This window comes from Gymnodraco acuticeps, unplaced genomic scaffold, assembly GCF_902827175.1.
Source record: "Gymnodraco acuticeps unplaced genomic scaffold, fGymAcu1.1, whole genome shotgun sequence".
Taxonomy (NCBI): Eukaryota; Metazoa; Chordata; class Actinopteri; order Perciformes; family Bathydraconidae; genus Gymnodraco; species Gymnodraco acuticeps.
The window spans coordinates 1-50,515 of NW_022991503.1; the positions used below are offsets into that span (position 1 = coordinate 1).

A 50,515-nucleotide genomic window follows, 5' to 3' on the forward strand; every position below is an offset into this window, starting at 1 on the left:
CTCCTCAGGTCAGTCCTGAGTTGAAACACTAAGCTCAGGTTCTTCAGAGCCTGCTAGTAATATGAGCCATGGACTCCTGGGCAGTTGATAGTCCTGTGACCCTGGTCCTCAAGGCCCCCAACCAGAAGTATGAAGACCAGACCATAAACTGCTTCCTCAACTGGACCGTGGAGAGGCTGAAGACTCACATCTCCAACGTGTACCCCAGCAAGCCGGTGAGTAGCTCTCCACCTTCTCTGGTTTCCTTTCGTGTCCAACTTTATTTATATATCACATTTAAAAACCACAGAGTTGACCAAAGTGCTGTATATCAATACATTTATAAATAGCAGTATAAATACATTTAGACAAAACCGATAGGACAAGAAAACAAATGTAAAAGCACGAGTCAATAAAACCGTACTTCTAGCCACAGACTGAAAAACTCCCATACATGAACATTTTAATAGAAAACCCCAATTGCTCCGTGTTTGTGGTTTCTTCTTAGAAATGGTTTTATAAGGTCTTCGTGTCTTAAGAACAGTTTAATCCGGCTCATGTACCCAGAGTGACCCCTTAGAATTATTTGATTGATTATGTTTAGGTGGACATAAAACTAGATGGCTCTGACTAAAATGTCCCAAATAGCATCAATAGCATTGATAAGATTTTAATAATACCGATTGCCTTATTGATTCCTTCGGTTGAAAAAGGGTTCATTCACGCTGATTAGCATGAACCTACTTTTATTATCAGCACTGGCTGTATCTTCAGATCAGTCTAACTCGTCTTAAATGAAATGGTAGAATATTCGTAGCGTGAACGTGTTTGTTTTTCATTGAGGTTTCCTTAGTCAAAAAGACAAAATGCCCTGATATCATTTTAATAAACAAGTTAGAGGAATTAAAGCTACAGGGTTTTTTCAAGAAAAAGATAGTACGAGAGCAATACTGTGGCTGATCTTGTATATAAGATATATCATAATGACGCCCGAATACAAGATGGCGCCGCGGACGTAAACAACAACGCGACGTTCAAGCTCCGTAAACACAAAGCCGTCTGACGGTCTATTTGACATATTGTAATGTTTTTTGAGTAATTATAACGTTTTTGACGAACAGAAATATTGTTTTCTGGCATCAGTCAAACTTTGGAAATTGGCACCGTGGTAAGAGGGTGCGTGTGATTTGAAGTAAATGGACAACTAGGAACAGGTTCTCTTAACAACTTATTCTGGATACCCATTACTGACTAATAATTCTGTTTTATTTATAAATGTTCTATTCTATTATGCTGGGGCGGTGGTGGCGAAGTCGATAGGGACTTGGCTTGGCAACTGGAAGGTCACCAGTTCAAGTCCCGGCAAGACCAAGTGCTACCGAGGTGTCCCTGAGCAAGGCACCGTTCCCCACACTGCTCCCCGGACGCTGTTCAAAATGGCAGCCCACTGCTCCTAACACTAGGATGGGTCAAATGCAGAGAATCAATTTCCCCACGGGGATTAATAAAGTATATCAATATCAATTTCAGTTTCTCAAGTGATTGATTAAACGGCTATTCTCCAAAACAGTTAAACCAATGCAACACATTTCCTAGAGTTCTTCAAATGTATTGTTTTGCCGTCAGTCCAGCAGTCCAAAACCAACAGATATTTTATTCAAAATGATGTTAGACAAGGAAAAACATACATTTCTCACATTTGTTAACGCTGGAACCAAACGGATGTCGTATTTTCTTGAAAATGTTAGCATGCTGTTAATGTTCTGTTCGATGTACTCACCATTTCAGCTCTAAACTCAGCTGTTGTTTTACTGTGAGGAAAAATACTTTTCAAACCAGTCCTGCAGCATAATCCACTTCCTGTACGCTCAGAAGGTTCCAAACAATCAGTAACACTCAACACAATGCCGCTGTCTTTATTCTCAGTGTAGAGGTCGTTCGCAGGTGCTTTGTGTTGGTTTGTCGGGCCTCCTGCTCACACATCATTTAAAAACAATATCCTCTGTAGGTAATTATTCATCAAATGCTCACCTTAGTTTACATATACAGTTTCTTTCTACACCTTAAACATCTCTGCAGAATCTTCAACATGTGTGTATCTGTATTGCAACACACCCTTTAAAGGTATTTCTGTTTCGTTTTGTCATCATAACAAGAAGACACAGATACAAAGCTTTGACACCCTAGCAACAGTAACGGGTATTCAAATGTCAGTGAAGGTTTGAGCCCCAACTAGTTTGTTTGTGTACAAATAATCAGATGGTGCTGCAAAGGAGAAAGGAGCTTATTAGTGATAAAAGCCAACGCACCTTAATACAATCATTCATTTGTATTTGTCTGCTATCGTGGGAAAGTGTCCTTTGGAACGTGACATGCAGCACAGAGCCTTGTGAAGCACAGAGATGATTTCCCAGCTAATGTAATTCAAACGTGCCTCGTATCGTGTTACAACCTCCACACAGCAACAACCTCTCCCGCACACAGCTGCAAATGGAACGGCCCGTCCACACAGCGGCGTGCGTTGAAAGCTTCACCATTCACTTTACGCCGAACTGCATTGTGGGACGCGACGCAGAGCTTTGCTGGCGTGGTTCGCTGCAAAAGTTGAGCAATGTTCATTTTGTGAAGCCTCGGCAGAAGCGTCAGCCAATCGAATCGTATGCCAGTACAAGCTCTAGCCGATGAAACCGCTGCTTGTGTGTCAGGGGCGGGAGATTCATGTGATTGGTTGTTGGTCGAGTTTCAGACACGCCCGCCGGCAAGCGTCAACGCACGCCGCTGTGTGGACGGGCCGTAACAGATGAACATGTTTTGGTTTCAAAGGGCTGATGTTTCTGATCAGCGATGACACAGAGACATTTTGGACCTCACAAAACCCTCCATGTTGAAGCAGTTCTGATGTTTATGATCATATAACTTGATATTCATCGGCACATGGAGTTTGTCCTGCTTCTTATGAAATTGTCACCTTCAAATGTATTATCTGCAGAGCACAGAGCAGGGTTTTACTCGAGGCTTTATTATGACCTTGGAGACACTTTGAACATTTGTTGTATTTGAGGTTTTTACTCTGAGGCCTTTTTTCTACACGGCAGAACCCCCCTTATCTGGTTACACGGTGAAGAAAGGATTGTTATGTGGAAATGATAGAAGGACCAACGAGTGGCCTAAATGCACTTCTTATTCCTTAGTCTCACCTTCATGTTGTTTGTGTTGCAGCTGTCCAAAGACCAGCGGCTGGTTTACTCAGGAAGACTCCTGCAAGACCACCTGCAGCTCAAAGACGTGCTCAGAAAGGTAAGAGCTGCTGAGATCTGATGTGTTTCCTGCAGGTCCACTTATGGAAGGGAGAAACATCAATTCAATAGTTTTGCAGCTCACCCAAATATATTTTCCCAATATCCCCCCAAAAAGTTTTTAGTTCTTTAAATGTTTTATTTTTGATGGAGAACACGCAGCTCTGCATGATCACAGCTCCCCCGCTGTGACGGACCGTTGAGTGGAGCAAAATACACTAAGAGTTAGACCTAACACACTAAGCGAGTTTATCTACTCTGGAACTAGCTAAACTAGTTATAAATATATGTATTCTTTACTGTCGGGTCACTCATTACAGGTTCAGCGAGCTGCACGAGACTGACGGGCTGTCAGGAGAGGGAGAGGAAAAGAGAGCACCCCGTTTATTTTCCCATTTTATTATCCAGAGTTTCTGTAAACCTTTGAATAAAGTAGTTCATCTACTAGTAGTAGTTTGTTTAAATGCATTACTTATGTTTTTTTTTCCCGTTAATTAAAAAATAAATCTCACGTACCCCCTGCAGTACTCCAACGTACCCCTAGGGTCCGCGTACCCCCATTTCAGAACCGCTGCCCTAAGGAATCAAATAGCTTGTCCAAAATATACATTTAAAAATCATGTCTGACTGAATAGCTGACACATTAGAGGAGCTTGGAACAGAAGTCACGTGTCTGAGTCTGTGGGGGAAATGAAACCATCTGCCAAGGAAACGAAAGCTGTTCTGATGCGTTGGACCAACAAAGGAGGAGTGTTGTGTCTGACGTGTCCATACTAATCCTTCTCTCCTCCTCCTCTCCTCCTCCTCCTCCTCCTCCTCCTCTCCTCCTCCTCCTCCTCCTCCTCCTCCTCCTCCTCCTCCTCCTCCTCCTCCTCCTCCTCCTCTCGTGCCCTGACCATGTCGATCTGCAGCAGGATGAATACCACATGATGCACCTGGTGTGTGCCTCTCACACCCCCCCGGCCTCGCCCTCCCCCCGCAGCCCCTCCACGGCCAACTCTTCTGCTCCTGACTCCAGCGTGAGTGCATGCACACACACACACACACACACACACACACACACACACACACACACACACACACACACACACACACACACTGCTCTGTGTTTACCTTTCTTATAGGGCTCAAACAATGTGTGTGTGTGACAGTCGAGGCTTGTTAGCAGTGTTGTTTATCCTTAGACAAACATCCGTGTTGATTTGGAGCTCTGTGTTGTGTTGAACTCAGATAAACCCTATCTTCAAAATCCTGTTTGTTTTAAACCTTAAGAAAATGTATACGTCACCTTTTTTTTCTCAACTGTTTTTATGATTTTGCATTTATACTGAGCACAGAGCAGAGCAGATGTATAGATACAAAGAATCGTACGTACATCGATAGCAATACATTTATACTGCAATTAATAATTATATACCAATTACGGTACATTTAATATGCACATATACACCCAGCCAAATCAATAAATAATACACATTTAATTAGATCAAATAAAAGGGAACAGGGGGCTCCATGCAGTCAGACCGGCACAGGGGGATTTAGTTAAAAGAATCCAGGAAAGGCATCCATCATTTACGATATCTCAGCTCTTTAATATTGTAAGTGTGTCATTGCACCCCTCATCCAACGGGCGCGTGATGGTGGATTCCTGTCTTTTCACTTGAGAAGAATTAGACGGCGGGCAAAACTTGGCCTTTAAAAAAACAAACAGATTTTGACTATAAGGGACGTTTTTTAACGGTAAATGGACTGTACTTTTATAGCGCTTTATCAGGTCTTTCCGGCCCCTCGTGAAGTGCTTTACGTGCTACGAGTCATTCACACCTCATTCATGCAGAGCAGTACCACTTGCTCTAGGGAAGCTAATGGCGCATTTCCACTACAGCGCGGTTTAAGCGAGTATGCTAGACTAGTGAGAGAATCGCTGGCAACTACAACAAAATGAACATATTTTACCGTGATTTGATTGTAATATGGGAGGCATGTGGCGCAGTGGACTAGTGCGTTGCTGTTGGGCTCAGGGGAGCACAGGTTCAAACCCCACTGCAGTCAGCATGTCGTTGTGTCCCTGAGACACTTCACCCCAAATTGCTCCTGTGGGAATTTTCCACAGTATTGAGTATGTAGTCGCTTTGGATAAAAGCGTCTAACAAGTGACATGTAATGTAATACACGTTTCAAAATGATGCCGAAGTAACAACATACTGATACCGGTTAGTAAAAACCATGAAATAATGCTTTGACAAGTCTGCAGACAGACGGCAGAGAAAAACCTTTTAAAATGCGTGTTTTCTGAAAGCTAACGCAGTATATGCTCCGACCGTCCACACTCACAACAACGGCCTACAGACATAAATAAACCAGCGACTGTATTCTCCATGACACAGGCAGTCTGTGGTTTGAACTTGTTTAACTTTTGTCTAGTTTCTGAACAGATATGAGGAGCTGTGAGCTCTGAGTGCTAAGAGCTAACGGCTGATGTTGGTTTTGTGGTTCTCATTGAAGATGACGTCACGGCTCCGCCTACACTGCGTTACTATAGTTACCGCCCCAGTTGCTAAACTGTAATGGAAACGCAGCATAAAGTGAGCCTGGCCTACCAAGGCCTAACTATACCGTACTAAGCTGAGCGAGGCCCTGCAGTGGAAAAGCGTCATAACATTCACACTCCGTTGGCCATCGGGATTAACTCAGGGTTTAGTATCTTGCCCAACGATACATCGACATGTTGTCTGCATGGGCTGGGATCGAACCCACAACAGCACTCCCTCACAGCCACAGTCACCCTATATCTGACCTCAGACAGCCAACATAACTAGTGCAGAAGTGATATTTGTAGGGATGTAATAAAATGTCATCAGAATCAGATTGTTATCTGTGCCGATACCGACCTTACTATGTGTTTGCAGTGACACTACCTTGTTCAAACTGGCTTCATGTTCTATTTGAACACGCCTTTATAACACATTGTATTGTCTGTGTATTGATTATTTAATTGTGCAGCAATGTGCCCTTCCCAGCTCCTAATGACTGTTACATTTCTTATCTCCAGAGTTCAGACGGTGCCAGCTCTGCCTCCGCTGCCAGTTCCTCCTCTTCCTCTTCCGTCCCAGGAAGTTATGATGGCCTGAGGTATCGCGGCGGCGGCTTCCCCCAGTCCAACCCTCAGAGCCCCGCTGGAGTCCCTCAGTGGTGAGCAAGCCTCTGACTCCACAATATACGATAATACTTTATTGGTCAGATCAAGTCTGAAATGTGACTTGCATCACAGCAGCTCCATGTGTAACATCAACAGACACGATACACGAAAAACCAACGTATGGTTTGCATTTTGTAATACCTTGCCGTTTGCATGGCAATTGCCTTCATCATTTCAAGTCTGTTTAATTGTTTGAATGTTTGTGTGGATAATCAGGAGTGCAAACTAACAAGGCAGACAGAATATGTTGTTGTTGTCATTAGACTGTTTGTTTTGTGTTGACTCATAAAATAACGGACACTTCGCCAATCTGCTTTCTGTTCTAGCGTTCCTTTGTCCGAACCAATTGAGGGTTTTTTATGTGACAGCTTTTGTCTTGTTTTGTTTTTTTGTCCATTTGAGTATTGACCCAAATGTGTTCATTTCAAGGCATACGGCAGACAGAATATGTTGTTGTTGTCATTAGACTGTGTGTGTGTTTGTTTTGACACATTTAATAACAGACCTGTTATTCCTCCCCAGGCCTGACGGAGCGCAGGTCCCGTTGCAGGGCGACCTCCCCGCCAACATGCCCCCCCACCCCATGTACATGCCCATGCAGATGCTGTGGTGGCAGCAGATGTACGCACGCCACTACTACATGCAGTAGTAAGTGATTCAAGATTCAAGGGTTTTGTTGTCATGTGTGCATAGCTACAGTGTAGTTACGTCTCTTTCTCTTACTTTTAAAGTGTTGAATCATTTGAAATGAAACCGAATCTGTATATTTGAAGGAATACACCTCAGATTGATCTTTCGTACATACATTTTTTCCATTGTGTTATCTTGAATTTGCGATGTAACGTTTTTTCTTTCTGTCATGCCTCCACGGTGAACAAAAAACCTGCAAACATTAAAATAAATGCTATGAGTAAATAGACCGTGTTTAATAACAGCAAATCTATATTTCAAATCTATATCAAGTCTCATTTATCCAGTTCCTAAAAACACACTTTTACTAAAACCCTACTATTTTAAGCACTTCCGGGTAAACAGTTTCACACGTTCTGCTTTCTCAGTCACAAGTACTGTTCCAGTCTTTTTAAATAGTAATGTAATCATTTGAAGGTAACACGGGGTGATTAACTGAAACGTCTTTTGTAGATCAGTCCTTCTTTAAGTTGAGTTATTGATACTTTTATTTGCTTCTAATTACTTGACTCCTCTTTCCAGAGATGGCAAAAGTACACGCATCCTTAGTACAGATACTCGTGTTTAAAAATACTCTGGTAGAAGTACTGACTAACTCCTTTACTCAAGTCAAAGTAAAGAGGCTTTGAAATGTACTTCAGTAAAAAGTACCCATAACTAGCAGCTGCTTTTAAAGAGTACCTGACCTCCCTTTATATTAATAGAACAATAATGTCATTGTTAGCTAATGAATGTTTCCATGCTGAACAACGGCAACATGACAACGTTTCCATTGGTCCCTCTTCTTTAGAGAAGACCAGGAAATGATGGATACACGGATCGTGTTCAAATCAATAGGCACGCAATGACTCTAAAGAATAATGATCACGCACCAAACACACATTCAGACTAAAGGAACCAGCTGTTTGGAAAATGAGAGAAGTAGAAAGTACAGGTATTTGAGTTCAACATGTAAGAAGTAGAAAGTACAGGTATTTGAGTTCAACATGTAAGAAGTAGAAAGTACAGGTATTTGAGTTCAACATGTAAGAAGTAGAAAGTACAGGTATTTGAGTTCAACATGTAAGAAGTAGAAAGTACAGGTATTTGAGTTCAACATGTAAGAAGTAGAAAGTACAGGTATTTGAGTTCAACATGTGAGAAGTAGAAAGTACAGGTATTTGAGTTCAACATGTAAGAAGTAGAAAGTACAGGTATTTGAGTTCAACATGTAAGAAGTAGAAAGTACAGGTATTTGTGTTCAACATGTAAGAAGTAAGAAAGTACAGGTATTTGAGTTCAACATGTAAGAAGTAGAAAGTACAGGTATTTGAGTTCAACATGTAAGAAGTAGAAAGGAAAGTACAGGTATTTGAGTTCAACATGTAAGAAGTAGAAAAGTTACAGGTATTTGAGTTCAACGTGTAAGAAGTAGAAAGTACAGGTATTTGGGTTCAACGGTAAGAAGTAGAAAGTCACAGGTATTTGTGTTCAACATGTAAGAAGTAGAAATACAGGTATTTGGGTTCAACATGTAAGAAGTAGAAAGTACAGGTATTTGAGTTCAATGTAAGAAGTAGAAAGTACAGGTTTGTGTTCAATCATGTAAGAAGTAGAAAGTAACGGTATTTGTGTTCAACATGTAAGAAGTAGAAAGTACAGGTATTTGGGTTCAACATGTAAGAACGTAGAAGTACAGGTATTTGAGTTCAACATGTAAGAAGTAGAAAAGTACAGGTATTTGGGTTCAACCTGTAAGAAGTAGAAAGTACAGGTATTTGAGGTTCAACATGTAAGAAGTAGAAAGTACAGGTATTTGAGTTCAACATGTAAGAAGTAGAAGTAAGGTATTTGAGTTCAACATGTAAGAAGTAGAAGTACAGGTATTTGGTGTTCAACATGTAAGAAGTAGAAAGTACAGGTATTTGTGTTCAACATGTAAGAAGTAGCAAGTACAGGTATTTGTGTTCAACATGTAAGAAGTAGAAAGTACAGGTATTTGAGTTCAACATGTAAGAAGTAGAAAGTACAGGTATTTGAGTTCAACATGTAAGAAGTAGAAAGTACAGGTATTTGTGTTCAACATGTAAGAAGTAGAAAGTACAGGTATTTGTGTTCAACATGTAAGAAGTAGAAAGTACAGGTATTTGTGTTCAACATGTAAGAAGTAGAAAGTACAGGTATTTGTGTTCAACATGTAAGAAGTAGAAAGTACAGGTATTTGTGTTTCAACATGTAAGAAGTAGAAAGTACAGGTATTTGTGTTCAACATGTAAGAAGTAGAAAGTACAGGTATTTGAGTTCAACATGTAAGAAGTAGAAAGTACAGGTATTTTGTGTTCAACATGTAAGAAGTAGAAAGTACAGGTATTTGAGTTAACATGTAAGAAGTAGAAAGTACAGGTATTTGGGTTCAACATGTAAGAAGTAGAAAGTACAGGTATTTGGTTCAACATGTAAGAAGTAGAAAGTACAGGTATTTGAGTTCAACATGTAAGAAGTAGAAAGTACAGGTATTTGGTGTTCAACATGTAAGAAGTAGAAAGTACAGGTATTTGGGTTCAACATGTAAGAAGTAGAAAGTACAGGTATTTGTGTTCAACATGTAAGAAGTAGAAAGTACAGGTATTGGGTTCAACATGTAAGAAGTAGAAAGTTACAAGGTATTTGGGTCAACATGTAAGAAGTAGAAAGTACAGGTATTTGAGTTCAACATGTAAGAAGTAGAAGTACAGGTATTTGAGTTCAAAGTAGAAGAGTAGAAAGTACAGGTATTTGTAGTTCAACATGTAAGAAGTAAGAAGTACAGGTATTTGAGTTCAACATGTAAGAAGTAGAAAGTTACAGGTATTTGAGTTCAACATGTAAGAAGTAGAAAGTACAGGTATTTGATGTTCAACATGTAAGAAGTAGAAAGTACAGGTATTTGAGTTCAACATGTAAGAAGTAGAAAGTACAGGTATTGTGTTCAACATGTAAGAAGTAGAAAGTACAGGTATTTGTGTTCAACATGTAAGAAGTAGAAAGTACAGGTATTTGGGTTCAACATGTAAGAAGTAGAAAGTACAGGTATTTGGGTTCAAAATGTAAGAAGTAGAAAGTACAGGTATTTGAGTTCAACATGTAAGAAGTAGAAAGTACAGGTATTTAAGTTCAAAATGTAAGAAGTAGAAAGTACAGGTATTGAGTTCAAACATGTAAGAAGTAGAAAGTACAGGTATTTGAGTTCAAAATGTAAGAAGTAGAAAGTACAGGTATTTGAGTTCAAAATGTAAGAAGTAGAAAGTACAGGTATTTGGGTTCAACATGTAAGAAGTAGAAAGTACAGGTATTTGAGTTCAACATGTAAGAAGTAGAAAGTACAGGTATTTGAGTTCAACATGTAAGAAGTAGAAGTACAGGTATTTGTGTTCAACATGTAAGAAGTAGAAAGTACAGGTATTTTGTGTTCAACATGTAAGAAGTAAGAAAGTACAGGTATTTGGTTCAACATGTAAGAAGTAGAAAGTACAGGTATTTGGGTTCAACATGTAAGAAGTAGAAAGTACAGGTATTTGTGTTCAACATGTAAGAAGTAGAAAGTACAGGTATTTGGGTTCAACATGTAAGAAGTAGAAAGTTACAGGTATTTGAGTTCAACATGTAAGAAGTAGAAAGTACAGGTATTTGGTTCAACATGTAAGAAGTAGAAAGTACAGGTATTTGGTTCAACATGTAAGAAGTAGAAAGTACAGGTATTTGAGTTCAACATGTAAGAAGTAGAAAGTACAGGTATTTGGGTTCAACATGTAAGAAGTAGAAAGTACAGGTATTTGTGTTCAACATTGTAAGAAGTAGAAAGTACAGGTATTTGTGTTCAACATGTAAGAAGTAGAAAGTTCAGGTATTTGGTTCAACATGTAAGAAGTAGAAAGTACAGGGGTATTTGAGTTCAAAATGTAAGAAGTAGAAAGTACAGGTATTTGGGTTCAACATGTAATGAAGTAGAAAGTCCAGGTATTTGAGTTCAACATGTAAGAAGTAGAAAGTACAGTATTTGAGTTCAACATGTAAGAAGTAGAAGTACAGGTATTGAGTTCAACATTGTAAGAAGTAGAAAGTACAGGTATTTGAGTTCAACATGTAAGAAGTAGAAAGTACAGGTATTTGAGTCAACATGTAAGAAAGTAAGAAAGTACAGGTATTTGTGTTCAACATGTAAGAAGTAGAAAGTACAGGTATTGGGTTTTCAACATGTAAGAAGTAGAAAGTACAGGTATTTGGGTTCAACATGTAAGAAGTAGAAAGTACAGGTATTTGGGTTCAACATGTAAGAAGTAGAAAGTACAGGTATTTGGGTTCAACATGTAAGAAGTAGAAAGTACAGGTATTTGGGTTCAACATGTGAGAAGTAAAAGTAAAAAGTGGTCAGAAAAATAAGTAGTGGAGAAAAGTACTGATATCAGAACGATGTACTTAAATAAAGTAACGAAGTATTTGTACTCCACTACTTCCCCCTGACTCCTCTTTCCCTCTCCTCCTCTCTCTCCAGTCAAGCAGCAGTAGCCGCCTCCCAGCCTCCCAGCGAGCCCCCTCCCTCCCCCCCCTCCTCCTCACCCCATCAGCCAGCCCAGCCTAATGAAGCCGTGCAGCCCAACCCCCCGCTGGGACCCAACCCGGCCCCCAACCCGCTGCCCGAGAACCAGCCGGCCAACCCCAACATCCAGATGAACGCGCAGGGCGGCGCGGTGATGAACGACGACGAGCTGAACCGTGATTGGCTGGACTGGCTTTACACGGTGTCACGCGCCGGAGTGCTGCTCAGCATCGTCTACTTCTACTCCTCCTTCAGCCGCTTCGCCATGGTGGTGGGGGCCATGCTGCTCGTATACCTGTGAGTCACCTGGGTTTAAAGAGGAATATTTGTCTTAATGTACATTATTTGATTTCATATTCTGTCCTTGTACAGGTTTAGGGTTAGGGTTGTGCATATGACAATAAAACCTTTGAATCTTGAATATTTGTACATTTCTCACACCTCATTCAGTCTGTAGTCGGACCGAGTGTTCACGGCAAAGCTTAGGTCCCACCTGTTGTTCTTTATGAGTTCAACTTGTTCATGTGTGGAAGGGTTTTTAAAGAGCATTGAAGTCAAGTCTGAGAGTTTGCTGACGTTTGTGTTTCTCCTCCAGGCATCAGGCCGGTTGGTTTCCCTTCAGGCCGGATCAGCAGAACGTCGGAGGAGGAGGAGGAGGAGCAGCTGCGCCTCGAGAGGAAGCAGAGAGACACCAAGACATACAGGAAATGGTGAGCTGAAGAATGTCCCTTAACCTGCTTAAGTTCATTTAGAATTGTTTTGGTAATGTTCAAAGTTACACAACTAGGAACTCCCACCCCCCACGTCATAACTCCGCCAGTCTGTCTGCTTTCTGTTCTGTAGTTTCTTTGTCCGAACCAATTGAGGGTTTTTTATGCGACTGCTTTTGTAAAGTGTGCTCGTAGTGTGTCCGTTTGAGTATTGACGCCAAATATGTATATATGTTCATTTGAATTCATTTCTTATTGTTACTTAACTGTATATCATTTTATTTGTCTTTAATTGTATGAATCTGTGCTGTCCTGTTTTTCAATCTTACCCTGTTGCTGTTAAACTACTTAATTTCCCCACAGGGATTAATAAACGTCCATCTTATCGTATCTCGTAAAGTGCTGTATAAATTAAATGACAAACGTTATAATAATAATAATACATTTGATTTAAGGCGCCTTTCACACCCAAGGACACCGTACAGTTTGGTAAAAGCAACAGAACATGATAAAACACAAACATACCATCATGGAGAAGACAATTAAAGTGGACACACATGATAGGGACAGGTGATTCAGGGGAGACAGACGATAGGGAGCACTACAGTGAGTAGGCTTATCTGAACAGGTGGGTTTTGAGGAGGGTCTTGAATGTGGTGATTGTGTCAGACTGTGGGATGTGAAGGGGGGGGAGAGTTCCAGAGTTTAGGAGCCCCCATATATGTTATGATCACGTCGTATAGCATCTCATCTTCATTGTTGTGTGTGTCTCAGGAGCGTCTGATGGACGAGGGTCTGGAGGAGGAGGACAGCGTGGAGGAGGGGGGGGGAGTCGCAGAGGACCAGGCTGCTGCTGCCCCCCCCGAGCCTCCCTTCCTCTCCACCGCCTGGTCCTTCATCAGCACCTTCTTCACCTCGCTCATCCCCGACGGACGACCCCAACCCGCCAACTAGGCAGACCCGCCCTCTGCCTCCCTCCTTCTGAAAGCAGGCACCTCTCTACAGAAGTATCTCCAGAAATGCCCCCAAAATACCCCCCCAAAACCCTCAGATACACTTTTATCAGAGACTGTCGGATACCATGCTCCGACATGCTGCCAACTAATGGACCGATGTGTAAGATAAAGCTCCTCTGAAATGTGAGAGCAGTGTGTAAAGAATAAAGGAATATATAGAAAGTGAATCTCACGTTGTGTTGGTGGAGTAAGTGCTGCAGCAGTGAAAGTGTTTTTCTTTCATTGAGATGTCGTGATGAAGGTGAGAAAAAGGAGCTGTCTTCCATTTTAAGATTCATGCTTCGGAAACTTTTGAAAAAGGGTTGTGACACCCCCACCCCACAAAAAAAGAAACCTCCCCTCCATTTCAGGGAGATTCATGAGAACATAACATCCCTGCTGACTATGTGCGTAACGACATTGCAGCTGCTGAAGCACATTGTTTTCCAACTGTGTGTATTTGAACATTATTTACACATGTAAGTATATGCATCTTTAACTCCTCAATATATGCTTTTTTTGAATAAAAATGTTGCTGCGGTTACCACGGTCTGATGTGTTTCACTTCCTGTTATTCAACCCTGATGTCCTGCAGGTGGCGCTGCTCACACACTTATGGTGAAGTGTCTGAAGTAGTTGCTGATTTAAATTCCTTATACGGGACATTCAATAGTTTTCAAGCACACACTTTGGTGAGTCTTTAAGTTTAGTGCGTCTATACTTTTGATTTACATACACTTTTTAACATTTCCATATTTCCGTCATATTGTTTCCACCACTCAGAGACTTTGAAACTGACTTCTTAAAAATGATAAATGGCATATAATTATTATCAGTGTCAATAATAACAATCTCCTTTAATTTACAATAAGCTGTTTCTAAAATGCAGGCAACACAAGAAAGGAAATATTAAAACACAAAGCAGTTTCGACTGGACAAATGAAAATAAAATACTTACTGCTATAGTTAACCATGTATGCATGTATTTATATTATTTGTGGATGTCTTACAGTCTCCAGAGATGTAATATTGTTTGAATTGAAGGATTCAACAGTGCAGTATATAAACACAGGCTTAATGCTGCTGCGTTGCCTGCGTCTTCACTAGGAAGTTGCCCTTGAACACACGACAATACTCCATACAAGCTTGTGGTGATAGGTCATCCCCATTCAAACGAGGAAAGCGTTTAGTCACTGTTATTCAAAGCAACTTACAACATGTACCATGAGGATAGAAACTTGGTACAGCAAAAATCTTGCAAATACATTCAAATAGTCCAAATATTTGTAATCATTCCATACTGGAATGGAAATTTCACTTTTTTAGCCTAGAACGTCTACAAAAGATTCTACCAGGTCCCAAAAATAGGTTTTCGTGAATTTTTTAGTGTGTGCGCGTGCGAAGTGCGCCCCGCCAATTTGTTTCTATGTGTCTGCCAGCACAAGAAAGGCTCTTGAGGCCTAGTACCAGGGCCGGTTCTAGCCAATTTGCTGCCCTATGTGAGATTTTATAAAGAATAAATGAAAAATCTCTACAAAAGACAAATACACTACAAAAACAGAAACTTATTGACATCGGTAATATACGTCAAAATGGCTTCAAATGTATTCAGTATTGTGTGAACATGTTTTAATTGGGGGGTGGACATCACCTCCTCTAGGGGGGTGTCTCTGGTGCACTTTGAGCACACACTTACTAGAGACCTGATCTAGGGGGTACAACTCTAAAACACCCATATGAAAAAGATCGGTTTACATTTTAATATCCAAATAAGTATATGAACATAACCAATCACCTACCATAGCCAATAACAAATAAATGTAACTTATTTTATTTTTGTTGTTCATTCATATCTTATTTTAGTTAACATTTATTTATTCGTGCATATTTTTGTATCTCTCCAACTTTAAACGGTATTTTTGGTTTACTATATATATTATACATTGGAATGATTTCAAACCTGTTTTTATTTATCCTAATAATTATAAAGGAGTGCCTTGGAAATATGTGTTTACATCATTTGTGGTCAAAACGTTTGAGACCCTCTGAGATAACTTAGACTAAAATTAACTATCTATTCTAAACACTCAGAGAGTCCTTTACCTCACTGAGCCTCTCAGTCTGACAGGAGAGCTCTCCTCCACCCTGGTTGTAGAAACATCTACTTCTTATATCCGTTAGCGCAGCTAGCACCAGATTCTAATAACAACAGCGCTGGTACCGGTGTGCCCTCTCTCTCTCTCCCTCGCTCGCTCTCTCGCTCCCACGCTCGCACTTTGGCTGTGAGCTGCAGGCTCCTGATAAGCCAACATCCCCCACTTTCATCACTTACAGCGCCCATCGTACAGGGCAAATGAAATGTGTAACCGGGGTGAAAAGGGTGTTACATTTACTTAATTATGAATGTTGTTACATCAAGGCCGAAAATTAGGATGAGCGCCAACGGTCAAAAATGTTTTTTCCCCTCCCAGAACTGCCAGCGCAGCGCCCCCTGATCTGGCACCCTAGGCGACCGCCAAAAATCGGCCCTGCCAGTACAGTGGCAATGTCTCAAGATTTAGCAAAAATACACCTGTATTGAACATACAGTAACACAAATACTACAAATCCACATAACAAACAATCAAAAATGAAAAAGGGTTGCCACTTATTATTATTTAAAAAAAAATATATTTGTACATAGGGGAAAACACTGGTGTATACTAAGCAACTTTATTTCTGAGAGTTTAGAAAAAGGAAGTATGGGGGTGTTTCATTGACTTCTTATTCTTATCCAGCTTAATGGTGCTTTACCAGCTTTTTCTGTTCCAAGTGTGGATCAGACAATACGCTTTGGTTCACAATCTAAATCCCTTTACAATAATAATAATAAAATACATAAATACACCTCAAATCCTATGAAACCCCCCGTACTCCTTAAGAAATATCACAGTGCCTAACCTCCCTAACTCATACTCCTTTTAAATTGAGATCCTTTACTCCTTAAAATGATTCCTAAATATCTCTTTGTGTTACATATTTTCTACATCTCAGTAATGCTACTGACTCCTCCTCCTGACATTTCCTATCAGTTTTAATGTTTTATTTAGTGCACAGTGCCTTCATCTCCACCTAGTCAACACTGTTTCTTGTCTCCTATATCCACTACTTGTATTGACTTCACCTGCAGAGAACTGTCTTGTATCATTTTCTTTTCTGTGTTGACCTTCATCAAAACAGTCACACATTTTGTACAGAATTTGAGAAGTAGGTGTATTATACCCTTGGGTTTTAAAAGAGAGTTAGAGTTTAGTCTCTGTTGCATGTTACAGTGCAACATGCTCAGGCTGACACTCCCACAGAGGTGAGTGGAGGAGCATCTCAGACAGCGATGCACTTCAGAGTCCTCCAAACCCCCTAATCAAATGACCATGGATTTTTGTGTAGTTGGTCGTAGAAGGCCCAATTAATTATGCATGACAGCGGCTTGACGGCCATTTGATTTCGTTACGCTCGCCCCCTCCGAGCCGCCGATCCAATCAGGTTAGGACCCCCTTCTCTCTCTCTTTCTTTCCCTTATCGGAGGGGGAGATTTCTTTAAGAGGGTGTTTGGGGTCTTGTAGGACATTTCATCATCATAATAAGTCCTTGATATGCAGACTGTTTCCCTGCTATCAGGCCTTGTTGTCTTTGGAGGCAGCAGTTGGGCTGGACACATGCCACGGAGATACACTGACATTATTAAATGAATTGAGGGAGAAAAGGAGGGGGGGAGAGTGTGACACCTGTAAGGACGAGATGCTGATGCACTGGAGCACCTGCTTTCAGTAAGGGTTCCCTCACTGAGCAGACACACCGTCATGTTTAGATGAAAACAAGATGCTCTCGCAGATATATTTGGCTATTTCTCACAATATCTGAGCTGAAAGGATGTAGATAAATACAGAAATGGTGCCCCAGTGGCCCAATGGCTAAGGCAGTGGCCTCCTAAGCCAGGGATTGTGGGTTCGAGTCCCATCTGCGGTGACTGCTCTGTGGATCAGGGGGGAAATCACTGTCTACCAATCAGAGGGTCAGCGGTTTGATTACACGTGTGTTGTAGGTGTTTCCGTCTAGCAGCACTCTCTCCATAAGAAGAGCTTTATGCAAGTATTTCCACCTGTAGAGTTGAATTATTGTTTTATTCAAGTTTGTTTCCATTTCACTTAGTTTTTGTTGACGTTTCTGTGATATTTTTGTTTCTCTACTATTTTCTCAACCCTCGTAAAAATAATTATAGAAAATAAGAGAAGTTTTTACTCTTCAAAATAAATTACCAGATAAGGTTTAGTGTCATCTAGTGGTGAGGTTACAGATTGCGACCCACTGAACACCCCTCCACTCACTTCTTCTCTAAATGTGTTGAAGATGCTACTGGGCCACCACCGGTAACGTAAACGTGAAAAGCCCTCTCTAGATTTGTGTCCCTCCTGAGCTAGAAACGTGGCCGTGCAACATGGCTAACTTTGTAGAAGACTCTCTGTGTAGATATGTAGGGCTCATTCAAGCTAAAGAAAACACATCTATTCTAAAAATCCAGTGTAGCTTGTAGGCAGGGGCGAACTGGCCATTGGGAATACCGGGAGTTTTCCCGGTGGGCCGGTACCGAAGTGGGCCGGTTGGACAATTCACTAGCACCCCACCACCCCCCGTTGACAATTGACTAGCGGTACCGAGTTGGGCCGGTCGGACGGTCGAGTTTCCCGGGCTGATTTTTAGTCCCAGTCCGCCCCTGCATGTAGGTGATATTTAATAACTTGTAAAGTGGAGTTTCTTGGCTGGCTCTGACACTAAAAGGAAAAATACTTCTCTGATCTTTTGGTCGACGTGATCCTCCGACTGACTACTGTCGAAAACGTAGAAAATGTTTGAGAAACCTAGAAATGTAACGTAATTATCTTGTTATTCAAATGATTACCAAACGTAACTGCTTCCGTATCAAAACAGCTTGGGTTTCCTTCATTAGCTTAACCTTGAATTAGACTTTTTTGCAGTGCAGAGAGTTGTACACGGTGTCTGTCTCTCTGAGTATTTGTACGACAGGAAGAGGATTATTTCTCTCTACATTTATTAAAATATACATCTGTGAACACTTCTCTATGCCAAGATAAGCCGGTCACCTGACACAGGTGCGGCACATGAAGATGCTGATAAACAGCACCATTACACAGGTGGGCCTTGGGCTCTTCAAAATAAAAGCCCACTCAGTGTACATGTGTGAATAGCAGAATAGTGTTAATTTCGTTGACTAAATCTATGACGAAATATGTTCGTCAACGACCTTTTTTTCCATGACGAAAACGAGACGATGACGAGACGGCGCCGACGGCAGTAAACAATAACTGTAACGAAATCATCATGCAATATCGTTGACGAAAAGTGACGAGACGAAAATGTAGTTCACTAAATAAAAACTATGCCAAAATCTCTCTTTACTTTCGTTGACGAAAAATGAGGAGACGAAATATTATCAAAGATAACGTTACATCTCTGATAGTCAGTTTTTCTCCCAGCAGTTCCATTTCCGGTGCTGCGGCAGGGCAGCAGCTGTGTGTCTGTGCTGCGTGCGGCGGTAGATTTGAATTACACCGGGCAGCGGCACACTGTGAACTGTCAGGAAGACTCGGGTCTAACTCATGGTCTAACTAACCTTATTTAACAGAAAATGAAATGGCAACAGGGCTTGGGAGCAGTGGTCGCACTCGCGTTAACCGAATACCCCCCCCGTCAGCGCGAGTGATTGATAAATTGTGCACTCGACGGATAATAATGGATTATGACGGAAATGTTACGATCCGTCAAAATGACTGACAACGAAAAAGTCTAAAGCCACCACTGCTTGGGAGAAAGAAATGATGTGATATTTGGGCCCATTTTCGCTACAATGAGGCGGAGAGAAAAAGCGAATGCATTGTTTCATCAGAAGGGAAGCAATGTGGCCATGACACAGCTGAGCAGATACTCTCTGCAAAGCTGCATTCTTAATCATTCAACCTGTGTTTTTCATCAAATCAGGACAAGATATAATCTTATTATTTATATATACTAAAATGACAAATTATTGGTTTTGGCTAGACTAGTTTGACTGAAATGTTCTATATAATCTGATGACTAAAAAATACTCAACAGTTTTTGACAAAAAGTAGACTAAAATAATTAGTTTTCTTTGACTAAAATATGACTAAAATGCTCAGACTTTTAGTCGACTAAATCTTGACTAAAATGTTACTGTTTTAGTCGACTAAAATAAGACTAAAATGCTCAGACTTTTAGTCGACTAAAACTTGACTAAATAAAAACAGGATGAAGGTGACTAAATATGACTAAAACTAAAAAGGAAATTTAACACAGGACTAAGACTAAAACTAAATTAAAAAATAGCTGACGAAATTAACACTATAGCAGAAGTTATTTAACTTGTGACAAATAGGAGCAACATCATATTTGTGTTGTATTTGTAAATACACAACCAAAGTAAAGTACCTCAACATTTTAAAATATTGTGCAATGCTACAATGCTTCCCCTCTGATTTTGGGTTATTTCTTAAAGACATTACATAAAGAAATACTTTAGAGTCCCATAAGTGTCAGAAGTAATCTGACAGCAGCCTTAATGTCAGACTCAGTTGAAACCTGGGGTAAAAGGATTTGTTCTCCAGCAGAATCCCAATGGTTTGTGGGCAGGAAGTGAATTTAGTTGGATCTCCATCAGGAAGTCCTGTCGTCTCTCTTTGTCCTCGGGCAACTTTGCTTTCAAGGTGTATTTCCTCTAAAACGATGTTCCATTGTTTGCCAACAGGTTTCACATTTCAGCACAAACCCTCCCGTGTGTTTGTGCCCTTTGTCTTCCCTGAAGCACTCTGTTTGTTAAAAACGCTTTATCGCTAAATTTGACTTGGCACATCTTGTCAGGACAGACCACGGCTGATGAGACTCTCGACCTGCAGATAAAACATCCATTAAGTGGCTTGTCTGGGCCGATTCTGGGATCTTACCCTATTAGCATATTGTTAGCCATTAGCTGGATGGTCTGCAGCAATGGATGCACTTGCTGCCATTGTGCAGCAGTCACCACGCCATAAAGAACCACCTCTCACTCTGCTGCCGTGCTAAATGACGTCCAAGACATCGTAATGCTCGCTGGCTGTCCTCCGCCAGACCATTCAAACGACCGCTAAAAGCCCGGTGAGGGAGGGGGGAGGGGGGGGGAGAGGCAAAAAAAGGGCCAAAATGCAAAATTAATGGAAATTACATTAGATGCAGCTCATGCTCCTCACTGTGTAAATTATGCCCCAAAATGGACTCTCTGGCCCGACTGTTGGCTCCAATTTGTGAGGCCATACCTCACGGTGGCTCGTCTTGTCCTTCCCCTCTCTCTTTAATCCAATCACGGCCACACTGGATGTTATTTATTTGTTTATTTATTTATTTTCGAAGGATGTAACCGATTCTTATCAGGGCAGAAGTGGGGCCTTCTTCCTGGTGAAACGGTGACTAACGTCCAGCCATCGATCCGTCAGTTCGTCTGCGGTGGAGGGTGATGCTTCTGGTGATAGACGTGTTTGTGTGTGTGTGTGTGTGTGTGTGTGTGTGTGTGTGTGTGTGTGTGTGTGTGTGTGTGTGTGTGTGTGTGTGTGTGTGTGTGTGTGTGTGTGTGTGTGTGTGTGTGTGTGTGTGTGTGTGTGTGTGTGTGTGTGTGTATAGATAAGAGCGTTTAGTTTATGGAGCCTACTGGAGTCAATAGTGCAAATATGGTTGTGTTTTTAAGTCCATGGATAGTGATTTAATGTGTACATATGAGGCCTTTTAACATTTGAGCTGATTTGATGTTTTATTGTTTTAATTGTATTCGTATTAAACATTTTTGGACCCTTTCAAACCTTCACATTAAGTGCCACTGCTTGCCTGTAGCCTAATGTCTATGATCGTAAAAGCATTCGGCAAAATGCCTAAAATGTAAATCCACAACACTTCTCTCATTGGAAGATGCATATTGTTATGCATTTCAGTTCCAGGTCTTTTAGCTCTGCGGTACATTATGATTTATGATCTCAGAAATGGCTTCAATTATTTAACTCCTCAGAGTTTCTGAGTGGATGTTGTTGGTCTCATTTAGTCCATCATTAATTTTGTTTTTGGCAGGGTAACACACCCTCTAACTTAACCTTCTTAAACTTTTTGTGCAGGATACATCTTCAGACACAACATGCAGGAAACTCAACCTAGTTGCTGCAAACGAGATTGTGAGGTCGTAGTTCATTTTTTAAAAGAGTGACCATTTCTGATACAAAACATGGAGTGCAAACACCTTAAAGGTAGGGTAGGTAAGAATGGAGAAACCAGCTCGAGTGCGCTAGAATTTGAAAGTACGCAGCCGAAAACAATCTGCCCCTTCCTTCAGACTTCCTTACAGAGCCCCTCCTCCAACACACACGAACGCGCGCATGACCAATGAGGGCATGAGATAAGTTTGTGCACAGATGGAAGGCTGACAGGCAGGTAGGCCATCCAGTTACTTTAGCCGGGCCGGCTCAGAAGATTGGTCGTGCTTTTTACAGCGCCACGGCTTCCACTGATTAATTTGTGTATGTATTTATTGTCAAAGCATTTAATATATTCATTGCTATCGGGATGTTAAGAGCATTCCATGGAATATAACAAGTGTTTCTGAAGTGAATTACCTACCCCACCTTTAAAGCTAGTGTAGAACATATTAAACATTTTAATTATTGTCAACAAGAAAGGACTCAAACAAACTACTAAAATAAATGGACATGGTTGCAATAATTGTAATAGTTAATTGACTCATCATTTTAGGGAAACAGTTGGTAATTCTCTTGACGTGAAGGGTTACGTTTCTGATTTAAGCGATGAGGAGACATCTTCAGACACACACGGCAGGACGGAGGTGAAAAAGGCAGACAATCCAACCTGAGGACTTTAATGAAACACAAAGATTTAAGAGTTGCTGTGTAAACCTGATCGACACAATGTGAGGTCGTAGTTATTTTAGATCCTTTTAGCAAAATTGGACTGAACATATGAACATGGTGTGCTTAAGGCTAGTGTTTTTTTTAATAATGAAATCTAAATGTACATTATAGTTAACAAGAGAAGACTCAAACCAACTACTGAAATAATTGGTCATTGTTGCAATCATTTAAAGAAGTAATTATCTCATCATCTTAACAGCTGGTCATTTTCTTGACATGATGGGTTACATTTAAATGAAAGAGATAAGGGTGGCTGTGGCTCAGCTGATCTTCAAATCTGGAGGTCAGTCAACATGTCGAAGTGTCCTTGGGGGAGATTGGCCAACGGTGTGAGTGTGTGTGAATTGTAGTCTTCCTGATCAAGTGTGTGCCAGCTCCTGTCTGTGTAATAACACTTGTATATGCAAAGCTCTTTGAGGGCTCGCAAAGACAATCTAGTTCATTTAAACATAAAGAACCACGGTCGCTCTCTGCGTCTAACATACGGCCCGATTCCAATCAGGCCTCTCCAACCTCCATCTTTGGGGTGTTACGTTATATAGCAGACCCTCCATGTGAACAAAGTGAAAGTGGGAAGTGAGAAGAAACAGATTGGATTGGATTTAGGCCTTTCCTGTCTGTAGCTCTTTATTCAAAGAAATTAGGAGAGTAGCTCTCACCAAAAGGCGTTTAACTTCGAACTATCTGTTTGATGGAGGCATCATTAGACTCAGTGGAGAGAGTGTGTGTGTGTGTGTGTGTGTGTGTGTGTGTGTGTGTGTGTGTGTGTGTGTGTGTGTGTGTGTGTGTGTGTGTGTGTGTGTGTGTGTGCGTGTTCATGCAGGTGGTTCTTAGAACAGGTTACACATTGCCTAAACTAGCTGGTCACTAGTTTTGTGAAAATGTTACTCTAAAGGAGAATAAGTTGGGGACTATTTTCTACGGCAGATTGGTCCAAATTTGGTCTGCAAGTGAGTATTTCTGGGAGCAGGATGGGGTGTGTTCTGGATTGAGGCTAAGACCCCCTACTGTCTACATACAACCTATCTCTTGAGTTTTACCTCCTTCATTTTTTTAAAAATACAATAAGCAAATGATTTCTTTAATACTGATGTTCAGTTTCATAAAGTATGAGAAAGCTGATGTAATATTTTCATCACTTTGCGAGTCTGTGATGTTCTGTGTACTGATTCTTCACTTTGATGGCTTTGTTACTCGTCTCCCCCTCAACCAATCGATCAATCAATCAACCAAAGTTTATTTATATAGCCCAATATCACACATTTTACATTTGTCTCAGTGGACTTTACAGTTAGTACAGATTATGAATACGACACCCCTTTTGTTCTCCTTCTCCTCACTGCTCAGGAACACCTGATCAGCTCCTGGCTCCGCCTCTGCTGAGCGTGATCAGGTGTTCCTGATTCAAGATTCAAGGCTTTATTGTCATTCGTACATTAGCTACAGATATGTCAATGAAACACAGGTCACAGGCTCCTCCAACAGTTCAACATATGATCTCCACTAATCAAGTGACTGCAGCAGTCATGATCTTTGGTCAGGATTTAACTCTCATGTCGTCATGTCTTTTTGTTTATTCTCGATAAGGATGTGAACCGGCAACCCTTCAGTTCAAAGACCAAGTCCCTGCAGACTGAGCCCTGACTGCGAGGTTATCTGCAGCTAGTATTTTTTCATGAATACGTCTGTTGAAGTATTATTCTGACTTGTGTTTCATCAGATGGCCCATTTTAAATAATTTTAGATCACTCCTGCTAATGTGATGTAGAGGCATGGACACATCTGAAAGCTGAACCTGTTGAGGAACAAGGCAATACAACAGCTGACCACTAGGTGGCGGTGTAGGATCTGTTAGAGATACTCATATCAGTTTCTGCTGTTTTTCTCAGGGATGTAAAAGTTCTAGATAACTAATGTTGCCTTCTTAATGTTTTATATGTAATCCCAACTTCAAACTGGATAATATAACATTCTTTAAATGGCTTAGAAATATAACAAAGGAGAAATATTTCAATATTAGCCCTAAAAATGTAGTTATAAGAGCTGTGTCTTTATATCATGGTGAAGTTCAAGAAAGAAGATTTGTTGTCGTTTCTCAGTGGAACATAACGTGGCTACTGCTGTCCAATCTGGCATCTCAACGTTTAATATTTTGCATACAAACTGAAAGATACAAAATAATTTAAATGGGTAAGCTGGAAAAACAGAAAGAAATCCCCCAAAATGCTGGCTTTTCTAAATAAAAAAATCTTCCCTGAACCCTTAAATACCTTTTGCAGTTTTGAATTGGTCTTATAATTTAATGTATTAATGACTCTGTGATTCATGGAGAGAGAAGTGAAAACAAAAACACAGATTTTTGGGTGGTGATATATATTTCTCAATGTTTACAAATAACTATTTTTTTTTTTTTTTTTTTTTAAATGCGGCATAGTACATTACACATTACTTTTCCAGAGAGCAAAATAAATATATTGCACTTAAAAATCTTGTTCGGTGTCATATCATGGCATACAAAATAAAACGTTTTCATGTTAAAAAAAAGGGAGATTATTCTCAGTGGTGAAGGGGGAGGGGCTTATGGTTACGCTGATGATATTAACACTCGGTTCATGTACACACCTGTCACACAAAGCTCAATTAAAAGGTAAATTAGGAGACGTCCTCAATGAACAGATGGGATAAAACGAGCTGCTTGCACACGAGTGATTATGCAAGGGGTCAGAAGAGCATATATGTCCATATTCAACTTCAACTGGCTTCATATGATGTGAGAAATGTGGCAAACTGTGACATTAACAGTGTTTGTGAAACCCAAATGTATACATTAGTTATAACCCTGCACAGAGAAAAGTCTTAATCGTCCATAAAGCAGTCATACATCAACACGACGTCCCATTTCTGATGCAACAAGCCCACATATTTATAGATTTGTGTCTTTGGATTTTTTTCACATAAATCATGACAGCCTCACGGCAAAAGATCTGCACCAGAATGTTGTCCGTCAAAGTGAGATTTTCCCCTATAGGAACATTATTGGAAGTTGTTTTGAAATCTATATTGTATCAGTCATTTTCTAGCAATTAGTCTTGGAAAAAAACTTGATGTCTGACAGAAAACTGATATTGTGAGGGTTTAGAAAGATGATCATACATTCAATTTAATTTGTCACCTTAACTTCTTGGATGTTATCATTTGGACATGCTATTTTCTGATATGTGATAGACTCTAATCAGAAAAGCACCGAGGAATAATAAGTGAAGTGGGACAAAAGTGGCAAAATGGACAGTGTTTTTATGAATAACATCTCTGCAAATTGTTGTTATTTATCAGCCGACAAACACAGATATATCCGTCTCTAGTTTTTAGGATTCATTTATAGACAGTGACACGAAGAGATGGAGAGTTTTTGATCATGAGCTACTTGATGTAAAATGTGGTGCTTCAGGTACGTCAACGCCACCTGCTGTGTAACTTGTATTTCTTCATATCTCTTAAATAAATGACTCTCCCCAGTGAGCTGCCGTTTGTATGCACCTGCACCGCTAATGAGTGTCACCACTTGCCTTTAGTAGCCTGCATGTTTTAAATGAGAGAGCAGAGCCATTACTTCCAGGTGCAGACGCTCTGTCCTCGCTGAGCTGCAGCCATGAATCAGAGCGCTAACAGCGAGCGCTAACAGGCTGCAGGCCACACAGGGATGTTTCACACTCATGCTGCGTCACGCTACTGTTACCCTTCAAATGTTTATGGACATTACAAGACATGTCAATGCATGATTAATGAGGTTAAATTAAAGCCTGTTTGTTCCCCTAAAGCCCAGAGGAAACACATTTATGGTCACTGAAGTCAAATCGGACTTCTTGAAACCTGATGATTTAAACACATTGTGTCGTTGACTCCATCTTAATTAAGGCCCAGTCACACCAGTAACTCCCACAGCAAACGCATGTGGCGTGAGGGTCGTTAGAACATGTTGACGGGGGGAAATAATATAAATACATGATTTTATGGAAGTTGTTTGACATATCAGAGCCAATTTTTGAACCGTTTGTTTTTCATATAAATAAATAACAAGTATAGTTTCCAACATTTTTGATTTATCCGTCTCTTGTAACTTCAGTAACATCGGCACTGTGGGGACAGTTAGCTATCGGTCACTGTCAACGTGTTCTGAGGAATAACTGCAGGAAAATCATTCCGAATCATCCACAGATTTGATATAAATTAATAGATTTTGTTGTCGTTTTTTTTATTTTATTGACCGAGCCTTTAAAGCACACAAAGAGCCTTCACCCTGTTGCAGGTTAGCGCTTAATCATCCCATAATATTCCATATAAAGTTCCCCAGCGTGTTTCTACTGCGGTCAGCATGCGTCCTTTGAATATTTTCTTTTAGCAATCTACAGAGAGGATTTCCATACGAGTAAATGTTGCATTAATGCATTTGAACAGACATTATTTCGAACTGAGCGAGGAGCTGTACATATGGCTGGCTTTCTATAAAAACAGAGAAAAGCTGAGAGTCTGCGACGCTGAAATGTCCTCAGTGTCCACCAAACTGCAGCGTCGGGTGAGTCTCTCAAAGTCCTCTTCTTAGGCTGCTTTATTACAGGGTCACACAGCTTAGTACATGTCCTTTGAGGGGTTAGTCAAGTTTGTCTTCTCCTTTTCGAATGTAAAGCCTCGTAGACCCTTCAGAGGGTCTTCTAAATATTGTTCAGTTGAGTTTTAAGGTGAGCATCCACTTTCTGTTCTTCAAGGGCCAAAACCAAACACGCCCCACTGTACAGTCTTAGGTTGTTTTGAGGTCGTTTGTACAATGTCAGTAAAGCGTTCGTAGAAACACGAGGCGCCACAGTCCTTTTTTTTCATCATCAGAACGCCGAATCCCCTTCCTCTCGCTCGCTAAACTATTTACACAGACCAGGGGGAAAGGTACAAACAGGATGAGGAGTGGTGAGTGGAGGGATAACTGCTTTCTCTGGGGTGTTGAGGTGAAGATGGGCCGTCTCCTCCCCCAGGACGGAGTCATACGAAGGGCGTCATGACGGTGGAGGGGTGCCGCAGCCCCTGGATGGCGGCGTACGGCCCCTGCTGGAAGTAGTGGTGGTAGCGGGGCATGTGGAAGGAGGGGAAGGAGGGCCCGCTGCCCTGCAGAGCGCCGGGGGTCAGGGGCATGCCCAGCCGGCTGTAGGGGGGGAGGGAGCCCTGGATGGGGTGAGGCAGGGAGCCGGAGCCCATGGCCGACAGAGACTGTGGGTGCTGGAAGCCCGAGAAACCCGAGGCGGAGGTGACCCAGGAGCTCAGGGAGAGGTTGTCTGAGGCGGAGAACGCTGAGCCTGCAGGAGGACACACAGGTATTAGGGTGGAAGTGGCTAACTGTAGGCTTTTAAAGATATTGAAGTGACTGTTATTTTGTATATATTGATTGTTGTGCTTTTATTTAGGTCTTAATGTGTGCATGTATAAATGTGTCTTTGATTGTGTATATATATAGGATATACATATTTTTATATATATTTGTTTTTGGATTCGGGATTGTGGGAAACGGTATTTCGATCTCTCTGTCTGTACACACAAACTGAAAGATTGACAATAAAGTTGACTTTGACTGCTCATTTTCAGGTGTATATCAGTATGTAGTGTCTCTACTTTAAAGAGTCCTCTCCTGCTGATGTTCAGGTGTATATCAGTATGTAGTATCTCTACTTTAAAGAGTCCTCTCCTGCTGATGTTCAGGTGTATATCAGTATGTAGTGTCTCTACTTTAAAGAGTTCTCTCCTACTGATGTTCAGGTGTATATCAGTATGTAGTGTCTCTACTTTAAAGAGTCCTCTTCTGCTGATGTTCAGGTGTATATCAGTATGTAGTGTCTCTACTTTAAAGAGTTCTCTCCTGCTGATGTTCTGGTGTATATCAGTATGTAGTGTCTCTACTTTAAAAAGAGTCCTCTCCTGCTGATGTTCAGGTGTATATCAGTATGTAGTGTCTCTACTTTAAAGAGTTCTCTCCTACTGATGTTCAGGTGTATATCAGTATGTAGTGTCTCTACTTTAAAGAGTTCTCTCCTGCTGATGTTCTGGTGTATATCAGTATGTAGTGTCTCTACTTTAAAGAGTCCTCTCCTGCTGATGTTCAGGTGTATATCAGTATGTAGTGTCTCTACTTTAAAAAGAGTTCTCTCCTACTGATGTTCAGGTGTATATCAGTATGTAGTGTCTCTACTTTAAAGAGTCCTCTCCTGCTGATGTTCAGGTGTATATCAGTATGTAGTGTCTCTACTTTAAAGAGTCCTCTCCTGCTGATGTTCATGTGTATATCAGTATGTAGTGTCTCTACTTTAAAGAGTCCTCTCCTGCTGATGTTCAGGTGTATATCAGTATGTAGTGTCTCTACTTTAATGAGTCCTCTCCTGCTGATGTTCAGGTGTATATCAGTATGTAGTGTCTCTACTTTAAAGAGTCCTCTCCTGCTGATGTTCAGGTGTATATCAGTATGTAGTGTCTCTACTTTAAAGAGTCCTCTCCTGCTGATGTTCAGGTGTATATCAGTATGTAGTGTCTCTACTTTAAAGAGTCCTCTCCTGCTGATGTTCAGGTGTATATCAGTATGTAGTGTCTCTACTTTAAAGAGTCCTCTCCTGCTGATGTTCAGGTGTATATCAGTATGTAGTGTCTCTACTTTAAAGAGTCCTCTCCTGCTGATGTTCAGGTGTATATCAGTATGTAGTGTCTCTACTTTAAAGAGTCCTCTCCTGCTGATGTTCAGGTGTATATCAATATGTAGAGTCTCTACTTTAAAGAGTCCTCTCCTGCTGATGTTCAGGTGTATATCAGTATGTAGTATCTCTACTTTAAAGAGTCCTCTCCTGCTGATGTTCAGGTGTATATCAGTATGTAGTGTCTCTACTTTAAAGAGTCCTCTCCTGCTGATGTTCAGGTGTATATCAGTATGTAGTGTCTCTACTTTAAAGAGTCCTCTCCTGCTGATGTTCAGGTGTATATCAGTGTGTAGTGTCTCTACTTTAAAGAGTCCTCTCCTGCTGATGTTCAGGTGTATATCAGTATGTAGTGTCTCTACTTTAAAGAGTCCTCTCCTGCTGATGTTCTGGTGTATATCAGTATGTAGTGTCTCTACTTTAAAGAGTCCTCTCCTGCTGATGTTCAGGTGTATATCAGTATGTAGTGTCTCTACTTTAAAGAGTCCTCTCCTGCTGATGTTCAGGTGTATATCAGTATGTAGTGTCTCTACTTTAAAGAGTCCTCTCCTGCTGATGTTCAAGTGTATATCAGTATGTAGTGTCTCTACTTTAAAGAGTCCTCTCCTGCTGATGTTCAGGTGTATATCAGTATCAGGGAACTTTGAGATTGTAGCCTTTACAGACCATAGGCACACAAACCTATAACACTACAGGAAAGGGAAAACCCTAAAAAGCACAATTGGGTCTCTTTAAATAAAAACTGAATTTAACTCAAAATCAATCTGGTTAATATTCAAATCATTAATCAAAAGTTCCAACAAGGTGTGTGTGCATTTGTGTGTGTGTGTGTGTTCTCACCTCTGTTGTGTATGCTCAGTCCGTCCTCACTCATGTTCTCCTCGTCTCCGGCGTAGGTCCTGATCGGCGACCGGGCGTACGAGTGCTTGTGGATCAGATTCTCAACACTTTCCCTGCAGCAAAAGCCGAAGAGAGAGCCCCAAAATAAATCTCTTTGCTTCTATTGTAGGGATTCATGACGCACCCCAAAACACAGAACACAAATTCTTGTTCATGAGGATTTTCACAGCAGATAATTGTGGAATATGAATTCGACATGAGCGCCTGCATTTTTACCTCTAAAATGTGTATACAAAATATTTGCTACGAGCACTTGAATACAAATATTGTCTTGCAGTTCCAGCATTACAATAAAATCTATGACTTTTTCTTCATTATTTTTAACTTTAATTATAAATTAGCTTAAAAAAAAAATCCTTGCCACAATACAAATAATGTTTACCAACTTCGTCTGTGTTTGCACATTATTAGTTGTCTGATATGTGTGTGTCCATGCTGTGTGTAGTTGTTGTCATGTTTGTACAGACTGTGCGTGTGTGTGTGTGTGTGTGTGTGTGTGTGTGTGTGTGTGTGTGTGTGTGTGTGTGTGTGCGCATGTGTGTGTGTACTATCCCACAAAGTCCATTAGCTCATTTGAGTCTTGTCAGATAGCACTTCTCAAACACAGTGACACAAATTGTTGGGGGAGGCAGTGGGCACGTGTGTGTGTGGTGTGTGTGACAGGCAAGTGGTCTGCGTCATAAGAGCCATGCGTCCACATTAGCAGCCCCCCCTCCCTCTGCAGCTCCAATTAGGTTAGGAAAGTGCAATATCTGTCAGCAGAGGAGTACAAATGTGTGTGTTTTTATCAGCGTCGGGCCCCTCCGGCACAGAGGCCACAGCGAACTCCCACAATGCACGAGGGGCGAGGGGAGGGGGAAGAGGGGGGGCTGCATGCTGGTTTCTATCAGTCACTGCAGCCAATTGAATTACAGTGTGTTTTAGTGCAGTGGCCGACTCCAGACTAATGTGATTTCTGCAGCTCCCCGAAGATCAATTGATCAGGTCTAATTCACAGCCCTCAAAAAGAGAAAGACACAGAAGAAGAAGAGGAGGAGGAGGAGGTGGGAGGAAGAGGAGGGGGGGGGGGGGGGGTGTCTGGATCTCAGATTTGGACGTCTCTGCTTCAGATTGTTCGATTGAGGGAAATGAGCAGATGGTTTGATTTTGTCAGCTGATTTTGGCCGTAGTGCCGGAATCAGGAATTACGAGAAGTGTGTGTTTTGGCAGCGTCAATAAAAATCCTTTGGATGGGGATTTGTAACTGTGTGTGTGTGTGTGTGTGTGTGTGTGTGTGTGTGTGTGGGGCATCGATTTGTTATGCACAATACGGTACAGTACGTAAAACAGCATGAACTTAATAGAGAATAAATGGAGAGGCAAAGAAAAGACAAAGACAAGGATGATTCACTTAAATAAAGTAGAAGAGATATACAAGATGGAGAGATAAGAAAGGAAGGAAAGGGAAAGACATCATATATGATTTAGGAGGATGGGATGAAGATGAGGAAAAAACACAAAGAAATGTAAGAATGAAAAGGTTGAAGAAAAAATATATATATCGAAGAAGGCAAATAAACGTTTGTATAAAACTAGAGAAAAACAAAACACTCAACAAGACAAGAAAAATGCAAAGGACAAAAGAATAAATAAAGGAAGAATGAGGGAGACGACCAGGTCAGAAGGGATGGCAAGAGTCAAAGACAGAGGGAGGAAGGACGGGGAAAAGAGAAGAAAGGAAAGCAGGAACAGAAAGAAAAAGGAAAGAAAGATACAATACAAAAGAAAGAAAATATGGAAAGAGGTAAAAAAAAAAAGGAAGAATGTAAATGAAAAAATGACTATTGAGGAAAGAAGGAAAGAAAGAAAGACATATAAACAGGGTAGCTTCTGTCTCACACACACACACACACTCTTGTATCTTATCGTGAGTAAACACACGGCGCAGGACCCAGAATCCCCTGTACCTCTCCATGTCCGTCAGCCGCGAGGAGTCCCGGAAACCTTTGGCGAACGGGTTGCTGTCGATCTTCAGTTTGGTGATCTGGGAAACACCGGAGCTTAAATGCGTCTCCTTTATTTTAAAAACATTTCTCCTTCTGTGTCCCAACACGCGGCTTCCTGCAGCTCGGCTCTCTTTACAAACACAACGGCGCTCAGGACTTAAAGATACGTATTAACTTTATACTTAGCCAGGTACTGTCCTTCTGTATTTCCATTGATACTTTTCAATACTCTACATTACAACATTTTCAAAGCCTATATTGAACTTTTTAAATACTTGACCAATTACTTTGATATAATTAAAAGCTACTCTATGTGTCTTGAAGCTTCTCCTTTTAATGGGAAGCAAGAGCAGTGTTTACAAGTTGATCCAAAGAAGAAGAGAAGACATTGCCCTTTAATTCCCATCACTCACCAGCTGGTTCTGATAGGCCGTGACGGCGGTGAAGACGGTCTCCGTGAAGACGAAGGTGCGAAACTCCTCCGACTTGAGGTTGAGCAGCGAGGCGGTGTGGTCCTTCTTCTTGATGATGTGGACCCGAGGCTGGTACTTGTGCATGGAGTTCAGGATGATCTGCAGGAGGACAAGCGGGGCAAGAATGAATGACGGTCAATGGGAAACGTGAAGGGTCAACAGTGAAGACAGACGGTCAAAGTGAGGGTCAAGGTGTGGAAAAAGGTGGCAGGAATCCTGTGTTCATCACTTTTTGGTTATGACACACGTATCATTGCTACGTAGTTAGCTTGAAGGCATCCCACTGGGCTTTGGGAAAAAAGGAAGGTTGTTTTCACTGCCGTTTGACGTTTTATAGACTAAACAATGGAAAACATGTTGAGAAAATACATGAGAATTCATCCTGTTGATATACAAAAAAATTGAAGGCTTTACTCCAGAATTGTTCACACATTATCCAACAACAAGTGCATATTTTTAATTATTTAAACACATTTAAAAGCCATCCTTTAGTTTAACAAGTCTTTAAAGTGCTGCTTAATATTGTTGATTTGAATGCCAACCTTTTAATGAAAACTGGGCGAACTCCAGCTGCTGATGAAGATCATGTGATGTGATCAGAAGCACCAGAATGACCCATCTTAATTAACGTTAAAAAATGTTGTTTTTTTTATTTTATATGTCACATTTCAGTCAGACAACTCAGGTGTTTCTTTAACATAGCAATAGCAAGCAATGCATGGAGAGCGGCGTATTAAGGAGACTCCGTTTGGTTGGTTGCAGAGTGGCAAGGGGCGTTATGTATGAATGCAGCATAAGTGCTCGAGTTGACTGCCTGAACTAGCTCGCAGGCTTCGCCCCATTTTATGAATTTATTTTTGGTATACAAAATGTGTTCGTTAAAACAAGCAGCTTAAGTAAAAATATTGACTTTATTAAACATGAATATTCACTATCTGGATAAGGGGTTTACAGTAACGCCTGTTTTTGTTCGATGTGCTCTTTGTTTGTTTTGGTTTCTTCCGTGTGAACATCAGGAGCTATTTTTGGACTGGTTATAAAACTCTTTAAGATAATAATCACCTTGTTTTTCAGGCTGTGTCTAATGGCTAATTCATGGATAAACTTCAAATGTTTTTGGTTCTGAAATGTTTTCCTGCTCCCTGCTTGTGCTTGGCGTGGTGCCTTCAGGGAAAGGAGGATTAGAGGAGCGACTTGGTATTGACAGGCGAGTAATTATAAAGTCCCAGCGGCCTTTGAACCTGACACAGAGACAAAGCTTTGCAATGGAAACTCTATTTCTGTAAGATCCTTTAAACAAATGTTTTCACATGCAATTTGGTCGATATCCAGAATTCAACTGACATATTTAGTGAGTCAGAAATTAAAACAAAAACATTTGAACAGAAGTCCTAAACACAAATACAACTAATAGTCATTTTAAGTACAGTTTTATACAAAGCTCAAATATAAGCAGGCACAAGGTATTGCCTTTCTGGTAAAATGCAGCAATCTTAATGTATTTTCACAATGTTTCCAGAGGTGGGAAATAGTACTGTAGTACCCAATTTTGAGCTACATGTATTTGAGTATTTCCATTTAATGCTACTTTATACTTCTACTCTACTACATTAATATGGGAAATATTGTAATTTTACTCCACTACATTTATTAAACAGCTTTAGCTAAATGCATCTATAAAAAACTAGTGGACTAACTCCACAAAATAGTCAAATTATTTAAATATTTTACAAAAATGAAATCAGAACTTTGTTAATAAAAAGCTTATTGATGCAACATTATCTATACATGTCACCTATAGTATGAATGTAATTATACACACACATCAAAGACATTTTTCTGCATAATGATTACTTTTTATACTTTACGAACAATTTGCTGATTTTGTACTTTTACTGAGGTAAGATTTTGAATTCAGGACTTAAAGCATTAGAATAATTACAGACAGTAATATATATAGGCCTATTGTAAAACCTATGCATTGGTTTTACGGCCTACGTGACGCGGATGTATTACTTGAATGGCGACTGACTGACTGATTTGCATCGTGTGCGTTAGTGTGTTAACAAAGACAGAGTAAAGAGTAACACGCGCTCACATGTCCGTGTTGGTCCAGCTCGTTGTTCGTCAGTTTCACTTTCTCGAAGGAAACCATTTGCTTCACGAGCTGCTCTCCGGTGAACGGGGAGTCCGGGTGCACGTACAACCTGAGGAGGAAGAAGACAAAAAAAACCCCGTCACATTCTCAACTGTGATTGGCTGAGCGGTGTTCGATAACCAATCAACGCACAGCTGTGAAAAAAGGCTAGTAAGAAAAGTATAAGTCACCCAGCAACCGCGTTCCATATGATCGTTAAATATTGGAGAAATATTTAATTTATAGTTTTAAATTATTTTCGAGGTTATTGGTTATAGGTTACATTGCATAGCTGCAGGACAAATCAAAATCCATTTAATTAAATACAAATATTTGTTTATGATTTACAAATTAAAGAATTAGCGTATATAAATGTAAATTCAAAATAAGTATTATATTTGTAGACTGCAATTATTAGTCTACTCTCAATCATAAATTCGGTTTTCCCCAGAAATGTATTAAATAATGTATTAAAATAACCCTTTTAATAGTTGCCTAATTTAATTTCTTTGTCTTATATATTTGGACATCACGTCCCTCAATATAACCCAAGACAGAAAACTGGAATCATTTCAAATGTATATAGTAACTTATTTTTGCTAGGCTTAAAATGGTCAAATTTGAGAATCCTATTGACTCTAAAACCTGCAAATGATCCGAAGAAAATACCGAGGACATGACCTCACTGTCATTGCCTGGATTAATAGCAAATACGACTTCATCTGGCCTATTGTTGAATTGACATCTTCATGACATCAATCAGCATGGCATGAATGTTCCCAGATGCTTCCTGGTAAACAATTACATTATTCCATCGGTCTCCATTAGCTCTTTGCTCTCCAGTTTTCTATATGGCCCACATGTTGTTCAATAAAAACGATGAGCGTGTCTGTCTGTCAGGTACATAAACAAAATTAAAAGATTATAGCCTTGACACTTTAAAAACAGTCATTGATTTTCACAGTCTGTATTTTCTACGATGGGCCATGACAGGTGTCCCGGAGTGTGTCCCGGTGAGAGGGTGTACCTGGCGGGCAGAGGAGGGTCGGCCTTGCCGGCCACCAGCCAGGAGGACCGGTGGTAAGCGTACCGGTACCGCTTGTTGTCCACCGGGACGATATCCATCAACACGATGTACTTGGAGTCCTGGTCCACCCCGGAGAAAGAGACCCGGATGGTGGGGAACATCCTCCTGATGGAAAGGAGACAGGTGTTTTTTTAAATTATTATTGTGGTACATGTATATGGTCATGTTGCTTACTTGAAACTACTGAAAAACATCCATTCCTCTCCCGGAGAATACAATAGCCACAAAGAATAATTTTGGTTTCTTTGATTTTCATTTATTTCTTATTCAATATTTTTTATTTCCTAAATGTTATTTCCAAGCCCTAATAAAATCGGTGGAGGAAAAATTCCCTTCTAAAATCGTTGTCTATTTTTGTTATGTTGTTGGCTTGAAATTAATTAGAAATGTAAAATAAAAAACACAGTGAGGATCCAATAAATTAACTATCATGTGTATTTCTTCTAACTGAATGCACACCCCCCTTTCTTTTCGTTGCTAAAACGGCATGACATTATTTATAACAAAACACTCTCTTGCTTTTACACGTGCAGAAATACAGGCCTAATGTTATACTTTTTGAAAATAATACAAATATACATCTGGCTTCGGCTTTCTATTACATGTATGAATTCACTTGTATAAGGGCACACCCAGTGGTTGTTGAATAAGGCTTTATATGGTCCCATAGCTCGTTGTTTCTCTCAGGACGTTAGGTAGGCTAGGTGTTTATCAGCACGTGAACTCTGCAGTGTGTCAACTGTTCACATATCTGCTGTCAGAGGGCTGCAGGATTCTTCTAATTTAATATATTTCCAAAGCTGAGGATTGCGACAAAGAACCTGCACACCTCAAGAAGATAGCAGGCTACATATTTGTGTGCGTTGTTTTCGCATTAAAGCATTCATTCCCCATTTTACGAAAACATCTGCATAAAGGTTTCGGCCCTTTAAGTAACAGGAACAATTAAATGTTATAAGATTGCATCATACAATAAAGATGTATTTGTAAAGCACTTTAAAACCTCTAGACTAAAGTGTTGTAAATAAAATACAAAAATCACACAGCTCAGCGCACAAGCCATAAAATAAGTAAACATACAAATCAAAAAGGGGGGGGGCAATTATTATTATTATTTTATTATATATTTGTATATTGCATGAGACTCTTGGATATATAATAAAGTAACAAAATATTCATAAAAGTCAGTCAAGTAAAATGAAAATGACCTTTTATGAGAATGAATCACATCTTTACACAGACATTGATTGGTCTACCTTCCGGACTTGGTGATGATCATCTCGGTGCCGAGGTCGTGGAATTTGTCCCACAGCTCTTTGGTCTCGAGGCAGCACGAGATCTTCGCCATCTCCTCGCTCGGGACCCCGGGGTTGGTTGGGATGAGCGGCTCCGTGCACACCGCGGGTGCGCTCCCGCTGTAGTCCCCGTGCCCCTCCAGCGAGGACAGGTCCGCGAGGGACTGCTGCGTGCAGGAAGACTTCTCCACAAATTGTTCTTTTTTTTTTAGAAAAAGAAAATAAGCAGAAGTGTGAGGAGGATTTTTGGGAATGTATTGCCAACATGAAGCTCTGACACTTGATGCAATTTCTATGTTGTGTGTGTGAGTTGTTGTCTTTTGTGTATGATGAGTGTTATTTTATTTTATTTGCCAGTGCCGAAGACACATTTTCACTATATGTTAATTTAATATTTAGTATTCTGAATCTGAAGCTCTGTTTAATCAGATACAAGAGAATATATCTAATAACAAGTCTATAATCTCATGTATTTAGCACTTTTCAATCATTGTTATTTCTAGATTATCCATACTGTTCTGTGCCCTGGTTAATGGGAAATAAATGGGAACAACATTTTATATTTGGTATTTAGGCTAGAGCTTTAATGTTCGTCATTAAGGGGAATGAACCACGTGATGCAAATAATAAATGCCGTTGTTTTATTCATCTATAAAACATTTTGCGCATCCCTTACTTTACTTTGATGAAATCCGGCACACTTTAGCTTCAATAACACATATTGTTCCATATAAGACATCAATTAATATGAAAAGACATTCACATTGTATTTAATGTTTGCCGAGATCTGCTCCATAACCCAGTGAGGTATGGGCCTAAAATATCACTATTTATTTTTTGTAAAAATTCAAAAGAACCACACAATTCAAATCACATTCCCCCTTCGTGTTTTAAATCATAACTAATGACTGAAAGAATAGAAAAAAATGCATTTTTTGTAATCGAAATAATGAAACACACACTCCCTTGTAAATATAACAAGCTATTTTTGTGTGAAATTATCAGGATTTATTTATTTACTTGTCTGAAGCCTTGACTGTTCCCTTTTTGCACCGTTTTTTTTTAGCACAATGCACTACTTTATTCGCTTATAATATATATATATATATTTATTTAGCTGTCTTGTGACATGTTATCACACTTGTAGATTATTTAAATAGAGAATTGATTGCAGTTTGGTTATTTTTCCTCTCTGTTGCTACATTGGCTGCATGTCTCCACTTAAATCCTTCCTTTAACAGTTATAATTTTACGCATAAAATCACCTGATTTCTACTCAAATGTGCTTTATATTTAATTCTGCATGCCCTCTTCCATGCTCACCCAGAGGCTTGATGGTGTTCTCCTCCGTCTCCTTGTCCTTATTGGGCTTCCCACTGGACATCAGGGCGGCTATGGAGAAAGCATTTGCCCGGGACGAGAGCTGCGGTTTCGGGGACGACGTGTACTCCATGTCGGTGATAAGTCTGTGACCAAAATACTCCCCTTTAAATGAAAAATAAATTAAAAAAATCCTCCAGGAAAAGCTTAACCCCGCCTGCTTTTTCACTCCAAGAGAGAAAAAAAGAGAAAATTACGCACAGTTTGTCCTCGCTCTTTACGCACACTCTTCTCGCGTAAATATTCGCCGCTTTGGAAACACTTGTTACTGCCGGGTTGTGAGTCGAGTTGTCGGCTGCATTGTGGAGGAAGAGGCTCTGACTCCACTAACTCTGTCCTGCGGTGCCTGATCTGAAGCCGCTGCTCTTTGGGAAGCTTCAGTCCGAGGCAGCCTCCCCTTATAATTCCCGGCCTCCCTCCAATCACTGCGTCTGTTTCCACGTCACACTCTGCACTGTCCCACAGCAGCAGCCAATAAAAAATCCTGATACATGTCAAATTCAAGATTCAAAGGTTTTATTGTCATATGCACAGCTGCTACATACAGGGTGGATAATGCAATGAACATCTCAAGTCCCATGCTCCTCAAACAATGCAACATGAGACATACGTAAAAAACAATAGCAAATGATGCAAGAAGAAACAGACAAGAAACACAATTGTGCAAAAATAATGTTGCAAGACCAAAGTAGTAATGCGGAAGAAGTGAACTATATAAATGTAATTTAAAAAAAAATAGTACAATATGCTTAATGTTGCAGAGAATACACAGGGAGTGTGGTTTAAGAATAATGACTTCATATGGGGTGATGACAGAGGGGAAATGACTTATGGTAAGAAAAATATATTTATTTGGACAATATAAAATAGGGAAGTAACAAGTGGATGGCATGTTCATACTATTACATTCTATTTTTAATTTATTTCACTTCTTTCATTACTTGCACATTAGTCTTGCACCATTATCTTGCACTATTTTATTTGAACTTTGAGTGTGGTTTAAGAATAATGTGTCTTCATGATATGGGGAAATGATGGTGAGGAAAACATATTAATTTGGACAATAAAGGAGAGAAATAACAAGTGGAATTGACGTGCCGGCGGACCCCTGGAGGGCCCTAGACCTCATGTTGAGAGTCACTAACCCAACATGTCAACAGCAGAGATGTTTGCCCAAGATGGAGCTATTTGATAATTAATGGCAGCAATAAAGTGATGCTTCACACTCTCACTAAAACACACATTTAATTTTTTAGAATAAGATTAAATATGAACTAGAACCAGAAACCCTCTCCTCTGAGTGTCACCAAATAATGTGGGCAAAAAAACAGTTTTGTTTAGAAATAAAAACATTTGAGTCACTATAGTCTGGAGGATTTTGCCTTTCAACCAAACACTTTCTTACTGCAATGATGCCCAATATACAATAGTGCTTTAGCGTGTCCTGTTCTGTTTATTAATGCAAATAATAGCCTTTTTTTTTTAACTACAGATCAGGCTTAAGATTTAGATTTTATTTATGGGAACTTGGCCAGCAGTCATTATATGTTAAACATTGTTGCTTATACAAGAGATGTAATGTAAGAATGTTATTCGTAGTGCGTGTTTGTTTAAATATTGTACGTTTTAGAAACTGTTTTAGAAAAATAGCCTGATAAAGTAAAATGCACATATGCACAGGTATACCTATACCATCAGTATTCAATGTAAATATTGCTTTAGTTTAATGTTATTCCCTAAAATATGTCTTTATCATTGTTTTTATTTGCATGTTTATGTATATGCACCAAAAACAGCAAGACGAATTCCTCCTATGAACTCATAGGAGGAATTCGTCTTGCTGTAACCTACCTGGCAACAACCCTCGGTAATCACAAAGGCCTTTCTGATTGGCTGTTTTTTTCCCAGGGTATCCATGTTTTGTATAGTCGACACAGTTGTTAGATGTCTTGCACAGGAAAACAATGTCATATTAACAGTAGAATAATGACACAAGCACGTGTTACATTAAAAAAACAAAAAACTTTATTGAATGTCGATATAATCTGCAGGTAAACTGAGAGGTGATTGTATTGAGTGATTATCCTGTTAAACCCCATCCCTGTTTTTCAGGTCTCAGGCTCGAAAATGACATTTCCAGAACAAATGACCATAACTACACTTCTAAAAGGGGAATATTAATAATCTTTTTTCTCAAAGTAATAAACCTTTGAGTTGGATGTAGAAAAGTCAGAATCAATATAGATGTTTTTTATTTTAAAGAAAATTCAGATTGAACATGAAAACTGTAAATTATATTGTCGGTCCAAAAGTTCTTTTTTACTTATAGTGAAAACCACCCTTGAATGATGGGATAGTAGACTAAAAGCTTTAGGAATCCAAAGTACAACATATAATAAGTACCCTGTATCAAGATTGATGCACAACAAGTGACATTTGACATTTTTAAGAGAGATTTAGCAACAAAATAAAACACTTCTGGGGCCATTTGGGTGGATTTTCCATATCTCTGGCCCCCCTTGGTCAATTTTGATGATTAACCGCTAGATTTGACCGCTAGAGCCAATGGAATCGAGGGAAAGTTCCACATACACACACAAATAAGGAGTGAGAGTGACGCGTAGCCAAAACCGGAGCTGCAACACACTCTGGTGGCTACCATTAGCAGCTAATATTTATTCTCCGATTTTTGCATACAAATTGAATTATGGATTATCAATACTTTTTTCAAAGTGACAGACACATTGGATTAACCTATGGATTAACCTTCAGCCACGTTTTTTCTCGTTTTAATGCCATTGAACACGACTGTTGATCAGAATAACAGCTAAAGTGAGCATATCTCCGTGTTTTGCTACCTAAAGCTACGTCGTGTGTTGTCTTTGCTTCCCTTGTCACGAGTTCTGATCGCTCAGTGATGATACTTATATTTCTAGAATCTGTGGACTCTCAGGATGTTATCTAAGCTTGTTTGTGCAGATCCAATAAGTACATCGATCGGTATAGCTAGAGTTCTGTGCTAACGGCCTTAAGATTGTTTCGCTCGTGGCTAATTCAGAGGCTCAGCGCTAGCTTTGTGGTTTTTTTCTTCCCGTTACATGGATATGAAACATTCATAGTTTATTAAATACTAAGGAGCCCTCAGACGCTGTTTCCTGCAGATGACCGGGGGGGATGGGGTTCAACCTTTATACAGTCTATGGGTTCAACAGGTTAGCGGAGCCATTTTCCGTGTCTCCGTCAAACAACAGGAGCGTCTATGATACAGCTTTGAGAGCGTTATTGTAAAGGTACATATATATATATATATATATATATTAAAACAACGTATAATGTTCTAAACACTCACCTGTCCTGTTTTACTTCCATGGTGTGCGAACAAAAGAGTCCCCGGGGAAACAAACACCGATTTAAAGTTCCGGGAATATGTGTGTTGTGTTAGATTTTTGTGGTTTTGTGGTAGTTTTCATGTGGAGAGAATGGGGACGGCTTCTGTTGGAGGTAATGCACCTTAACTTAACTTCTCCGTCTCTTTTATGGTCCTAAACGTTGGTTCGTTTTTTGTCACATAATGCACTTCAGATTTTGTACAGTTTCCTTCTTCAATCATACAGTGAAAAGAATCTGCCTTTTGCCCTCGTTATGTGGTGTGTGAGACCCTCAGCAACTGTGAGAAATGCCTTTACAACACACTCTCTCTCTCTCACACACACACAACCTTATTGAGTGCAGGAGAAGCAGTCTTGGGTTAATCTGTTCTACGACACACACCAGTGAGCCCCTAATCTTTAGCACACACACACACACACACACACACACACACACACACACACACACACACACACACACACACACACACACACACCACACACACACACACACACACACACACACACAGTTGTCACGCGACAGGAAATGCACATAACTTCTATAGGGCCATTAATAACTCTCTCACTATCAGACAGTTGGTTTAATGGTGTCTCTGAGTGGCCTGCAGTATAGTTTATCAAACTGTTATCATCGTATGACTTCAATCGAAGAAGAAAGCCTTCAAAACGGATTAAAGAACATCCTTACTTTGCTTTTAACTTGATAGGGACTGAATCCGGTCTAGACGTCACCTAAAGAGAATTGGAGTCTTTGGCTTTATCGAGACCATATGTGTTTTTATTTCCTCAACACACTGATAGGAAATGCCTGCTTTACAACAGGGGTGTCAAACTCAAGGCCCGGGGGCCAAATACGGCCCGCGACTTCATTTTATGCGGCCCTCAAGAGCTTGCAAAGAATAGAATACGTTTATTATACGGTTACATGCCACTTTACAGAAGTACATTGCCCATATACTACATGTCCCACAATGCATCTCATTTTGTGACATGCGCACTGAAGGGACTTGCAATTGGTTGTAATTATTTTCCCCAGACTTCTGCTTTCAGACTAGTTAATTATGAAGTCATTATACCCTCTCCGATAATAATCAAATACAGAGGCAATAATGTAATATAATACATAATTTTATATATATATTATATATTTATATATGTATATTTATATAGCTACAACCGGCCCTTTGAGTGCAACCATAATGCTGATGTGGCCCGCCATGAAATTGAGTTTGACCCCCCTGCTTTACAACAACCAACCAGCTTTATTGGACATGTCTGCATTTGACTCTGGTTTTAAGTTGCGTTGACGTTATTTTGACGATTTACGGAAAGCTAGATACAGTAGAGCTGAAAACAAGGAATACCAATCTGAGCAAATATAGGTGAACAAAGAACTATTATGTACATGCAAGTAGGTAAAAAATAGCTGTGTGTATGTAAGTAAAATATATTTAATGTAACAGCAACATACAAAGTGTTAACGACTACACACAATGCAAAGATTAAGAAAAAGATTATGGATACAGGAAGTAGGTGTTACACTTTATCTTTTATTATATACTGTTTTACCACCGTTTACACCTCTGTTTATATATGATGTATGATATAATTATCTATGTACATTAAGCACACCCAAATGGACCCATTGGTCCAAATGGACCAATCCGTGGAGCCGTTACGTTACGTCCGCGGAGCCGTTACGTCCGCGGAGCCGTTACGTTAAGTCCATGGATTGGTCCAAATGGACCAATCGGCGGACTTCCTCACACACACTCTCAATCTTTACTCAGCTGCAGCTCCGCCGATTTCTCCTCCCTGAGACGGCGGGACGCGGCGAGGCTGTGAGTCGGTGTGTGAGCACACACACAAACTCCCAGCCAGGCTGTGTGTGTGTGGGTTCGGGTTGGTTTCGGGCTGGGTTTCGCTGTGTCTCGCTGTCTCGCAGACGGCCACTGGGCTCACAGGGAGGGGGGGGGGGCAGGAGCTCCAACAAGCCGGTTAGGACAGAGAGTGAATACACATACTATACAGAGATGCTGTTTGAGAGACCAATGTGAGTTTGGAAAATTGCACAATATAAATCTATTCTAGTAGACATCAACAATATAATTATGATCAGTAGAAATGGCCATGACATGGGACCTTTAAAATACTTTAAAAAGTGAAAAGAGAATTAACAATATTATTATATATTATATCAAATATAAACAATATCAACATAAATACAAAATAAAAATACTATAAGACTGATTTTATTGTTACAGAAGAACGAGGAGCACCTGAAGGCAACATGATACCAAAACGCTGACTTCAGATTTCTTCTAGGTGTCAGTGTGTGTGTGTGTGTGTGTCTTCTCAATGTCACTCCCTCTCCTCTCTGTGAGATGGAGGCTCACATAAACGCCGAGCCAGAGATCCTCTAAACCTATTAGGCGACTCCTGAATGCAAATCCTGCTGCTGCAGATATTTAATAAGAGACCTGCGCCGGCAAACTCGATTACGGTTGCAATTGCCAGTGGATAATGTGCTAAAAGCTTTCCCACTTAAGCGTTACCCCCTTACTGAATATTATTCACACTTTGAGGGGCCAGTGCAGCCTTAAAGAAACAGAGCCGAGGAAACAGATGGTGCTGAGAGAGGAGACTTTCAGCTGAATACAGAACAGGACGGATCTAACAGAGATATAAAAGGATGCATTTTGTTCTTATTATGGTGTTTGACTTATTGTTGATGGTTTATAGCCGACATTTGACATATCTTACAAATGTTTTTTGAAAGATATGTTGAATAAGTTGGCCTCTATATGCACTTTTTTATGCCTTTAAAAGGTAAAATCATGCTTATTTTTCCTTTCCCACATGCATGGTATCATTCTTTCAGCACATGATGAGTTAGAAAACAAAACACATCTCTTCAAACTCGCCTTGTTGCTAAACTCAGCCAGTTCACAGTGATTTTATTCTATAGTTTCTTTTTCTTTTATTACCTTTTTCTATTTTGCATCTCTGTCTGTTGTGTGAAATGTTTTGTGAAGTGACTTTGAGTACCCAGGAAAGCGCTAGATAACAAAAATGTATATTATTATTGTTAGGTATGAAGCTGCCAGGATTCCTAAAAAAGAGGCGGCCAGATTCCCAAAATAAAGGAAAAAGAACCCAAGTGCCTCTAAAAATATATATGAACAAGTATTACTCAAAACACATTTACAGAACTGTTCAAAGTTACATAACTATTATTGTTTCCACATCCTGGCCCTGTGTTATCCCCTCCCCTCCTGGTGTGTTTTCCTCCACTTGTGCCTTGTTTTTTGATTTGAGACTTTAACTTAAACCTTTTTTTTTTGTGGTCGTGCTTTTGAGTTCATTTCTTGCCGGTGCCAGAGAAACTGTGATAGTTGTACTGTTTATAACTGGAACATTTTAAGAAGTACCACTACAATACAGCCTATTTACGTGTCAAGAGACTTCAGAACATCAGAAAAAGGCACTATAATCAATTGGGGAATTCCCTAAAAGAAGATATACATTCTGGGTGAAAAGATTTCATGCCAGACCATTATTGTTGCCTACCCAGCCTAGTTTTGCTGAAATGAATTTAATACCTGCCAAACATATCACTGTTAAACGGTTTTATTACAGCGCTTGGTTGAATACTCGATTCTGATTGGTCAATTCGGACATTTGAGAGGTTACTAATACTCCATAACCAACCGCTGCTTAGCAAATGAATGACCGTTGGTATGGAGGATCAATGAAGGGAAGAAAGGGGTTAAAAGACAACATTGGACACCAGAGAAATCACCAGAAGAAGGCAGGTGTTGTTTTTTCAATAATGACCGCCTTATTGCTTACATACAGTAAAAGTCTGAAAATATGGAAAACCTGACACTGGAATGGCTTGAATGACTTGTTACAATAGATATGTATTTGGCAGAGTGTGCTCCTGAACACATCAGTATTTGTGAGCAGTGGCAGATAACAGGATATGTGCTGCAGCACTCAGGGATATGACCAGGAAAGCATCCCAACAATTATTCCCCTGGATAAATGGCCGCGGCGTGAAAAGGTCAGCAACAAACGACAGCCAATTCCCCTCAGAGTGGAATCTGAGGAAAAATAATCGCCCCGTGATTGAATTGCATCCTGGGACATTTGAGCCACAGTAATGAAATGGCTTGTTGTTGTGACCCGACCCTTTCACCTCCCCGACGATTTTTTACCCGATTACAGAGCAGGCGGCAGGGGCGACTATTTGCCTACATTTAATATATGTGCATAGGTTTGTTTTGTCAATGTAAATCCCCATTATCACAGATACTTGTGCATATTACATGTCAGCGTTCACCTGCGGGGCCGAGGGGGCCACAGAGGGCTGATATCTGAGGAGAGGGAGTTATACAGGATGATAATATACAATCTTTAAATCTGGTGTTGAGCCACAATAGCTGCTAATGCAATGGAAATGTCTTTGGTTCAGACTGGAGTTTACCAACATTTATTGGATAGATTACAATGACATTTTCTTCAAATATTCACGGTTGTCTTTAGGGATACACGATGATATCGGCACGTCATTGGTATTGCGCGATAAAGGCTTTAAAGTGAAATATAGGCATTGATACTTATTAATAAATGTTGCATGTTTCGCAAGTTGAAGTGAAGTTCTTAATTTGCCCGTGAATGTGTAGCATTGTATTTCATGTCTGCATCGGTCAGTGAGACATTGCAATATCAGTAGGCATTATATCATGTTGGAAAACTGGTTTATATCTGCAATTAGTTTGGAAATTAATATGTAAGACTATCGATATTCGCACATAAAAGGTTGGAAAAAAAAGACTAAGCAGATATTGATATGCCTAGTTCTCAGGGAAGGAATTTGTAAGACTTGTTGTGATTCGCTGACGTCTCATTGTGCCACCAACTGGTCAAATAAAAAAAACTCAATCTATTCAAATTTGTTGATATAGTACAGCTTAAAACAGTACTGATTATGCACAACATTTACCATAACAAAATGCCTACTAACATTCAAAAGCAGTTCCAAACCACAGTCAGGAAATACCCAACCAGGCATCCTAACTGGTTGTGAAGCCCTGTAGAACAACCATCAAATCACACAGCTGATCCATAATCGGAGTTAGAACGTGGAATGGACTTCACCCAGACCTTTCAAGTATTACTAGTCATCAACAATTCAAAACTAAAGTAAAAACAATTATATTTGCAGATTACTCCAGCTAACAAGTATTTTATATTCCCAGTATTACTTATATATGCATTTACTTTTTTTCTTGCACTAACTTTTTTTAAATTTAATTTAATTTTTTCCAGTTTTCATTAGTTTTCTTTATTTTTTTGTACTCCTTAATTTCTATACGTTTTTGACGAAATAAGTGCTATTATTATATTGATGCTAATGATGATGCACGGGAGGGCTACTCCCCATATGCTATGCTTCAGCCCTCCCGCTTCTACTAATTTTGTTCATTTGTGTGTATGAATTATACGTTTTTGTTTTTGTATGATTTTAGTAGAATAAATTAAAAAATTAAAAAATTCATCACATGTCTTGTAAAAACTGTGTACGTCGTTCTGTACTTTCATTCATAATTCCCCCACGTTGCGTCCCAATACCTTTGGTGATCCACTGACCTTTCCTGAATCATGAGGTTTTGAGTTGAATATCTCAACAACTATGGATTTAATCAATCCATAAGAGGTTCAACTTTGTTTCTCCAATATTTTTTTATGAGAAAAACAGATTAGTTGCACCTCTGCTGTACTTCTTAGCATGCTTAACTCAGATGGTGAATGTGCTTAACATTATAACTGCTAAACACTCGCATCTTAGCATTATCATAGTACAAGTTGTTCACATTTAAAGGTTACAAATAACGGGGCTGCAAACATAAATTGAACATCTCTGTGAAGTGTTGAGTTCACGTTAGCTTAGCATAAGTCTGGGTGAATACTCACAGAGTTACTGTTAGAGAAACTATACATAATACTAAGTTTATGGTAAACATGGAGGACATTTTGAGTTTGCGTTAAGTGGGAAAACTAGATTTGACTGTCTGACTCTTGAGTTAGGGAAAAACACTTTTCAGTATTAAAGCAAACGTAAATACAGATCAGTAACCACATGATTGGCTGTGCCAGTATTCAAGAAGCTCCAAATCAAAAGGGAAAGATTAGTAATATTAATGTACCCTTAAGTGTGGACATGCCCTAACATATGCATCAATACACCTTTCGGTTGCTTCATGCTACATGCTACTCAACGTGTCCGGTATACATTCTTGTTATTGGGATCAGCTACAGCTCGGATGTTTGCAAATAAGCTGATATTCCTGCAGAGAATCAGTGGGGATGTTTTCTTCTTATTTCAGTAACAGATCATGTAAGATCACACGATAGCAGACATGACAACGCTTTGATCTGAAGCATGTCTTCACCAACGTGGACTCTCATTCACCTGCTGTTGACCAGAGTGAATCAGCCTCACACACACACGCACGCACGCACGCACGCACACAACAACGCACACACACACACACACACACACACGCACACACACACACACACACACACACACACAACACACACACGCACGCACGCACACACACACACACGCACACACACTCACACACACACACGCACACACACACACACACACACACCACACACACACACACACACAACACACACACACACACACACACACACACACACACACACACACACACACACACACACACACACACACACACCCTCCCCCCGCCCCAGGAGCTTCAGGCATGCAGTGGTCGGTCTGTTGCCTCCGTTCATATGACTAATTAGACCAGCTTCACACTGTGCCGTTCCTTTTGAAGCTGATCCCTGGTGCTAATTGCTGCGTCAGTCCCGGGCCACAGCCAGGTTAAGTTCAAATGCAGGGCCGACATCTCCACTCACCCCCCTCTCTCTCTCTCCCCCACCCCTGACTAACTCCTCCCCCGTCACCTCTACACTTTCCTTTAAAAGCTTTAACAAACAGATTTGTCAGAAAACGATTTACAGAGAAGCTAAAGACTGAAATACAGAGCATGGAAACTCAAGTGGCTAGATTATTTGTTATTTTCTTTTTTACTTTCTCTGATAGCTTATACAGATTCGTGAGCAACTTCAACCTTTAGCAACACTTTTTAAAACAGAGCAGGTTGTGTTAAATGTGGATATTTTGTATTAGCAAACATTGTTTGTACTGAAACGTCGACTTTATTAACAGTAACAATGCAGTATTATGTCAACATATTTCACATAACTCTATTTGGTTAGTTGAAAGCAATAATATTAAGTTAGAGGATATACTCAAGTCCTGGACTCGGACACTCCTTGGGTGACTCGGACTCGAAGAGTGACTTGAACTCGTGAGTTGGTGACTTGACTACAACACTGGGTTCAACTTAATATTATTGCTTTCAACTAACCTAATACAGTTATGTGAAATCTGCACACATAACACACTTAATAAAGTCAACGTTTCAGTTTTTTCAGTGAACTTTTGATGAATTGGTTTTATTTTATGAAAGACATGTTATACATCTGGTCAATAAATAATAATAATAATAGATTTAATTTATATAGCGCCCTTTCAAGGGACCCAAGGCCGCTTTACAAATATGGTAAGGACAGACAACAAACATTCATTCAGACAGACTTCAGTCCTGGAAAAGAAAATGCATCCTTCTTATTCATTAGAAGCTAGTATGGCGATTCAGAATTGATGCAAATATAGCAAAGCGCAATTCAGTCCAGATTATCTTTTACTGCAATGCAACATAATCAGGTTAGGCCATTCAAACATGTGCAAATGTAACGAGAACAGTCGAGAAATTGTACTTTTTACCAAGCGATTGTGTCAAAGAATCATACAACTTAATGCTGACAAGACTTTTCAGAGATGTAAAATCAAGTTTTAGAGAAGTATGAACGTCTCTTCAGTATTTCCTGTCTGACTTTAAATTCAAGGATGACAATGTTACTGTCACTGAAAACCTCTAAACCCAGTCATGTGTTAACAGTGAATGAGCCTGAAGTTACTCTTATGCATCAAAAGAAAAAAGTTACATATCTTTGTTTTCAGTGAACACACACACTGTAGCTGCGGGTTGAAGTCTGTGATGTTTGAAGCTTAAAACCGATTTCCTTAACCTCCCTCCTGCCTCTCGCCTCACCCCTCCTTCCCCCTTAAACTCTGTTGTGCCCAAACTCAATGGGATTACCCTGGGCCTTGGTGAAGGATAGGTCAAAGGAAAAGAAAGAGGGGGTGGGGGGGCGAGGAAGGGGGCGAGGATGTGATGGATCAGGGGACTGATGAGCCTCAAACACTGTGATACTGTGAGATCAGGGAGAAAGTCAAGAGAGGAGACGTCATTAACCCTTCAACCACTTTATCTTTGAAGGATACTCAAAACCGCCTGCTGTTTTTTATCAAAAGTACAGGTTAAAGATGGATTTGTTTGATCTTAATAGATGGAGAATAACGACATTGGACATAATTGAAGGTTTTGCAGAATTGTCCAATATAAAAATGCTTGTATATTCAGTTGTTGGTATAATAAGTATGTAATGTAGGATTTATTCAATTAGAAAGTAAAAGAAAGGCTGGAAGTTTAGTTGGCTGTGAAGAAAAACGCCTTGGTTTTCTTCTAATGTCATCATTATGTA

General features: G+C 40.1%; 2 protein-coding genes and 1 non-coding gene across 4 annotated transcripts; 2 read left to right on the top strand and 1 right to left on the bottom strand.

The window, feature by feature from the left end:
- On the top strand, nt 1-13,969 carry herpud2 (HERPUD family member 2). The gene is made up of 8 exons (XM_034196825.1): nt 1-215; nt 3,199-3,276; nt 4,187-4,294; nt 6,328-6,467; nt 6,997-7,122; nt 11,675-12,016; nt 12,315-12,429; nt 13,204-13,969. The coding sequence occupies exons 1-8, from the start codon at nt 69-71 to the stop codon at nt 13,381-13,383; spliced, it is 1,236 nt and encodes a 411-aa protein (XP_034052716.1). The 5' UTR covers nt 1-68; the 3' UTR covers nt 13,384-13,969.
- A 3,387-nt stretch (nt 13,970-17,356) lies between these two features.
- On the top strand, nt 17,357-17,429 carry trnar-ccu. The gene has a single exon. It is a non-coding gene; the product is annotated as a tRNA-Arg (tRNA).
- Nucleotides 17,430-24,858: 7,429 nt separating this feature from the next.
- Nucleotides 24,859-38,768, bottom strand: tbx20 (T-box transcription factor 20). Of its 2 annotated transcripts, none has more exons than XM_034196824.1 (8): nt 38,358-38,768; nt 36,996-37,233; nt 35,680-35,844; nt 34,614-34,722; nt 32,456-32,614; nt 32,004-32,080; nt 29,998-30,110; nt 24,859-27,777 (listed from the first exon to the last, which is right to left on the bottom strand). In XM_034196824.1, exons 1-8 carry the CDS (start codon nt 38,485-38,487, stop codon nt 27,467-27,469), a joined length of 1,302 nt encoding a protein of 433 aa, XP_034052715.1. In that variant the 5' UTR covers nt 38,488-38,768; the 3' UTR covers nt 24,859-27,466. The 2 variants fall into 2 exon arrangements, with proteins under 2 accessions (XP_034052715.1, XP_034052714.1); XM_034196823.1 differs by having other exon boundaries at nt 29,998-30,113.
- Nucleotides 38,769-50,515: the final 11,747 nt, after the last annotated feature.

Coding starts and splice junctions, on each gene's coding strand:
- herpud2 (XM_034196825.1), top strand. CDS start 69: ATGGACTCCTGGGCAGTTGATAGTCCTGTGACCCTGGTCCTCAAGGCC. Junction 216..3,198: donor ACGTGTACCCCAGCAAGCCG/GTGAGTAGCTCT, acceptor TTTGTGTTGCAG/CTGTCCAAAGACCAGCGGCT. Junction 4,295..6,327: donor CTTCTGCTCCTGACTCCAGC/GTGAGTGCATGC, acceptor TCTTATCTCCAG/AGTTCAGACGGTGCCAGCTC.
- tbx20 (XM_034196823.1), bottom strand. CDS start 38,487: ATGGAGTACACGTCGTCCCCGAAACCGCAGCTCTCGTCCCGGGCAAAT. Junction 37,234..38,357: donor GAACACCATCAAGCCTCTGG/GTGAGCATGGAA, acceptor TAAAAAAAAAAG/AACAATTTGTGGAGAAGTCT. Junction 30,114..32,003: donor CGGCTGACGGACATGGAGAG/GTACAGGGGATT, acceptor CGGCTTTTGCTG/CAGGGAAAGTGTTGAGAATC.